The 72,089-nt window shown below is 38.2% G+C and overlaps 1 protein-coding gene across 3 annotated transcripts; it reads right to left on the reverse strand.

Moving 5' to 3' along the window:
* Window positions 1-22,895: 22,895 nt before the first annotated feature.
* Window positions 22,896-35,329, reverse strand: LOC149200410 (BTB/POZ domain-containing protein At1g03010-like). 3 transcript variants are annotated; one of them, XM_089402726.1, is made up of 5 exons: window positions 35,176-35,329; window positions 33,754-34,283; window positions 29,752-29,818; window positions 25,750-27,021; window positions 22,896-23,689 (listed from the first exon to the last, which is right to left on the reverse strand). In XM_089402726.1, exons 2-5 carry the CDS (start codon window positions 33,843-33,845, stop codon window positions 23,129-23,131), a joined length of 1,992 nt encoding a protein of 663 aa, XP_089258852.1. In that variant the 5' UTR covers window positions 33,846-34,283; window positions 35,176-35,329; the 3' UTR covers window positions 22,896-23,128. The 3 variants fall into 3 exon arrangements, with proteins under 3 accessions (XP_089258852.1, XP_089258853.1, XP_089258851.1); XM_089402727.1 differs by lacking the exon at window positions 35,176-35,329 and adding an exon at window positions 34,479-34,756; XM_089402725.1 differs by lacking the exon at window positions 35,176-35,329 and adding an exon at window positions 34,376-34,756.
* Between the last annotated feature and the right edge of the window lie 36,760 nt (window positions 35,330-72,089).

Below are 72,089 nucleotides of genomic sequence, written 5' to 3' on the forward strand. Positions count from 1 at the left end.
CGAATCCCCAACAATAAAACACCTCAATCCACTTACAATGTTGAGGTATTGCAAAATGATTCAGCAGCTGACATTGAAGAGCAACAACTAGAAGAAGAAGATTCAGATAAGGTCCAAGAATCATGGATGCACATCGATAAAAAGGAGTTGTTGGAACCTAAGATTGAAAAGTTTCATGCATGCCTATCATCAGATTCTATGAAACGAGATCACATATGTGAGGACTTGCATGACATGATAGAAACCATGGAAGACAAGATTATATTGAATCTTGGTTCAAGGCAGTCATTGGATCCCGGTATTCCATTCTTCAGTATCTTCTGACATTATCTCAATCAAGACAGTTGGTCTCTCATACACTGGTACATATCAAAGAATATATTTCAAACCTGCATATGAGTATATCTATCATTTTGTTACACACATGGCTCCATTGGAAACATTCATATACTTAAAAATAAAAATAAAAATTCAAGTAGATAAATTAGGAAAAATAAAATCAAGCTTGATTGCATTTTTTTTAGAACTTTAAATCTTTTAGAGTTTTATTTATTTTCTTGCATTTTTTCATTAACATCATAAACATTTTCAATAAAACAATGATGTTTTGATTTTAAATAATTAAAAAAAAAAAAAAATCATGTTAGATTTAAAAATAAAAAATAAAAATTCTTCATGTTTTTGAATAAGGGAAATGCAAATTTTTAAATAAAAATTATCAATTATTTTTTTAGAGAATTGAGAAATTTATAAATGACACTCATGTGACCTGTAAATAAAAAAAAAAATTGCATTAGCTTAAAAATCAAAATCCATAATTCATCGTTAGAAAATAAAAATTAAATTAGATCTTGCTTTAAATTGCTGCATATCTATTCCATTTTTGGGGCGCTGCAGAAACGACTCGTTTTTGCAGCCGAACCTAATTTGATTCATATTACGAGCATCCATCACGATCCAACTCCTGGAAAACTTTCTGCTATAAGAACTATGTCTGCAAAAAAGAAAAATATTGAACTTATCAATGACAGTCCACTTGCGACCATGTTGAAAGAATTCAAATAGTTGAAGAAAGAATACCCTGATAGGAGCATCATAGGCAAAAAATCGAAGGACCCATCTAAAAAAAGAAAAAAAAAATGATATGTAAGCCAATATTGACACACTATGGCCTGAACCTTGTGTAGAGGATTTTCAACCCCAGGTGGATATTCTTCAAAAGCCATGCATCCAAATGATTATCCATATGAATGTGTTTTCATTTGTATTCTTCACACACCCAGGGATGATCCAAATAGTATCCAGATCGTTGTGGTTTCATTTTTATTCTTCATACACCCGGGGATGATCCAAATAGTATCCAGATCGCTGTGTTTTCATTTTTATTCTTCATACACCCGAGGATGATCCAAATGGCTATAAGTTGAAGCCAGACTTACCCTTGCAGACTTCCGCTCATCCTCATCCATGCTTGGCGGTGGACATGAAAAATCCAGCAAGTAATTTTTTTTTTACATGAGCATTTGCTAGAATGCGTAATAGCTCTAAAACGTCATTTTTAAACACGATTTCTGGCCAATTAAAAATGAATTTTAAAAACATAAAATGTGTTTTTTTCTTAGAACGGGGTCAATTATAAAACCCAGAAACAATTTTCTCAAATTCGTAACAGATTGGGAGATATTCGGGGTTCTATAGAGCCTTACTTGGCAAATTGCGTGAGAAAAGTGGTTTTTAATTAATGCACATAGACAGTTGCGACCATTCGGTTTTCTCCTGCAAACAATCCACCAAGAATCCGGCCTCCCTGATCTACAAGAGGTAGATCTGCCATGTGGATCACCGTTTTCTCACATTGCTTGTCGTTTGCTGGATTCCGGCGAGGTTTGCCAAGAAAGGGGTGTTTTGCCAACAAAGAGTTTCGGTTCTGGATTCGGTGCAAAACCTTTTATTGATTCTCCCAGAAATTTGATTTATTTATGGTGAATGAACATTTCATTAGGGCATCACAGGGAATGGATGTCCACAACGGCTTAACGTAGGATTTCTGTGGTTGTTGCTGCCTTTTTCTCTTCTGCTAATCTCAGCTTCATCGGATGCTAAAGAATTCATAGGTTCGGTATCCGAAGACAATTCATGGGATGAAAGTGGTACCCAGTTCGGAAATCAGAAGAGAATAATCGATCAGAGAATTGTCGAGGCTTCCAGCCCATCATCATCATTGACAACAGTTTTTCCTTCAGACCAATGTTCATCCATCATTTCACATATTTCCGATTCGCTTCCTCTTGAACAATCAGACAAGAAAAATGACAAATCTAAGGCAGTTGTTGCAACTCGCATTATTACTGCAATATCCACTCTACTAGCTGGAGTGTTTTCTAACTTGTACAAAAAGTTCACCAATGGTAGGCATAAGTCAAATGAGCAAGACGATGATAAGCATCTTCTAACTTCAAGCATAGACAACAAATCAGTTAATCAGTCTATATGTGTATTTTAGTTTGTATATATGTTTCTCTTTTATGTATATTTATTTTACTTTTTAGTTTTGTAAATATTTTATTAATTTTTAGATTGTGTGTTTTATTTTTTTTTAAGAAAATTGCCATGGAAAATTGTTATAAAAAAATTGATGTGAAATTCATTTAGTGATTGGAGCAAATTGAGAAAAAACTATTGTGATGGTCGATTAAAACACACCTATCAAAGCAAGAAAGATATATATATATATATATATATATATATATATATATATATATATATAATTGTTCTAATTGCTAATTTTTCTGGAAGAGTTATTGATCAATTTGAAGATTGGATTGGTTATTTGTTCATAACAAAAATGCATATTGTGTGTACTTAACTTTCTGTTCATGATTTTAGCAACAGAAATTGCACAATTCTGCAGCTGAACCACAATTCTGCAGTTAAAAAACAATTATGCATCTATGTATTTAACTCAATGATCTATTTGTCAACAATGCATTCTAATCAGAAAACCATGATCAAAATTTATTGGTTTTGTCTAATGATGATGTTTTCAAGCATGATGCAGGAAAGAAGAAGAACTATGAAGGCACTTTATCCGTAGGAACAATTGATGAATTTTTAATTGAGGATTCTTTTGCAGGAATCATTAAGCATTCACAAATAATATTTCTTTATCTTTATGAAGTGCTATGATTCAAACATAAATTGAGGAAATTAATTTCTTTAAGAAATTGGATTTATTATCGCAATTGTGAAATTGGATTAACCAATTGAAATGAAAACATGTCATGAACCTGTTAATTATGCAAATTTTTTGTATGTACCTAGAGAAATTGATCACTTCTCTTTGAACACACTTACATTTTATTGCAATGTTAGTGCCATGTTTATTTTCAGGTTCCAAGGCAATCGAATAATTGAAGGAAGCCAATTATGCATGATTGGTTTTCTACGACCAATTTCAAGAAACATGAACCAATTGAATCCATTTCTATCATCCATAAATGCCATCATTTTCCCTCTCCAAACTCATAAGCTATCCAAGCATTTTTGCATCGTCATCACCATTTTCCTTGCAAAGAGTCGCATGTTTCTTTCACATTTTCTATTTACATTTTCCATTCACATTGTCCATCATTTCCATTTATAGATACATTCAGCTTGCTTACATGCTGATTTGTCCTTTTGCTTTCCGTTCGCTTGTTTACCCTCTTTTCATTTTCCTTTCCATTAAATAAACCTTGATCCACTGCAAAATTTTTCATTAGTAGTCCTTCCAAAATCATCATTTCATACTTGTGTTAGATGATGGAGGATTCATTAAGGCCTCCCTTCTAACAAGTCTTGGCCTATCGACATCAGCACATTATCTAGGTTTAGGGCTAGAGTCCTTATTAGTACCTCGAGACATGTATGCATCAATGACAAGTTTTCTCGCTGACAATCATGGTAATACATCAATGTCCCTTGATCGTTAGATCTTGCAAGTGGCTCGACTTCAACTCATCTATTCGCAATTTGCAAGATGTACTTAGGTACCTTGGCACTCGTTGACATTAATGACGAGTTTTCCTCGCATTGGTTAACGAAATTCATTAATGGCTGATAATCCAATGACTTCTCTTCATGCTCGACAACAACACATTTATTCGCATGACTAGAATTGTACCATCGGGTTTTGTAGTAGGTGAAGACTATATCATTTCAGCATTTTGATTTAGATACAATAGATTTAGCAGCAACAATAAAGAATCCACTTTCACTACCTCATCCATCATTTATGCAACCAAGAAGCAGATGAAATTCTACATTCTATTCCATGATTCAGTAGCAGCTACAACTTCTATACATATGCACAGTTTGTCCACTTCCTAAGTAAAGGTATGTTCTTTTCTAGCTTTTAATCATAGAATTCCTCAAATACTGAAGTTATAATTTTTGGAAAATACTTCACCATATTTCCTTTCTCATTTAAAAATAAAACCATAAACACCTTTAGTTGGGGGAAGGGACATCCATTTATGATCACTATTCATATCAATTCATTCCATTTCACTTAATTTCATCCTAACATACTTGTCCTAATCAATTATGATTGCATTATGGTTTAAAAGTTATGTGATTTTCAAATAAATACCTAAATGATGAGCATATTATATGGCTGATTTAAAGATGCATTCTTAAATATGTTCAATGAATCTTGTAGTAACAAAAAGAAACAAGGTATTGAAGCACAAGAACCAATACCAATTAAAATTTGGTTGTCACACAGGAACCAACCAAACATGTTGCAATTCAATGTATGACAAGGAATACTTTTCAAAAAAAAAGAAATGAAATTGTCAAATGCAAAGTTTAAGGACAATTGATATAAGCCAAGCTCGTTCAAAAGCAAATTGTGATTAAGAAATGCAGTAGATTGCATGAGGACATGCAATAACATCAGTTGGGGGTATGTAGAGTCTCCAAAATGTATTCAAAATATCATCCACTTTCACCTTTATCACTGCCATTTCACTCACATGTCCCAAGTCCATGACCATATAACTATTCATTAGCCTCCCTTTTCATAATTATATGGGTTCCATTTGTATTTTCCAAGAGTTAATGATTTCTAGTATTATAAGTGAATTAAATGGTTAAAACTTAGAAAAATGGCATATATTTTCTAATACTTAAAAGTGGCTTGATTTTCATGACATGTGCAGATCATTTGGAAGCTTCCAAGGCACCCTTATGTAGCCTTCAACACTCAAATTCGAATTCCCTTCAAGGTATGGTAAAAGATTTGGATAAAAGGTCAAAAAGGATATGTGTCTCATCATTACCTATTTGAGTTGTAACTCTATGAGATTTTCTAGGGATCTAGGGAGAGAATAATGGACCTCCATTAATGAGGTAGCTTCTTATGTTTTTGTATAAATAGGAGAGCCTCCTCCTTTCAAAGGCATGTGTAAAGTTGGGGAAATTCTCATGTTTTGAATATAGAATTTGGATTTGGCACCATACTCATGAGTGATGTTCACTTTGATTTGGTTATGCTTGCATTTTGAGCCTCTCAACTTTCCATCCCTCATGCTTTTGGATTGGCCACCTATAATGTGTGAGATTTATTGTTTTTCATAGATTAAGATTTTTTTTTCATATATTAAGATTTATTTATTTCATATATTTTCCTGTGTGAGAGGTTAAGAGTGATTGTTTTTATTTTCTTTCATATCTAGAGGTTAAGAATGATTGTTTTTGCTTTCATTTTATGTCATGTGGTTTTGATTATTCATTTCATAGGATCCTGATTTGATAATGCACACATGATCCCTTAGAGTAGATTTCATTTCCTGCAATTTCATTTCTGAAAGAGTGGCGTGCTTTTCAATTCCTGCAAGTGTGATATATTAAGATTTCAATTCCACACACTGTACTATAATTTTTTTTGAATTGATTGTTGAATTAGAATAGGTGAATTTGGTTTGTCGTTAATTGATTTCGTAGTTAGATTGATCTAAATTGGAAGTTAATTTCTAGCATATACAATGCACGCATGCTTTGCAAGTTTTACGAAACCCCCTGGTTGACAATTAAATGATAGGTAATTGATTTGCCTCAACAAGCCTTCTTCATTTGAGGAAGCATTTTCTCAACCAGTGTGGATTGATGCCATGTTGGAGGAGTATGAATCCATCATGAAGAAAAGTATATGGAGGTGGTGTTGAGACCAGAGAACAAGTCAGTGGTTGGTTCCAGATAGATCTACAAAGTGAATCATGCAGCTAATGGGAGCATCGAGAAGTACAAGGTCAGATTTGTGGCCAAAGGCTTCTCTCAAGTAGAGGGAGTGGACTATGATGAAACATTTGCACTAGTAGCAAGATATTCCTCGAGAAAATCCATTCCAACAATAGTTACACAAATTGGGTGGAAGATCCACCAGATGGATGTGAAGACTACATTTTTCAATGGTGTTGTTGAGCAAGAAATTTACATAGAGCAATTAGAAGGGTTTGAGACTTATGACAGGGAGATACATGTGTGTAGACTTAGGAGAGCCCTGTATGGTCTCAAATAGGTGCCCTAAGCATGGTGCACTTGGATCGGCACATATATTAGTGGATTAGGCTTCACTGAAAGTGAAGCAGATGCCAATCTCTATCACATCGTGGTAGATGGAAAGTTGTTTTTCTTGGTTTTCTATGTTGATGACTTGATACTTACACGGGATGAGCAGTTGATCTACTCTTACAAAGAGGACCTTGCCAGAGAATTTGAGATGAAATAAATGGGCTTGATGCATTACTTCCTTGTGTTGGAAGTATGGCAAGGTGATAGTGATTTGTTTGTGAGTCAGGGGAAGTATGCCTCTGAAATACTTTAGAGATTTCACATGGAGAAATGCAAGCCTATGGACACACCTCTAGCTACAAACTAGAGGAAGGAGAGTGCCTCTTCAAGAGAGGCAATAGATGCTACCATCTACAGACAGCTTGTGGGATCCTTGATGTATCTAGTGAATACAAGGCCCGACATATTCTATGCAGTAAATCAGTTGAGTCAACCCATGGTGAATCCTACCAAGTTGTATTGGAAGGCAACAAAGCATGTGTTGAGGTACCTCAGAGGCACAACCGAGTATGGTTTATCATACAGGAGGATAGAGGGAGTGAATCTCCAAGGATTCACCAATGCAGATTGGGCAGGGAGTCCATAAGGTAGGAAAATTATTTCAGGTGTTGTCTTCAGTGTTGGGTCTATAGTTATTTCCCAGTATAACAAGAAACAGGGGTTTGTGGCACTCAGTTCAGCAAAGGCTGAATACATTGTTGCAAGTCAAGCAACATGTGAGGCCATATGGATGAGGAAATTACTTGTGGGTCCTTTTAGTCAGGAGATGGATCCAAGTAATTTATTGTGATAATCAGAGTTGTACCAAACTCTCTAAAACAAATCCAAGCACATCAATAGCATGTATCATCACTTGCGGGATTGTGTGTAGAGGAGAATTATGATGCTACTGTACATTCCAACTGAGGAGCAGGATGTAGATATATTGACAAAGGCATTGTCAAGAGACAAATTCAAATTCCACAAGTGTAGGAAAGGGGTGGTGCAAAATCCCTTTCTTGTTAAGAAGGAGTATTAGAAATTGTAGCAAGAAAGATAAATTTGACTTGTGCCTTAGTCAAATTCAGTAATTCGATTTTCCATATCAATAGGATGAATTGGATTGCAATTAACTTGTGTGACATGACTTGTGGCTACTAGTCTACTTAGTAAATTCGAGTTATAGATTAGAAGTAGAGTTGTGCATGTAGTGATTGCTAAAATTTAGCAATCTAGTTTAGTTATTTTCAGTTTGACTTAGTTAAGTTGAGTAGTAGAATTGTTGTTAACTCAATGATCTCTCGGTTAAACTAGTCAATCAGTTAAAAATAACCCAAACATACATGGAATTCAAATTTCCTAGTTGGAGTTGAGGAAAATGGTACATTGTAATTATCAATTGTATAGTAGTTGAGTGTACAGGCTTGGTAGTTAAGGAGGCGAGTCATTCATCGGGAATTGTGCAAGAAAATAGGAGAAAATTCCTACTTTTTAGGAGCTAATTTCCTCCAAGATTGTGCAAGGAAATAGGAGCAAGTTGGGGCCTTGAATTGGCTAAGTGTTGGCCAGAGCAAGACAGTCAACAGGAGAACATGTTTACAATGCAAGGTGTGCTTCGGGATTGAAGCAAGACACTGTAATAGTTTATCATTCTCATCTGATTAATGAAAAACAACGGAGGGGTTTTTTCCCAGTTGGTTTCCCCTGTAAATCATTATGTTCTTGTGGTGTTTTAAAATGGTTGCATGTCATTGCATGTGTTTCTAAATTGTGATTTTCATTTTGCATAATAGTAGAGGAAATTTACAATTTCTTGTTTTCAGTTCGAATACATTAGTAGTAGCAATTTTTTATTAATTTCTACATTGTATTCTCGGGATCGGTCCCTAGAAATGTTGAGAATCCATGCTACAGTCTCTCTATTCATGCTTACTCCCTTGCCACTAAAAGCTTGAGAAACAAATATCTTGTTAGCGTACTAGACAACAGTGATAGATCCATCATTTTGCAGGTCCTTGTGCCCTCTCTCAGCCTTGCAATCCTTGGCAATGCCATGGCATAGTAGGTGAAAACCCTATCGCTTGAGCCAACCATTCTGATCCCAAAAATCCCCACAAATCCAAGATCAACAGGGACTAATAATGTTATTATTGCTATATTGCAATTTTTTATGGGTTAACATGAAATCTTTTGTGAAAATTATATGTTATATGTTTTTTTATGGGTTAACATGAAACATTTTATGAGAATAAGAATGGTATGATGTTTAGAGTAATGTGTATAAATTTTAATGAGAAAAGGCTTAGATGGCACAAATTTCTCATGGAGAAAACTTTGGATCATTAGGTTTTACCCATATTTTTAATTAATGAATTTTTAGTAATCATTTTTATTATATATATATTAAAATATATATATATATATATATATAATGATTGAATATTGATATTTTATTTGAATTAAACAAATATATTTTTTATGTAAATATCATTATTTAGAGTATTTTTTAATATAAATATTACATCACCTCAACTTATAAAATACACCCTATAGCAACCTTGCTTTAAAACTAACCTAAACATGGTAAACCCAATTACATCACCCCAAAATTATAAAATGCACCCTACATCTACATCACTTTCAAACTAACATAAATACATTATAAATATCGTTACATCACCCCAAATTAGAAAATGCACTCTACATCCACTTAGAACATTAAAACCTCTAAAAAAATATATATATTTCATCATATTTAATGAAATAAGACTAGTTGTGGAACAATACCAGGCATAAAACGCACCTTACCTTGAGAAAGATATCAATGGCTCTGTAGAGACCATCGTCCACCAGAGGAACATGATCAGGCAGAGCCAGTGCAATTAATTTGGAAACTGATAGGTTATAATCTAGTGCAATCTCAGTAAGGTAGTTATCCATAAGCTTGGAGACATTTATTACAACATTTTGATTCTGAGAGCCCATGTCATCAGACTCGTAATTTCATGGCCTTGAGCATTCATGCCACTATCTGATAACTCTTCGGCTTCACGAACCTGTAAGAAATTCACAACCAAACGAAGCACAACATGAATATCAAACAGAGTCATCGTATGAGAAAGAGAAGATAAGACAGTCATCCGAAATGGTGGTATTGTTGTTAAGGGATTCATAAATGCTTTTTAATGTAAATATTCCAATTTTTCGAGGGAATCAATTCATTTTCTTTAGTTTTACTAATTGGAATTTTCTTTCAAAACTTTCTAGGATTAGATTTAAAAGGGTGCAGTAATTGTTTTTACTTTTTATTTATATAGCGTTTTTTTTCTTTAAAAAAATGTTTTACATATTTACTTTATCAAGTTTTAAAGTTTTATTGGAGCATCTCTAATCACTTTTCTAGTAATTTTAGAATCATTATCATCCCAAGGGTTAGTAGTTCTATTATTCTTGTTATATGACACCTTGGTGGAGAACTTGCTAATGGTAGTGGAGAGGGTTGTAGTAAAATTATGATAGAGGTTTCCAATGTTATCCTTATAAGTTAAGAGTTGTAAATCCCTATTTTAATCCTTTAAGAATAAATCTTTTTTACTTTGTCAAAAAGAGGGTACCTTTGAATCTCACATTTCTCTTGCATGTGTCTATTTTGCATGGAAAAGTTTAGAGTTAAAGCTAGATGTCTATGATTAGAGTCAGGATCATGGTCATTTAAGAGGTCACAACTTACAATTTGACTAGCAACAGGGATATCAGATATCACATAATCTGCAACACTACTACCATCCTCATGTACACAAGTCATTTGGTTGGAGTTTGGCCACTTCATTATGCCACTGCAAATTATAAGGTCTTGAAAACTACAAAGTTTGACTAGCTCGGTACCAAATAAATTCTTGATTAGGTCTTTAATTTTTTTTTGAATCTGCTAGCTAAATCAAGATCCACATCACATAATTCAAAAATTCACAAATATAAGGCACTTCATAGTTTTTAAACATAGATCTGCGTTACATAGCTTTTAACCATAAATCCACACTATAGAGTTCAAAAGAACTCAAATGTAAGACACTGCAAAGTTCCTAACCATAAATCTACACCGCAAAGTTCTTAACCACAAATCCACACCATAGAGTTATAACACATTGTAGATTTCTTAACCATAGCTCTACACCATAGAGTTATGAAGCACCATGGAACTCAAGAATAAATACATTAACTGTTATTAAGTAAAGCTAAATGTTTATTGAGCCCAGTGGTGCATACAATTCAGTATGGGGAAGTTGTTGTCCCATAACGTTATTGTAGCCATAGGTGTTCTATAGCTCAGTATTGGGATATGTTGTCCCATAATGTTACATTTAAAAATAATAAAATAATATTTACATTGACAAATTAAAAATTAGTACTAATGAAAAATCTTCCAATCTTGGCCAAACTTCAATTATCATCTTAATTTTACAACTACTTTTTAGTAAGAAGGAACTTTGTAATTCCTTAGCTACTCAATTCCTTAACTACTCGGTATAATATATCAACTTTATACAGAGAAAGATAAAGCAATTGAAAGCCTCTCAATTCCTTTTATTTTCAATATCGGCTATAAATAAAATATTGAGTAATATATATATATATATATATATATATAGAGAGAGAGAGAGAGAGAGAGAGAGAGAGTATTCTATTCATAAGTGTTTTTTAATTCAAGATATGAGGAAGATTCATAATCCCTTCAAAATTTAATATAGAGTTGACATATAACATTTTAAAAATTGTTAATAACAAAAGTAATTTTATGTATATAAAGAGAGAGATATTCTATCTCATTGATACATATATTTTACTACCCAATATGAGAGGAATACATATTTAAAAATATATTCATAATCAAAAAGACATTTTAATGGGGGTTATAAATAAAAGATTTTAATGTCAACTATGTATATATTATATAAAAAAATTGAAAATAATAAATTTCTTATACATAAAATATTTTATTAATATGTTGGTCAAAAGTAAGGAGATGTTTAATTCCTTGTGTACATACATATGTAAAACCAGCATAGACACACTCATCTAAAACAAGCAAAGAACCATCGTAACTCCAAACATGTGTGTATGTGTTTGTATGCACACCATGTGTCAACTCCATGTTGAGCATGGAACTTAAGAGATTTGATCTCTCTGTGTGCTTGATAAATCTAGGATATCATGAATCTATGCTAATATTTTTCATTAATAATTATCTTTTTATATATTCCATCTATTATATCAAATTTCATCATGTTATTAGCGGGAATTGAATGTGGGTGGGGATCTCATCCATTCCTCCCAACCACTTGAGATAAACCTAATTGACACAAAAGACTTAATTGTAAAGGTGTAGTCTAACTTATAGACAAAAGGACTTTCTTTTGCAATATTTTTCTAGTTAATTTCAACCAGAATCAGGGAGAAATTTTTAAAAACTTGTGTTTAAGTTGTTTAATTTTGAAAATTTAAGTGCCCCGGGGTTTTTTAGAGTGTTGAATCCATTTATGCATTCAAAAATGTGTTTTAAACAACAAAGAATCACATTCTTGCTTGAACTTATATTGTCGGATCACTGTGAAAAAAGTCATTTCGTCTATAAGTTAGACTACGCCAATTGTAAATATTACTGTTATAATTTATCAAGCCAATTATAAATATTACTATTATAATTTAATTTAATTTTATTGTTAAACATATAATTGAGTTTATTGATCATATTTATAATTAATATAATACATAAATTACGTTTTATTGAGTAAGATTGATTGTTTATATTTTTAATAAATAGTTATATTTTTAAATTTTGAAAAATAATATTTTATATTGTTAAAGAAGAATATATATTGTCTGAATGAATACTTACTTTTGCGAGTAGAGTTATTTTGAAATCTTTCTTCTCAATTCATCACATCCATATTTTAATTATGAATGGTGCTATTTCAAACCAACAAAAGTAGTGCATCTTCAGGATGAATAGAAATTTTGATCCAAGTAAATGTATAAATAGGAAAGAGTCCCGTGAACTTAAAGGATAGGTCAAAAGTCAAAAGAAGTAACTATGGGAGAGAATTAATAAATAAAAATAGAACAGATGATAGAATAAAATATATAATAATAACATTAATAAAATATTATTAATAATATTAATAAGGCGTAAATACTGATAAATATATACTAACTCAAAGGAAATATAAAATTAATAATATCAAAAATAAAATAAAATTAATAATAATAAATTAAAATTAATAATATTATAAATAATAACTAAAGGTTTAAATAATAATAATAATACCGAAACAAAAAAGGGATTCAGAGCTAGGAGATGAGAGATAAACCAAAAATCGAGAAAGAAAACAAAGAACTAATGAAAGAAAGAGGAGGAAAAAGGGGGAGGAAATTAAGAAAAAGTAAGCTTCAAGGAGAGATTATGAATCCAACTTTTATTGATTTTTCAACCATCATTCATGTTTAGATTGTTGGTATGTTTCTGAATGTTGATGGCTTCTCGGAACTTTTTTTGATGATAATGAGAAAGCCTAACAATGATGCAAGCATCCTCAATATAAATGTGATGATTAGTCTTTGTAGAATGCTCAACCAAAGCCGAGGAACAAAACGAATTATGCTTGAAATCCACAAAGTATTCTTGAATTCTACGCTTAATAGAACGACCTCTCTCACCTATATAGGTTTTTCTATAGGAACAAGGGATCATGTAAACACTTTTAGTGTTAGAGGAGTCAAACCTGTCTTTAACAAATCTAAGGGAAGAACGAATAATAATAAGTGTTTGAAGGTCATAGAGATATTATTCTTCCTTATAATATGAGCCAATTTGTGAGTGGTTCCTTGAATAAAAGAAAGTTTTGTAATTTCTCAACACATAGAGAGATTTGTAATTGCTTCAACACTTAATATGCAATTCTCACACACACACATATAGATGGAGAGAGAAAGATTCTATCTTGAGGATATATGCTTTCTACTTCTGAATAAGGAAGATGTATATTTAAAAATATATTAATAATAAAATAATATATTTAAATATGGAATCATAAATAAAATATTTCAATGGTCATAATGAGTAAAATATTGCAATATCAACTATGTATATATTATATAAAGCAAATGGAAATTAAAAAAAAAAATCTTATGGAAAAAACATTTTTGAGTCGAGAGGCTCATTCTACAGTGATATGTAATTTCGTCTATGCTTAACTTGGAGTTAATGCATGTCCCTTAAAAAATACTTTAAATAAAAATATGTCGGCTATACTAAAAATGTAAATGATTATATCATCACGCGCTGCCCCCCCCTGTGCTCTCAAGCTAGGGTTCTGGGCAAAAGAAAAAAATCTGATCATCGCGCGTTGTCCCCCTGCGCTCTGCAAGCTAGGGTTCTGGGAGCCATTCAGCGCCGCCCTGGCTGCTGCGCCCCTGCGCACAGCCTCGCCCTCCCCTCTCGCAGCTAGATGGAGATTCCTGAGGGCTCTGCCCCCCCTGCTGATCCGCCTCCCGAAGTCTCTGCCTTCAGATCTTTGATTGCATCCGGGACAAAACGCCCTCCTTCTGCATTCCAGCAGAAATTTATCAAAAGAATGGATACGATTCCTTCAGTTGCCCTGCCAGAGGAGGATACCTGCAAAGCGGCATTGAACCTGGCAGAAAGAGGTCTCATAGGCCAGTTTACAGGCTTATGGCCTTCCCCCAAATCCGTGGAGGAATGGACACAAAGAAACTGGAAACCTCTGATAAAAGACGGAGTTAAGAGCTACTTTGTGGGCAAAGGGTACTTTGTTTTTGTGTTTGAAAACACGGAAGACAGAAGCTTAATATTCAGAAATGGCCCCTACTTCATGGGGCCGCAGGGCCTGTATTTAAACAAATGGACTCCAGATTTCGATCCCTCCCAAGACGTCCCATCTGCCGTGCCGGTGTGGGTGAGACTCCCTCATCTGCCTCTTCACTGCTGGAATCAAAAATCGCTCCAGATCATCGGGAACGCGCTAGGCAAATACATAGATCAGGCTGTAAGAAAAGACCAATACTCATGCGCCCGAATCTGTGTTGAAGTGGACCTCGAGGAAGGATTGCCTGAAGCGATCAAGCTCACGGTGGCAGGTTGGACGCACGTCCAAGAGCTCGACTATGAACAGCTCCCCTTTAAATGCAGACACTGCCACGGTCACGGACACTTCGCAAAGCACTGTAAGAAGAGAGCAGAGGAGCAATCTGAAAAACATATCGGGGACCAATGGACCCTAGTCCAGAGAACAGCCCATGCAAAAAAAGATGCAGGAAAAAGCGCAGCAACAGGAGCTAGGAACATTCCCATTCCAACTCAGGAAACGGTAGAAATCTCAAAAGGAACGGAGGGTGTACAGACTGATCCACCGAACAAAGCTCAGGAAAACGAGGATCATGTAGAAGCCCCTCCTCCAAGCAAAGAGGGAGGGGTCGCCATCCAGATTGAAGCCTCCCAAGGCAGCCCCCCTAACCCCACCTATGCAGAAGTCACAAAGAAAAAGGCAGTCGAAAGCTCAGAGTCCTCAGAGGAAGAATTCTTTGAGCGCCCATTAAAAAGAGCCGGAAGGAAATCCCGCAAGGAAAAAAGAGAAGAAGAAGCAGAAAGGCTCAAAACACAAGGAAGCCAGTCCACAATAGAAATGACGATCGGAAGAAATAGCAGGCCCAGGTCATCCAAGGGTGGCTCCACCCCGCTCACAGGTAAATAATGAAGCTAGTCTCTTGGAATTGCAGAGGTCTGGGGAACCTCGCAAAAATAGAAGCAGTAAAGGACCTATTAAAGTCGGAACCTGCAGACATCCTCTTGCTCCAAGAGACAAAGATAGCAGGACAAGCTCTGCTAGAAATCAGCAAGTCAAAATGGAAGAAAAGCTCAGGCATAGCGGTCAGCGCTCGGGGCTCTTCGGGAGGACTGGCAACTCTCTGGACCGAAGATAAATATCAGCTGATCAAAACTCACGAGACCCTACATTGGATATTCACAGAAATAATCCACCTCGCAAGTAAGTTGGCTATCTCTCTTGTCAATCTTTATGTTCCTGTCAATTATTCTGAAAAAAGAGACTGCTGGAACTCTCTGGCAGCGTTTCTAGAGCAGGATACCCCCAACAATATCATTCTTGCTGGAGATCTCAACATCGTTTTGAAAGCCAAAGAGAAAAGAGGAGGCACCAATTCCAAGGATCCCATGGTTGTCGTAGTGGAAGAGCTCGCTCAGCAATGGGATCTGCAAGATTTCAACCCAATTCAAGGACTTTTCACTTGGTCAAACAATCGAACTGGGACAGAACACATTTCTGCCCGTTTGGATCGCTTTCTAGTGCAAACCTCTCTCCTCATGAATAAGAAGATCATAACAACAAAAATTTTGCCCAAGTTGTCCTCTGACCACAAGCCAATACAGCTCTGTCTAGAAGATGAAGAGGACTTGGGTCCCATTCCATTTCGCTTTTCTCCTCAATGGATCGAAAGGGAGGGCTTCTTTGAGACGGTGAAAGCAGCTTGGGCCACCTCCATTTCAGGTTCTCCAAGCTTCGTTTGGGAGCAAAAGCTGAAACTCACCAAAAAAGCTCTGAAGGTCTGGATCAAGAAACCAGCCCCCAACCCCACCTCCCAAAGAGTTGTTGCAGTCCTGGCACTGCACACCCTCCAAAACGACATGGAAAGCAAAAACATTAATGAAGAACTACTGGACATGGAAACAAAAGCTCAGAGAGCAGCCTTCCAATCCTTCAGAAAAGAGGAAGAGTACTGGAGATTAAAGTCTAGAAGCTTGTGGCTAAAAGCTGGGGATCGCAATACCTCTTTCTTCCACCGGCAGTACCGAGCCAGATTGTCAAGGAACTATATAGCAGAAATAAAGACATCGGAGGGCCAAACCTGCAAGGGATTCCAACAAGTCAAAGAAGCAGCTGAAATACACTTCCAAAATCTTTTCAGCTTGGATGCCCAAGGTGAAGAAGCGGATGAAGCAGAATTTCTCACTCACATCCCTTCCCTCATCTCTCCGGAGGACAACTCTGATCTTTGCAAACCGGTTTCGGAGGAAGAGATAATCAAAGTTATTTGGTCCATGGAATCCGACAAGGCCCCCGGACCTGACGGATTCACCATTCATTTCTACAAAGCATGCTGGGACATCATTAAATATGATCTACAAAAGATGATACGGGGATTCTTGAAAAAAGCTAAAGTAGGTGGCAGCACCAACTCAACCTATTTAGCTTTGATTCCCAAAGACTCCAACCCGGAAACTTTCGCTAGATTCAGGCCAATATCGTTATGTAATGCCTCCTACAAGATCTTGGCAAAACTGTTGGCTAACAGATTAAAGCCCTTGCTCCCTCGGATTATTTCTAGTTCCCAAGGAGGTTTCGTGGAAGGCAGGCACATTCTGGACAACGTCATTCAAGTGCAGGAGACCATACATTCAAGCAAGCAGAGAAAAGAGAAAGGTATGCTCATAAAGTTAGACATGGCGAATGCGTTTGACAGAGTCAACAGATCATTTCTCAGCAAAGTTTTGCTCTCCTTTGGCTTTTCTCCTCAGTTTGTTAATCTCATAAAAGCCTGCACGGATAACCCATGGATAGCCCCCCTCATTAATGGCAGGCCAGTCAACTTCTTCCAAGCTAAGAGAGGCATCAGGCAGGGATGCCCGCTCTCCCCCTTTCTATACATCTTAATGGCTGAATCTTTAAGTCGAAAACTTGAAGCCGAAAGAATGTCAGGATCCCTTCCGGGCCTCAAACCCACCAGCAGAGTAAACCCTCTGAATCATGCACTCTTTGCAGATGACTCGATTCTTTTGGGAGGTGCCTCAACCAGAATAGCTAAGGCCTTCGACACGGTCATCAGAAACTACTGCAAAGTCTCAGGAGCTTTGGTAAATGAAAGAAAAAGCGAAGTCTTCAGCTGGAACACTGATCAACAGGAGCTCAACAATATAGCTAATATTCTTGGATTCAAAGGGCACTCCCAATGGGACAGGATCAGATATCTTGGGCTTCCCATAATCTCAGGAGTGAACAAGAGGTCGCTTTGGAGCGACATAATAAGCAAATTCAAAACCAAAATATCGAAATGGGGAGGATTCTGGTTAACTAAAGGAGGCAAGGTCATTTTAATAAAATCTCAGCTGTCTGCCTTAATAATTTACCAAGCAGCATTCTTGCTCGCCCCCAGAAATGTTATGGATCAAATCTCCTCTCTCCTCAGAGACTTCCTCTGGCAAGGAGGCAGGGGCAATGATAAGAAACAGCACCTGGTAAACTGGGATACTGTCAAAAAACCCATCGATGAAGGAGGATTGCAAATACGTGACCCCTCCCTGGTCAACCTTGCCCTCGGTAGCAAAATCTTGTGGAAGATGATTAAAGAACCAAAGCATCCTGTTAGTGCCATTTTGAGATCAAAATACACTAACAAAGCTGATTTCAGAAACCTCCAGCTGGGATATACTGCCAACAGCACGCTGCTGTGGAAACTCTGTTACAAGAGCAGCAATTTCTTCAACCGAAATGCATACAGGATACCAGGGAATGGTAAGCACACTCGCCTCTGGCATGACCGTATAATGGGGCGAAATCCACTAATTGACAACGAGGAGATCTCCGATTTAAGAGACTGGCTCGTATCAGTCGGCAAGCTAAGCGTTTTTGACATTTCGGCTTGGGATCAAAGAGATGAATGGGCCGGTTGGGCAATCCACGATCCCCCTGCCCACCTGCAAACACAATTAAACAGTCTGCTCAATCTGATGGAAGATGCAGCACCGATTCACCGCTCCATGCAAGATCGATGGGGCTGGGGTCATTCTGGGGAATATACAACAGCAGAAGGTTACAAAGTGTTCCAAACAACAGGAAACAGCAAGCATAGTGCTGCGTTTTGGAAAAACGTATGGGAGCCTCTAGCACTCCCAAAAGTCAACTTTTTCTTCTGGACGTTGATTCATAACAAGATTCTTACCGGTGACAATCTGGCAAAAAGAAAGTTTGCTGGCCCTCACAGGTGCGCTCTTTGCAGGTGCAATGCTGAGACTGCTCAGCATCTATTCATTGATTGTCTGTTCGCCAAGGAAGTCTGGGATCTCATGCTCCAAGAATTCCACATGAACTCTCCCACTCAGATCTCTGTCTCAGATCTTTTTGCAGATTGGAGTCACCTTTACCCATATCGAATTCCTCATAAATCTTTCTGGCGCAAAGTCTGGAATGCCCTGCCCAAGTTCGTTTGCTGGCAGATTTGGTTGGCTCGCAACCAGAAGATTTTTAATGACCTGAATCACACTCCCTTGCAAGTAGCAGCAAAAGCCAGAACTTTCCTCCTAGAAGCGGCCCAGCTGCAGTATCACAAAGAGGACACAACGCTTCAGCCGGTTGAGAAGAGGTGGCTCGGATCTCTTGAACCTCAAAGCAGAAAGAACCTCCTCTCTCCTCAAACAGAGCATCCAATCTGGAAAAAGAGAGACTCTGATGAAACATTTCAGCACTGGTGGAGAGCTCAAAAAACTCACACAATCTTCTTCGATGGGGCGTCCAAAGGAAACCCCGGTCCCTCTGGTGCCGGAGGGATCATCTATTCCCCAGATGGTGTTTCCCGTGACTCTTTCTACTGGGGCCTTGGCCTGAAGACCAATAATCAAGCGGAGCTTCTCAGTCTCCTCAAAGCATGTCAAATTGCTAGAGAGAAAGGGATCAAAGATATACAGGTATTTGGAGACTCGGAGATTCTCATAAATAAGCTGAACACGGAAGAGCAATTCAGAAACGCAGGCCTCAACAGAACGTTGGAAAGACTGAAAAGAGTCCTCTTTGCCTTTGCTTCCTACAAATTTTATCATATCCTCAGAAGCTCAAATAGTGAAGCGGATTCGATGGCCAACAAAGGGAGCGCAATGGATAAAGGGCTGCTCTTCATAAACGAGGACAGATTTGTAGAAATCCCATGCTAATGTCAAGATTGAAAAGCAGTTTCTGCTGAACAAGTATGATGTAATTAGGGCTGCTCAGGCAAAGCCCCACTCTCTCTTTTCCACATAAATAAAAAAAAACATACCCGTTAAAGTTAAAAAAAAAAAAATGTAAATGATTATACATATTTGGTTAGTTTTAATTAAGAGCAATATAAAACCTCAATAATCTCATTCTCATTACAATAAATATGAAAAATATGTGGTAAAAATATTTCACTTTCACTTTTGGAGTTATAAATAAAATATTTCCATGTCTATGTTAAATAATATAATTTTATATAAAAATAATTAAAAAAATAAAAATAAAAAGTTTCTATTTATTTTACAAATATGTAAATATAAAACTTAAATAAATCGTTTTAATATTCATATTAACTAATATTTCTCTCTCTCTCTCTCTCGCTATATATATATATATATATATAGAGCGAGCGAGAGAGAGAGAGAGAGAGAGAGAGAGAGAGAATGTGTATATATATGTGTGATTTCAATATTCAAAAGAAAAGAGTAATTAAAGGTATAAGAATTTAGTTACTTTTTAATAAGAGAGAAATGTGTAATTCATTTAATTGTCAATAAAAATTATTATTAATAATAAATTATTGAAAAATACAATTTAAAACAGAGACAAAAAATCATTATAGATCTATCTAAATCATAGATTTATCAAGCACTAAAAGGGATTAAATTTCTTGACGTATAAATATTTTTTCAAGTTTTGCACAAGTTTACATATAATGAGATTTGATTCCTCTCGGATTTTAGTAGATCTATGGTTAAGATGGATCCATATTGATATTAATGTGTTTCTCAAAATTAAGGAGATGTGTAATTCCTTCCATGCTTAGCATGAAGTTATCACATGGTGTATGCATATACATAACCAGCATAGATCCATCTTAACTCCAAATCTATCAAGTGCCAAGAGGATAAAATCTCTTGAGGTTTTGTACTTTAAAAAAAGTTTGAACCTCAAGAGATTTGATCCCTCTAGATGCTTGATAGATCTAATGTTAACATGGATCTATTATGGTATATTGTATTAATAATTATATTTTTTAGTTTTTGAAAGACTTAATTGTTAATATCACCATCATTAACTTAATTTAATTGTTAAATATATGATTAAGAGCTCACTCTTCATCTTTATAATATATTTAGGATTGATATAATACATAAATTAATTTTTATTAAGTAAAATTAAGTGTGTACCTTTTTATTAACAATTATAACATTTTCCCCATATCGAGTGTTAGGGAGGGGATAGGTGGGGGAGGGCATGTCCACCACCCCACCAAGAATAAATGAGGGAGATGTGGCCAGTCATCCCCCATGTCGTTAAATCATAGGCTTGTATGCAAGTTGGAAAGGGATTACATTCCATACATAGACAATTGTTATGAATCGTCAAGTTTTAATGCTTGAGGTCTTTGCATTCATGCTAAAGCATAGATTTGCAAGTGGAAAGATCCAAAATAGGCATTGGTTATCATTATCAACTTGGTGCACCATGTGAATTCCTCATTCAAGGCAGAGAGTTTGTGCCCTAGGTACATTCCAACTTCGACACGAGCCAAGTTCTAAGCTTCGTTTAATTTCATTTATGACAATCAATCATTGATATTCATGGGTGCAGAGTCTAGCATAGGGAATTCATTCCAAGGAAACACGAATTTTTGGTTTAAATTACTAGTCGAGTAGGGCAATTCTTCGTTATTCTATTGTTTCTATTTGGAGCCAAGCTCCACTTTGGCTTTCATGTCAAGCTTTTTAGTCTTTTCATCTAGGGCCGAAAGTTTGGATCATCGTTTGTCTCCCTTTGTTGCTTGACTTATGTTATTCCCTTCATGTTCTTTGTCTTCTTCCTATGCTCAACATACATTGGGTGGTGAAGGCTAGTCTCAGATCTTGCCTATCTGTCTTATTACCAAGTTCGATTCTCACTCATCCAACCTCACTCATTTTCCCTACGCCACTTTGTTTTCAATCCTTGTCTCTTTGGGTCACTTCACTAGCACACCCCTACCTCTCCCTCCCACCTAATTTACCTTCCCCCGGTTGAGTTTTGACCCTGATGTTCATTGGTAGTTAACTATGTGTCAACAATGATCTAGGTATTATAGAGGAGTTGCCTACTACCACAAGATGGGATCTCGAGCCCAACTGTGAGTAGAGGCCTCAACAAGGTGCTAGAAAGATAATAACCCACTTCAAATTCAAGAAGAATTTGCTAAGGTAGAATGAGGAATCACTGTGGAATGTGAATGTTTAATCGATGTGGAAATTGCAAGTGACTTCAACGAATGGTTTTCGGGATATTGGGCACATGAGGGGAAGATTCAATCAATGTATGTAGTATGTACATCATTATTTTCTATTGGTACCTGGAAATCTCCTTGGAAAAGTCCTTTTGGACAAAAGCTAAGCTTGTGAGGAAATCTTGTTGATGTTAAACGAGCTACAACTCATAGCCCAAGGACTAGATTAGTGTTTGCAAAGGATTGAAGGCCACCTACACCTCCTTCCATATCCAAGTTGCTCACTAGGGAGCAATAGAGAGCCCATTGCTCTCAAAGAATTAGATTCTCCCAAAGCAAGTTGATGCACTCTATTCATTGTACTATTATTTACTTTTACCTTTGGTTTTCTAGTCTTTCAAGCATGTTAGTTGTTCTAGCAAGGCTTGGGCCTCACAGTTTCTATGTTATAATGTTGAATTCCCAAAACATAGTTAATTTTTAGATACTCAAAAAGCTTTGGTTCTGCCACTAGTCTAGTTTTCCTAGTGACAGAATAAGAAAAATTAGCTTGTATGCCTTAATTTACTTCTAATAAAATAAACCTCTTTTACCCAAACCAATAAATATATATATATATGAAAAGTAATATTTTATATGGTAAAATATATATATTTATATTATTATAAATCATATTTTAATAGATATTGTTAAAACATAATAGATTATATATTTAATTGTAGAAAAAAATAAAATATATACATTTTCATTCAAATATCTCAATAGATAAAATTTCTTATCTCACAACTAGAAATATCAAACATTAATTTAATATTTAATTTAACTAATTCAAATATAATCTTATTATTATTATTTACTCCATACAAATATTTTACTATAATAAAATAATTAAATTTATATTAAAAAAAATTAACATAATAATTTTTTGGAATGTAAATGAGATAACTTACACATCCTAAATTTAAGACAGCAACTTAATAATCTGACACCCTAATTAAAATAATTATATTAAACAGGTCTAAAAATACATATATATTAGCCTTTTAATACACCCTTTATATTTATGTTGCTAAACATCACAATAATTATTAGAATGGAGTGCTCTCTTGGCTGCAACTTCCAAAATATTACAATGGCTATTCAATCCAACAGCAGGTAGCTAACCAAATCAACTAAACCTAAATCCAGGCCCTTAGTTAAACCTAGCACTGTACATTGCCCATTCCAAAGCCAAAGATAGCATTCAAGAAATGGAGTGGCGCCTTCTTCTGGAGAGGATATGCCGAGCATCAGATGGCGCCTTCCCGCAGAGATTGTTGTTGTTGTTATTGAGCATGAGATTGTTGCCGTTGCCGTCTCTGGGTCGAAACAGCTTTCCCAACTTCTTGGAAAATGAGTGCAAGAATTTGTGTGTTGATGTGGACTTGACGAGCTCCTGTTTCATGGACACGTGGTCTTTCTCCAGATCTGTCAACCTCATCCTCATTCTCGCCACTTCCAGCTTCAGCTCTCTGTTTTCTCTTCGGACTGAGGCGTAGTTGTCCCTGGGGGAAATGGCGGCGCTGGGAGCCCCGCTGCTGAGCCTCTGGGGGTAGTTGGAACTGGGGATCAGGTGATCAGGCCCGCAGCTTCCATTCATGGCGTTGCGAAGTTTCAGCTGCTCGAAGTAAAGGACTTGGACTGCTAGCTGCACTGGGAGGCGTTCGTTCTGTGCTGCATGAGAGCAGGCTTCGTGGGAGAGCCTCTGGCAGTCCATTAGTTTGCAGAGTTTGTTGCGTTCTGCTTCCTTTATGTTTGGATGCGCCTGCCATCACAGAAATAGAATTGACTCCTCAAATTTAGATGGATACGAATTTAGATACATACCAGCATGAAAAAAATTATGCAAATTTTTATATGCAAATTTTTATGTTTATTTATTTGTCTTGACGATGAAATACACTGGTCGGTTCAACATGTTTAGACACATGATATTCGATCCTAAAAACAAATTTCTAAAAATTGATAATGATGTCAAAAACCTTAATTCAATAAATAATAATATAATTAATATGTGTATGGTGAGAGTATTTATAATATATTTCACAATTAAGAACATGTGTTTTTCATGTAAAATATTACAAGTTCAAATTCTATTTGTTATAGTTTTTATATTTTTATTTTTAACATTAGTATTATAATATGGGTTAACATAAAGAAAATAATGTTATGGGGTTTATAGTTAAAGATGAATTGATAAAATCTCTCATTTTTATGAGAGAATTTATAAATCATTAGTTTACATAGTGACACTTACCTAACTTGGAGATGTTTATAGTGAAAAATGAAATGATTAAATCTCTCATCTCTTACGGGAAAATCCCTAGATTTTTAGTTTTGCATGTTGACACCTCTCTAACTTGGAAACTGACAAGAAAACAATAGGATGTGAAGTCCATAAGGTGACAGAGGTGGCATACAACCAAAAGCGAAAAGATTGTGGGCGATGTCGAAGTTCTCTACTACCATTGTGCATGTCGCAGTTGGAGTTGATAGCATCAGTGTTTTCCCAAGACTCATGGAATTGTGTTTGGACGATCATCCATAATGACTTGGTGCACAATTCGAGTTTGGATTTTGTTTTCAAGGATGCATGAGCTGCTAGAGAAATGGAGGATGACTACAAGGTATTAACTAGATAGCTAAAAATGAATTGATAAAATCTCTCATGAGAAAACCCTTAGATCATTAGCTTGCATGGTGACCCCTGTACAAGGTATTAACTAGATAGCTAAAAATGAATTGATAAAATCTCTCATGAGAAAACCCTTAGATCATTAGCTTGCATGGTGACCCCTGTACAAGGTATTAACTAGATAGCTAAAAATGAATTGATAAAATCTCTCATGAGAAAACCCTTAGATCATTAGCTTGCATGGTGACCCCTCTCTAACTTGGAGGCTCATAAAAGCAGCAATAAGCTGTGGAGTCCATAAGGTGACAAAGGTGGCATACAACCAGAAGCTAGACGATGGTGGGCAATGTCAAAGCTCTTTACTACCATTGTGCCAGCCGACCTTGGAGATGATAGCATTGGTATTTTCCCAAGAGGCTTGGAAGTGTGTTTAGACAATGATCTAATGCACAATTCGGGTTTGGATTTTGTTTTTATGGATGCATGAGTTGTTAGAGGAATGGAGGGTCACTAAAAGGTATTAACTAGAAAATCCCAATGATAAAGGTAGATCTTGGCAAGGAAACAAGGAGTTGGATAGGAGACTAGTAAATTCCCTTGGACCTTACAAGCTTCCCTAATAATTTGTTGATTTTTCAACCATTTACATGGCTTTGTTGATGTTGACTAGGCTAAAGATCTAGACCATAGAAAATCCGCTGATGTTGACTAGGCTAAAGATCTAGATCATAAAAGATTTGCTGATTTTTCAACCATTTACATGGCTTTGTTGATGTTGACTAGGCTAAAGATCTAAATCATAAAAGATCAGCAAGTGGCGCCATTTACATGGCTTTGTTGATGGCTTTGTTGATGTTAAGTAGGCTAAAGATCTAGATCATAAAAGATCATCAAGTAGTTATGTGTTTGAATAACAAAGTGTGACAATAAAGTGCAATCTCCTTGGCAAATAACCTTGCTTATTTCTTCAAAATGAAACATATTAATGTGTAATACCACTTTGAGAGAGACATAATAAAAAACAAGAAGATAGCTCGAGAAAGTTGGCAACTTGCAAAATGTTGCAATTCATTCACAACGTTTGTGAACGCTTAGAACATTAAAACCTTAAAAAAAATCCATTTTTGATAATAATAAAAAATAAGACCAGCTGTGAAACAAAACCAAACCAGGCATAAAACACACCTTACCTTGAGAAAGATATCAATAGCTCTGTAGAGACCATCGTCCACCGGACGAGCATGATCAGGCAGAGCCTCAGCTAGTGCAACTAATTTGGAAACTGATAAGTTGGAATCCGGTGCAATCTCAGCAAGATAGCTATCCATAAGCTTGGAGACCTTGATTACAGCATTCTGATTTGGAGAGCCCATGCCATCAGACTCATAATTCCCATCGCCCTGACCATTCATCCCACCATCTGATAACTCTTCGGCTTCACGAACCTGCAAGAAATTTGCAACCAGGCGAAGCACAACATCGGTATCAAACAGGGTATGCTTTTCATCGTTGTAGCAGAAAGAGGGGATGAGCAGGTCATCCAAACTTGCTTGATCCAAATGGCCCCCAATTCTTTTTTCCAATTCCATTCTGCAGGAGGCCGTGGCATTGAGCATGATGGCTGTTCTGAGCAGCCATGAAAGGAAACTCAGGGGAATTGTGTTTGTGCAGCGCCCATCATTTTGTGGGGGAAGAAGACTCACCACAGTCTCCACAACAGATCGCTGCTCACGCTCCAGGACTGTCAATGGTGGAGAAACCCCAAGGGGTTTGAGCTTGGGTTGAGTTGGGCACTGAGGATCTCTCACCATGTTTTTCATATACCCTTCCAGAGAGCTTTGGGCATAATGCATTAGGGATCCACTGATTATGTCCTGCCCCAGGCCCCTGGATTTCATGGCAGTTAACACTCTCTGAAACATGTGAATGTTTAGGACTGTTAACTCTTTTCCCCACCAGGACTCTGTAGCAGGGGGAGGCTTGGGCCCCTGTTGAGCAAATCCCAGGCCAATTGGGTATAATCGGTTCTCCATGTGACTCGAACCACTGTATTGTAGACGAGATAGGCCTGTTGAGAGCTGTTCCTTGCAGGCATTGGAGGTTATTCCCTCAATGCATCTGGTGATAATCTTGAGGTCCTCTGCAAAGGGTAACAGATTCTCGCAGCTGTGGAGCACAGTGACTGAGTCTGAGAGGTTTTGACAAACTATTTCGTTGAGATAGGCTTCTGAGAGTGATTCCAGGCTTCCTTCGCCATAGTGGTCTGTCATTTCCAAATAGCTTGCAGCACATCTGAGTAGTGCCACGTTCACAGTTGTGATTTCTAGGTGTACACCATAACAGAACTTTGCTGCCAGTTCGAAGGCATCTGCTCCTCCTGGCATGTCTTGGAGATGGACTTTTCCATCTTTGGACTCTGCCAACTGTTTTCGGATCCGGCCACTTCGAGACACCAGAGGGAACTGCATATATTTCCAACATGATTCAAATAAGTCTAAAAATAAGATCTTAATAGCACAACACACACGTTAAAGTAGCAGCACAGCCTGCATGATGTATTGTTGAAATTAATTTTAACATAGATCTGAAAATATTTTGGAAATTTGATAGGGGAGACGTTGATTTTATCTCTGGAAATATTTTAGAATTTGCACTTAAAAATGGTTGATTTGATTCTTGCTTTTCCTAAAATATTTTAAAATTTACTATTTAAATAAAATGATCATGATCATTATGTAAAAAAGTCTTACAAATACATGTAATAAATATATGAGTGTGTGAAATAATAATAAAATCAAAATTTAATTTTCTTAACCTTTTTTAATTTGATGTTATAATTTTTATTGTTATTTGTAATGTAATTTGAAAAAAATTATATATTTACTTTATATAAATTTAATAACTAGAATGTATTATTTCAATAAGTTTTTGATAATTTTAGAATTTATCATTTAAATATATTAGAATTTAATGGAGTAGAGTGGTTAAGATAACTTTTACGTTTTCTGAAATATATTACAATTTGTAATTAACATGAGCCGATTTGGTTTTTTTCTTTTCTAAAATATTTTAGAATTTGCAATTAAAATAAGAATAATAGCTATATAAAAGTGTCTTACAAATAGATGTAATCAGTGTGAAGCAATAATAAAATGAAAATTTAATTACCTTAAGTTTTTAATTTAATTTAATTTTAATAATATACTAAATTTTAATAATATATTTTTAGTAAGATTATTATTGTTATTTGAAATATATTTTTCACTATATAAATAGATTTATAATTTTGAAAAAAATATTATATAATTAATTTATATAAATTTAGTAATTAGAATTTATCATTTCAATCAGTTTTTATCAAATTTTAAGTAAAATTTACAAAAAAGATATATATTTTTCAAAAATACTACAACAAAATATATTTCAAAAAATACTAAATTTTTAGACTGTACTTAATTTCAAATAATATATGTTATGGAGATTACTTATTTAAAAAATATATATAATATCTGAATAAAAAAATATAATATCTGAATCGAATTGAATAGTAAGGAAAAGGAAAAAAATTAAATGAATGTATGTTTAAGTGATTAGTCATTTGATAAGGTGTCAATAAAGTTTAAGTAAACCATATTAATTAATATTTTTTTTTGGAACCCCACATGGTGACAGTATTAATTGGATTTCAAATTCTGATCTATCATTCAATGAGTGTCTAAATAGCCCACTCAAAACAGTTTTATCCTCTATAGACTATAGACCAAAAGTTAGTATTTAAAATTTTATTAAAATATAAATACATTTATTTTTAACCTGAATTGAAAATATATTTATATTTCATAAAATGTGTGTCGGGGCACAATTGTATAGTCTTTACAAGTATTTTATACTGGTCCAAACTTACCAACATTGTAGTAAGCAACAAAATTCTAAAATGTGATCCAAAACTAAGCCTAGAGTAGGCACAAGGGCGTTGCAGTGTTCTAAAAATGCTAGCTTGTAGATGAAAAATGACCAACTAAAAAAAGACACTTACAAAACATGGTTCATAGGTAGCCTTAAGGAACTAGTGTTAACCTTAGAACCCATCAACTTTAAGGTTTCATTTTGCTAAATGGAAAAAAGACACTTACAAAACATGGTTCATAGGTAGCCTTAAGGAACTAGTGTTAACCTTAGAACCCATCAACTTTAAGGTTTCATTTTGCTAAATGGACTACCTCATTGAGAGGAGGTTTACCTTCTTGTTGTGCCGATGGATATGAATAAATGATTTGGAGCAAAAGCTTCCTAGAATATGATAGATCAATTTTAAGATAACTTGGAGTTTGATGTGAGAAGGAAGAGACCAATTGATGAGGTGGCACAAAAGAATGGTAGAGTGACCAATAATAATGAGATTTTGAATTCATAGAGTAACCTTAAGTTTGGTTGTTTGTGAACATTCCTAAAACCCAGAAAAAATAGATATTCCCATTAATTGTTGAAATGATAGATCAAAAGCTCCCTCTCCACTCTTGCCGCCCCTAATATTATAAATAAATAGATATAAATTATTAAAATTACAATTTGGACATGATTTTTTTTAAATAGGTCTGGATAGTCAGAACTACTAAATAAAAAATTCAATCAAATTCATCCTAATTTATTTTAGAGAAAGAAGGTGAAGATGATTAAACATTTCAATCAAATTCATCATAATTTATTTTAGAGAAAGAAGGTGAAGATGATTAAACATTTATAGTTTTTTAAAATAATGTAAGTTCCAGACTGTTCAAATTGCTATCTAAATGACAAACCAATGGAATTAAGATGTTAGTACTCAATTTATAGATTGAAGGTGAAGATGATTAAAAGTGAAGTCAATTGGTTTCCAGTTAGAATAACTTGCACCATATGACTTTAATGCAACCTACACAATTCCAAATGTTTATATAAAAATTGAGATGCAGTAAAGAATGTTGAGATATATAGGATCGGAAGCTCTTTAACGCCAATGACATATATCCCAGCATCTATTACTGCACTGCTGAGCGCTTATTGATGATCTCTGATGAGTAGATGCACGGCAATGAAATGCAATACATAATGTTAACCATGGATGACTTTGGCAAATGAAAAACCAGTATCAGTAATAAAAAATGAGAACCGGAAATAGAATATCAATGAGCAGTGAGTTATCAAAGACGTACTTTGTGAAGAGCAAAAATGGTTCCTCCTACTTCTACAGAAATATCGCTGGGGACGTCCGACAGCAGCCTGTGAAAACATAACCATAACAATCGTCAATTTCAGTTCAGAGCAAAAAACATCTCTGCTTATTCTGGATTTATTGTGTAAAGTGCATGAAAACATCACTGTGTCCTGATTCCTGATGATGGGTAAAGTGTCCGGACGGATGATATGATATGATAGGTGAAATATTCGACCTGACATTTCATGCACTCTACACAGTAAATCCAGAATAAGCATCACAATATTAATTCCTGCGGTGGAAATCTACATACTCAAAAACATATTTGCTCTGAATAAACAGAAACAGAAAACTATGTCCAGTGTTCAATTAGTACATTTTATTGGTCTTCAATGGAATCTGATTTAATACACTTTATTGGTCTTCAATGGAATCCGACCGCCCTGAATTGAATTGAATATGAATACATGAATGCCATTGAATCTGATTTAATACACTTTATTGGTCTTCAATGGAATCCGACCGCCCTGAATTGAATTGAATATGAATACATGAATGCCATTGAATATAAGGACATGTTTGTGTAAATGCCTGTTGCGATTCATGTCTCTCAACTGAATATACAGGCATGAATGGCGTTGAATTTAAAGATATGAATATGAATGTGAGAATGCCAAATTGCCATTCATGTCTTTATCATTCAATCAGTAATTCAATTCATGGGGTCAGATTCAATCAAAAAGAAAAAATGCAGTGGAAACAGGTTAGTTTTTAGAATCATGTTTGTCAGAATGATAAGTTTTTTCATCTCCACGAATAGACTTACAGTTAGTGCTATCGAAAGAGGATAATGATTGATTTTGAGCTTTCCTTGTATTTATTTCTAAAGTCCAATGACAAAATCCCCATCTGGGCCTCCACTCAGTTCCCTTCTTTCGCAACAAACGAATCAACTGTCTGACAAATCTAAGAGTTGTGCCTCTATTGATGGGGAAGTGGCATTGTGATTAGCCACTGTGCCTGCTAGAGCAATTGAATTGTAGTTGTCGTATCCATTAAAACTTGATCAGTTTCAGAGGAAGTGTCAATGGGTTTTAAACAGGATGGTTTTGGATAATGCATTAATCGGTCTAACCATTTGCAAATACAAATACAATTGCCCTTAATAGGTTTGCTTATCAACCCTGCAAAAGTTTAGACCTTCAAACAAATGATTGATGGCACAAAGAGATTGAGGTTGATGGCACAAAGGGATTGAGGTTACAGACAAACCTTTCACTTGTGGACCGACAGAGGATTATAATTATTTGGGAATCTGTGACTCCAATACAGTGCATGCTCTCATGCCCTATAATCTCTGCCACAAACAGTCCATATCAATATTCTGTGGGCCATCACAGATTGATGGTGAGAAGTTTCAATTTGAGTTGATGTGAAACTTCACACAATACAACCATCTGTGTACCATGCTGATTTGGATCTGTATATCTGAAGCCACAGAGAGTGCGAGGCTACAATGGATTGATAGGATCTAGACACCGCTACAGACATCTTCGGACCAACTTGACTAGGGTCCCCTCCATGTGCACGAAGAGATCGGTCTAACACCAATCTCTCTGCTTCTGCCCTTTGGCGTTTCTCAGATAATATGTGGGCCACATTAAGGGCACTAATGACATATTTTCTACAAATGATAATGAGGCTTTGTTGCCACCCTCAAATCATGAATTCTATAAAATCTAAAGCTGGCCAAAGCTTTAGATTGGCAACTGGCTAGTAGATGTATTTATAAAATTCTAAGTTTGAGTGGTTTAATTTGTACCATCCAGGTGATGGAAGGGTTTTTTAAGGTGTGGAATTTATTTATTTAGTTAAAAGAAATTTAAACTAATTAAAATTCACAATTTTACTCACAAATATATTTTGTGATTCTAATTCCAAAAAATCACAATTTTATCTGCAATTATATCCCAAAATTCTAACTCAAAAAAAGAATAATTAAACAATGCCAGAAAGAAATAAGAAACTGAAGAAGTTGATTTGCTCTTGCCCATTAACCCAATGGTCATAAATGCAGAGCAACAATGCACTAGAAGATTCCGCACGATATCTCAATATAGGATAAACTTGCATTGATGAGCAACGCAGACTAGACGGAGGTAGAAGAAACACAGAAGAAACGACACAGAGTATCAATCGTGTTCAAAAAGTTCAGATATGCATGTGTTGTTTCCTAAGAATACAGCAGACATTCCAACTATGCTATGTCAGAGTGGTTGATTGAACACGTGAGCTTACATTATGTGTACTGTGTAGTTTTCTTTCTCACAACCAACCAGTGGCAGATGGTTGTGGGTGTGATGGATATGACCCATATCTCTGAATGGAAATGGACGATGAGGCCAAGAAGATGGCAAAATGCCCACATTTCTGAATAGAAAAAGGAAAAGGAACGCTGAACTTATGACTTACTAAGCTTCGGACATTTATCTTGGAGCTGCAGGTCTGCTCATGTCCTGTGGGGCTTCAATCCGAGTAAGTGGAGATACATCTTGTTTAATAAAATTCAATGGAACTTGCTGGTTTGTTAGATCATGATGCTTCATTGGCTCATTTGATTCTAAAGGTATTGAAGCAATAATTCTATCAAAGCTTCAATTGCAGCTGTTTCCAGTAAGATGTTTTTTCTCCTGCTTGCGTTAACGAAAAGTCTACTGCATAAATTTTGAAGGGAAGTTTTGTTAAAGCTGAATTGAGAAATGTTCCAACGTTGTAGGGTCAAAAACATTCCTTTGTCAAAAACATTCCTTTTTCACAGAGAATGCACGGACATGGTAGAAGAGCAATCTGAAATTCTTTTTTTGTCCTTCCATATTCAGATATGATTGTGTAAATCATGCCATTCAAATTTGCAATTCCAAAATATTTTAGTTAAATTTTATGAAAAATTAGCAAAGATTATATTCTAAAAACTCAAAATATATAACAAATAGACTATATCATTAAAATTAAACTGGTGTTTAGTTGCCCACAGGGTAGAGTAGAGTGTGACAGGGTGTTCTATTAAGGCATTCCTTGGTGTAAAGGTCACCGGTTCGGAACTCTGTGGGCAGAAATCCAGCCATAATATGGCTAGTGTGTCCTAGGCCAAGTGCGATCCCTGGGTGATCTAGATGTCTTAGATGCCCCAAAATCACTGCTACTCAAGCCACATATTAAGTGTGCCACCTCAAGACTCACGTAACCTAGAAAACAAAAAAGCTAGTATTTACTCATATATTGACATTAAAAAAAACTATGATTTGAATGCATTTTGATAACATTATATACTTGTTTACTTTTATTATAATTTTGAAAATTTTCATAATGAAAGCAAATGTTCTGAGATTGAGCTCAGTGGGTAAGTTCTAACAGTTTATATGCTGAGAGTGAGCTCAATGAGTAAGTTTAATAGTTTAATTGGTTAGTTAAGAAGTTATGTGCGCAAATCTAATAAATGTTCTGAGATTGAACTCAGTAAGTTTAGCAGTTTCTATTCTGAAAGTGTGTTCAGGGAATAAGTCCAATGCTTTAAATTGGTTAATTAAGAAGTTACGTGTTAAACTCTAATAGAGTTCCTTGTTAAATTTTCCAGTAAAACTGTACAACTTATCTATATAGGCTGGTAAATTGTAATGTTAAGTTTCCAAAGAAAGCTGAGCTCAATTTTCTCTGAATATGGGTCATGGGTTTCAACTTTCACCCAAAACAATATATTCTAAAAACTCAACTCACAGAATTTTCTGTAAACTGTACAGTATTTGTTTACACTTCATCCTGAGGTATGAGTAAGTCTATAAATTTCCTAGATTTTTCATTTTCCCTATGAGATCTAAACAAATCAATATATTTCTCTCTTCATCAAATAGAAGTATTAAAAAGAGAAACACATGCTTAGAAAACAAAAACATAATTATCTGCAATCAGATTATGGGAACTTGGAAGGGAGCGACAGAAATACCATTCATTTGTCCGCTTGACAGTGAAGCTGGAACGAGTGGAGCGCTTGACTGGTACGCTGGGCTTCTCATTCGTGGTCGTCATGACTCCCATGTTTTGAATGTCTCAATTCCGTTAGTTCAGTTGCAGAGAATCCGTCCCCCAATTAGTAAAGTATTTTCCACCTCCTTCATCCCATATAACTCCAAATGCAGTACCAGTACTACTACTATTGTTTTCATGATCAAACAATGCAATGAAAACCTAAAGACTCATTATAGCGAGGATTTCTCAATCAGAGCAGGGGAGCTCTGTTAGGAACCCAAGTTCCAGGATGCATAAATACTGTTAGTGTCACAGGCCATAAATTCTTGAAGGCTCTGATCTCCCTTTCTGAGTTATCTGAAATTTTCTCTATTGAACCTCACAGGATTCTTCCTGATGTAATGATTTGTATGCTAATTTTTAACTACCCTTCACGTTCGGTTGAAGAAAAAAACAGTTGGACGAGGGTGTTTCAGCTGAAAAGCATCGGCCCATCATCTGTTCAATCTGAAAAGCATGGACAATCAATAGAGATTATAAATCAATGACTGGACTGGACTGAAATTAGTGTCATAGTATACTCAAAATACAGGGATTACCAGAGGGTCATCTGATATATATCATGCAACTGAAAAGCTATAGCTTTGTTCATAGAAAAATATCTCTAAAGCAGCATATTTGAAGTATATGATACTATCATACTTGAAGTAGATTACGATACTGCCAGACCAATCAGGCCACATGGATTTGCTCCAAAACACTCTATCACACCCATTCAATTAGGAAGTAGAATATCAAATTCAAATATGTATGGGCTCCATCCTTGAGGTGTCAAGGTTCTGGAATTTTAGTTAATTTTAAATACATTGAGCAGCCCTAGCTATGGGTTGTGAAGGCTTATTTTTTATTGGAAACTCAAAAAATTACAACTGATGGTCCCATATACAGACACTCATAACAGTTTCCCTGCATATTGAATATAAAAGCAGTGTGAACCAGTCATTATTGGTACAATTCCTTAAATTATTAATAATAAGAAATAGGAGTATGAGTATGTGAGAATTTTCATTAAAAAAGTGAATCAAAAAGTATGTCAGACAATTTCCATTAAACAAGTAAATCAGAAAGATTGCGAAACAGCTTAAGTTTTCTGGTTTGTGATCGTAGCTAAAACCATTTAGTTTTGTGAGCAGGGCCCAAAAAACATTTATTTACTTGCCATCATCATTATTAGTACAATTTCTTAAAATATTAACAAGAGGAGTATGAGTATGTAAGAATTCCCATTAAAAAATTGAATCAAAAGGTATGTCAGAAAATTTCCATTAAATAGGTAAATAAAAAAGATCGTGAAACAGCTTAAGCTTGCTGGTTTCTGAATGTAGCTAAAACCATTTACATGTTTGAGTAGGCCCAAAGATATTATATTGACTTGCCATCATCCTCTTCCATTCCAGCCTGTCAAATTGAAATGGAAACCTGAATACAAAACAATTCTCCGGGATTTTGATTGCCATTGATGCAGTTAATTTAATGTCCTGCAATATCTAAACTTAGATTAGATTCCTATATAGACCTGGACCCAACTGATATATTAGCTGTATAAAAGCTTTTTCCTAACCACACCATCATAAATATAAAAATTTAAAAACCATTAAAAGGAAAAGTGACTTTTGTCAATTTATTGATTTTGACCTAAGCCCAACATGCCCCACAAGTGTTCCCAGCATGATATCTCCTGAATTTCTTAAGAATTTCATACAAAGTGGAGCTTCTCATTTTGGGTATTGAGAACTTTGATATGGTGAGAGAATATGATCTCGTGATTTCATTGCTTTCCATGAACAACAATCATTACCGGACCAAATTTGTTGGTGGTGGCACATCCACTTCCACATGCTGCACACATATTTCAAAGGCCAGCCCCACACCATCAACATAGTACAGTGCACTGAGGATTCCATGCCATGCTTTGCGGTCCTACTCGCTGTGGCCTACATGTCCCTGGTTTTCCTCGTAGGCACATGATAGGGAAATACCTGTTCTCTTCTCCCATTACAGTCACGTTGTGTTGTCTGTGCCCTCTTGGAATACTTTTCAAAATGAACTGGGCTAAGGAACCCCAATATTTATGGTATCCAGAAGCCACAGGTGCGTATACTCATTAACTCAACTGTAGCCTTCAGTGTCAAGGTGGATGTCATTCTGGGTATCCAAATTTTATTCTACATCATTATCTGCATAGTATAATAATCAGGGCCACTGGAGAAATCTTTTTAAAACAAAACAGCACTAGACCATGTAGGCTTGTGTGTATGCAACACATGCAAATTCTAAAAAAGTACCAAAATTCGAGTCCAATCTTTCTACGTTACTGTCTCAAAAGTAGTTGACAGAATGTCTGCCCAAAGGATACATGCCTTTTTCGAGAATATGGTGTGTGATGTGTCTTCCTCCTCGCCTTCAATGGAGATAGGATTACACAAATACACATCCACTCGTATAATTCAACTCAACAACTTTAAAAACGTAACCTGTAAGGTGTTTATTTGCTTTCTTAAAAGAGGAACAGAGATGTTTTTTAGGTAGATTTTCAAAATTCCAAAGAAATTGGTTGGAATTGTAAATATAAGATGCTGGTCTTAAAAATATTTACTAAATTTATTTATATAAAAAAGAGAATTATATTTAATAAATTTTTTAATAAAAATTTGGGCAGGGAGGGAGTTTAATCTGGAAGATGTCAAAGAGGATTGACACAATAATTTTTCAATAGCTTAACTGGGAAGATATCAAAGAAAATTGACCCAATAATTTTTTATAACAAAATATAGAAACTCTACCAATTAAATTAACCCTAAAAACTTTCCACTTATTAATATTAATATTAATATTACATCAACATTACATCAAAGAATCCAACCAAAGCAACAATAAAAATACTAGAGTGTGATAAAAAATTTATATTAGATATATGTCATAAAGGAGGTTAATTAGAGCTGTACATAAGTTTCAGGCCAATCTCTTCTTTTAATGGTGACCAATGTTCATTAAAGTTAGATTTTGAGGATCACAAAGTACTCCGAAGAATGCAGATTTCTTTACTTTCTAGTATCATACTGTTTTGGGAATATCAGATTATAGATTTTCAAGATCACAAGTACTATGAATACATGCAAAATTCTCAAACTTTTCTGATATTAAAAAATTATTATTTTGAATTTATGGAAGTTTTTTTATAGTTTTTAGTAAATGTATAATTTATTTGATATTTTTTAAGGAAGAAGAAATATTAAATAAATTATAATAATTTATCTAGTATATTTTAAATTTTAAAGGTTAATTTAGTTGAAGTTTTTGTTAAAGTATTTTTGCTATTTTATTTTAAGTAGATCTACCTAGTATAAATATTGATCACTAATTTTTAAAACAATAAATTACATTGAATATATATATATATAATCTCACCCTCGGCTAGCAAAGTTTCACCCATACAAATATATATATATTTTCCCACTTTGTGTTGAACGCTCACCGCAACTTACACCCATACAATTTTGAATAAATTAATATAAATTATTAATATTTTAAACCATTCAAAACTATACACATATAATAATGAAATTTAAATTTAAAAGATTCTTAATCGATTGTGGTCAATATTATTAGATATTTAATTATTTTAATATTATCCTTGTTATATGTAATATATAGTTGATTTTTTTTATAAATAAAATATATTTACTTAATATTAACAAATTTATTAAAATATCATTAATAATAAAATAAATATTTTTAAAATTATTTTATTATTTTTCTCCAAAATATCAAAAATTAATTTTATGAAATATATTTATATTTAAAAACTAACCATTTATAATTAAAAAGATATTAATTTAAATGAGATATACTTACTCTCCAATCCAATCCATAAAATGAGTATGTTTCAGACAAAAGTAAGAAATTGTCCCACCATAGGAGATGCTTTTATAATCATTTTGAACTTTGAAGTTGACACTCATCATTACAATATAGTACAAAGCATATGGTGTGTTTTATCATTTTGACTAAGGTTATGTTATTATTTAGATTGGGCACTAAAATATATTAACTTCCATTATGACAAGACAATTGAATCATTGAAAATTTTAAAATCAATGTTATAATTTGTATATTTGAAAATTATTTTTTTTTAATCCTATTTAATAATTAGTACGGTTTTTTAAGGAAAGATGATTTAGATAATAAAAGTGAATAAGCAATATGAATTAATGAAAGTAAGCAATATTATACTTTTTATCAAAATATATAGAAATATAATTTATTTTATATTATAGTTTGTTTAAAGTATTTAAAGTAGTTGTTTATATAGTTGAATTATAAAAATGTAATAATGTATATAAAAATATAAAAACGAATTAATGTTTTTTTTAATGGGAATTAGTGAATTGGTAATTTGAAAAATTATTTTGGGTAAGTAATATTGAATCGTAATGGACCAAATCAGAATGACGGTCACTATTCACTTTAATATCAAGATATTCCAATTTTCCTAACCCTTACCGGTCATGATTCTCAACATGTTCAATTTTTGCTACATAGACTAACATGTCTTCGAAGAATAGAACTTAGGTGGAGGAGGAATTAAACCCGCTAGCTACCACTAGAGCTATTGTCCTTTGACGAATTAATGTTGATTTTTAATAAGTAATTTATGCTCTAAGAAACTGTCATCCAAAGGTATCTAAGTCATCAAAATTATTCAAGGGATTGCATTGGACCAAGGATAGACTAACCTAGCCCCCAACCTAGGACACACTAGCCCTTATCATGGTTCTAAGACTGGGATCTCGTTGACAGCGAGAAGTTCCCGCACCTAGAGACAGCGAATCTGATAAAGCAGAATACTGAGGGGGTGGTGATCACGTTAGAGCCGTGAAAATGGCTGCGTGGTGTGGAAAAAGCTGGATTGTTGCACTTGTTATGGATACCACATTTCCACCGCGCACCCATCACCATTTTCGTCGTTAGGCAATTGCTCTACCTGGTGCATGATGGGTATCTATGGCTGGAGGAGCCTATTCCCACCATGACAGATCTCATCCATCGTATTTCTCGGCTCCCCTGTAAGGGAAAGGACCCCGCGACTATAGTCGGAAAAAGTAGCGATTTGGCTCTTACAGAAGCCATGAAAGCGAAATATAAGCTGGAGAAAAAGAAGAGGGGCTACGCCATCACCAGCATCAAGGACAAAGGGGTGTGCGTAGCCACCCAACTCTTGGCCGGCAAAGTGATGAGGAAGTGTCGCGCCAATGAGGTACCGGTGCTAGTGATCGCGCTAGCCGAGTAGTGCGCGGAGGGGGTCCAGTTCAACTGGGCCGAATTCCTCTGCGAGGAATTTTTGTTAAACTGTCGCGAAGCCCAGGAGCAGGGTAAGACCTTCCACTACGCATGGTTGCTCTTATCCATATTGCTGGTAGCGAGAGAACTACTGGAGGATAGTCAGTTTCCCAATATTGACCGAGACTTACCAGAGGCCGTGAAGTACGCTTCGCTCTGGGCCACCAAGGACACGAAACGGATTTGTGATACAAATTTTTTTTGGGTGCTCATGGAGGCGAGCATCTGAATGTGGATCAACAGGAGGCCGCGCCTGTCACCTATGGTGCACAATAGTCTACAAAGTTTTGCAGACTTCAAGGCAGATATGCACAACATTTATATCAGGGCGCAAAAGGACCCGATGAAGCAGTGGACAAAGCTACCATTTGTAGCCATTGATGATGCAATCTTCACTGTATTGGAGACATGGCCTCCCGAGTGGTGCGCCCCAGATTTGGCGAAACTAGAGAAAGCGGCAGCATAGAAAAAGAAGGATGATGCCAAGTTGCATGTCACCCAACTAGATGAGAGAAGGCATAACAAAAAAGTGGCAACTGAGGTAAGGGCAGTGTGCGAAGTGGCACAGGAAGCTGCGGAGTAGAAGAAGCCGTAGAAGCAGCAGCAGCGCAGACAACAGAGGCAGCAACGGTACAAGCAGAGGAGGGCCAAGCAACGTCCTTAGGGAAAAAGGCAGAGGACACAGAAATAGCAGAAGGGAGTGCGGACCCAGGGACCGCATCCACACAGCTCAAATGGTTGTGCATCGCAGAAAGATCGGGTCCAAGGAAGAAGGTCAAGGCCTTGAAGCTGGCCATTGACCCGATCACCTTAACCAAAGGTGATCTCCATGACATCGGCCAAACGGCTCATAATGTCACAAGTGAAGTGCTTCAAGAGTTTATGACCGAGCACCAGACTGTGTTGGGGGCCCTCAGGGCACAATTGCAGGAGTTAAAGGTGCGACCCCCTCAGGAAGGTACCCTGTCTACCCATGTCACAGCAGGCACTTCAGCAGCAGAGCAGATGCTGCGTGCACGAATGGCCAGCACAATAGTGTTGCCAAAGGGAGCGTTAGTCTCATCAAATGCAATGGATCGCATGTCACTTAGCATGATGAAAGACCTTGGCCTTAACCTGGCTACCCTTCTGTTAACACCCAGGTTGTTCCCTATGACTCCCAAGGGAATACGGCCGGGGTAACCACTAACCAATCTTTGGATTACAGCTTCTAGCCAAACTGTAATCAGAGAGGGCTCTCTCTTTATAATTTGTCTCTGTTCTGATAGTATTTTAGGCTAGCTATGTTGTTCAAACTTTTGTTTTTTGTGTTTGGTTGGATAATGTTTCAGTCAAGATATGTATGCTCTCACTAGAATGTTATATGTCATTGGGCAATGGAGTCAGTGGTCCTTTAGCTGTTTTGAGGTGCTGTGTGATGCTGTAGTGATGCTGCAAAGCAAGGTTAGTGTCTGAGGAACAAACGTTCATAAAGTGATTGGGTGGGTTGTATCCAGTTTATGCAAGGCAATCAAGAAGCTTACAGTAAACTGCTAGAGAAAGACAGTGAGAATATTGACCTAGAAGCAATGAAGAATTTCTAGGTAACATTCATATATATAGAATTAACAGCTACATGAGCAATTAAGAATTCATGTCCATGGTTAATTATGAAGACAAACATTTACAGCAGTAAAAATTGAGTACAAGGTGTAGTAAAACAAATCCTGCACTATTCTTTTTCTTTACTGCTAGTTTAGTGTAACATGAATATGATTTGATAAACATAAGAGAGACAAGAACAGAGATTGAGGAAAAACTTGTTATTTCATCAGACAGCACAGGAATTCTGCATCAACACATGAATCATCAACAAGACACCATAGTTCCAGGAAATCACTGAGCTGATCTAGCTCTTTGTATTAAACAATTCTGAAAGTGTACAATACATTTTCTCAGAGTGAAAATTACCAACCCCTTATGCGTTACTAAGGGGAGTATATATACAAAGTTTACATAAGAAAATATCTGAATGGAGAGTAAATGTTTCATTAATAGCATGCCAACCGCTGGAGTGTAGAAGCTGAGAAAGTTAATGCTGTAATAACTTTAGTTCCCTTAGCTGTCAAAAATGGTCAGAGCCTGTTGACTTGGTGGCAGTTGGAGTCGGCTGAGGAGACGCTGTCAAAATTTGTGCATTTCTTTATCTTTTGGGCTAGCCGTCGTTGTCTATGTGCTGAGTCACATTTCGGATGCTTTTAATGCTGACTTTATCATGCTGTTTGTCTTGTAGTGACCTGGAGCTGGCAGTGATCGAACAGCTGAAGCTACCGTGGCAGAATTTGAAGCATTGCTTGCCACCAATCCTCTTTTGGCATTTGATGCCTCCTAATCTTTATCAAGGTCTCATCGGCCTCTGTATATCTGTAGAAGTTAGGAGGAGTTTCAAACAGATGATTCACTTCATTCTCAATAAAGAACAGGCCTTCCAGTTTGTCATACAAGCTCTGTCTTGAGGGAGGCCCTGTTTGTTCAGATGTACTGCCAGATGCAGTAATCTGATTCTCAATGTATGTTGCCATTCTGTTGGCAAATTGATCCCGGGAGACTAGTTTTCCTGCACCAGTTAGGAGGCTGGGCAGGCCTTTTGCTTGCAGCACTGCCAACTTGACTTTAAATTCCTCCACATCTGCTGTGATCTCATAGCACTTCCTCTCCACGGTTTGTACATAGTTCCTGAGAGTTAGCACCTTCTTGGCAGTGAGGACAGCCTCTGTTCTGTTGGGAATGCCTATGGCTGCCAGTTCCTCCTTTTCCTGCCTGTTCAGGAAGTCTATCATTCTGTTGGCCTGCTCTGGTCTGTTTTGCAGCAGTGTTTTGGCCTTATTGATTTCTGTTTGTGCTTGGCCCAACAAGTCCATCTGTTCATGCATTGTTTTTATTGATCTCCATTGTCGAGTGATGGATTGGCCTATTTTGGCCCATAGAATTCTTTTTATGTCGGCCATGGCTGTTTCTAGATTCAGCTCTTTTTCTAAGGCCTTTATCTTGTCCTTGAGGGCCTTTATCTCTCTGCCCTGTTCTGCCACAGTTACTTTCGACTTGTCATATTTGGCATCCAGTTCTGCCAATTTTTCCTTGGCCTTCTTTATTTCATTGGCCTGGAGCTCCATTTCCTTGATGGCCTTGGTCAATTCCTCTACACTTTTGCTGGCTTCTGGAGCTGTTGTTGTTCCTGCTGCTTCTGTTGTGGGGGCCACTGCTACCCCTGAAGTTGTTGCTGTTGTTGAAGTAGTTGGAGGAGCTTGGGAAGTGGATTCTCCCTGTTTATCTTGTAATGCTCCTTCCAACTCTTTCTCCAAATCCCTGATCCTCTGGTCTTGCTGCATTAAGAGGTCTAATTGGTCATCAACCTGTTTTTGCTTTTGAAGCTCTGCGGTTTGAGGGTGCTCCATGGGCTGCAGCTTCAACCTCTTCTTTAATTCATTCAGGTCATCATCTTTCTTCTTCATAAGGGCCTTCACACCCTTTGGATCACTAGGATCATGTCCTAGATCAATGATGATGTCCTCAAGAGACTTTATTCTATTGTCTTTGGCCAAGGAGGACATTCTTTCAAAATCCAACTGTGTATTGGTGTTTTTCAGGGATTCTTTTAGCTCATGGGCCATGGTTGCCTTCTCCACCAAGGTTGCATAAACCATTTCTCCAGCTTGCTTGTGGAGCTCTATTTGGTCCATGGGATGGATGTCTTTGGCCAAGACCTCCACCCTTGTCTTTACAAAATCTGCAGCTGACTTAGGCTGCGGTATTGTAGGCTTAAAGTGACTGAGCATTATTTTTTCCTCTTTAATGTCATACACAGTCATTAGCCTTTCTTGCTGGTCTGGTGTTGCATCTATAAATTGCTTGTAAACCTCAGCCCTTAGAAGATCATTCTGAGCTTTTATTTGTTTGAAAGAAGCCTTAGTGCTCTTGGGCTTCTTGCTCTGCTGGGAGGAGGAAGACACCTCCAAACCAAGTTGCAATCCTTGCTCCTGCTGAAAGGAGCTTGTTCCTGTGTGCTGGCTGTCCTCCCTGTTTTTCCTTGAGCTGTCAAGGAATTCTTCAGTGATGTCTTCTACCTCTGGGGAGTCTAGTCTTTGCCTTTTGGCTTCTGGTTGCTGGGAGGATCCACTAAGAGGAGTGGACTCTTCTCTATCTTTTTTTGTACCCCTTTCCTCATGTGTTGGGGTCTGCAAAATTGGGGCAGTCAATGGCTCAGTTTGAGGTGGTGGTGTTTGCATTATTGAAGCTGCTGGCAGCTCAGTTTGTGGCAGGACAGTCTGCCCTTGTTGTTGTTCTGGCTGCTCAGTTTGCTGCTCATTTACAGGGGCAGGCTTTTCTTTCACTGCTTCCTCCTCTACACCCATTATCCCTTTGCCTTTGTCTGTAGCCGGTGCTGATGTGGAAGGTGCCTGTATGACTGGTGCAGTCCTTGTGGCCGAGGTCCCTTCTCCTGCTGAGTGAGGCCGTTTGAAGGGTACCTGGATAGAACGCTTAAACAGCCTGCGGGCCGAACTCTGAAGGTTGACTTGATGAATTGGAACGGTTGCAATTTGAATTTGGAGGCCTAAAGGCGCTTTGGCAGCTGCAACGGCTATCTCTTCCTTTACGCGAAAATGACATAAAAACTGTCCAAAACGTGACTTTAACGACAAAATTCGGAAAAAATAGGTAATTGGCGCCTTTCCGCCGATGACGTCATGGCAGGCCCGGGTACGGAGGATGACATGGCTGCTGAGGTGTAGGCCAGGGTGGCAGGACACGGTGGCGGGTGGATAAGGTGGCAGGGTTACGTGGAGGGCCACACGGCGCGGGGGCGGGGAAGGGCGCTACGTCATGCTGACGTATTGATGACGCAAGGGGGAGGCGGTAACGGGATGGTGGTAAGCGGGTTCCCCGCACCACCTTTGGGCAAAGGCGGTATCGGGGAGGGGGGCTCCGAACAACCCCACCGCCTGCCACGCGTCCCTTGTACGGGGCGGAAAACCACTTTCCCCGGACGCTAAAGGTCGGTAGGTCGGGGAGCGAAAATGACCGCCCACCGTTAGATCTGGGCGGCGGAGATCGGACGGCTGGCGGGTCCTCCGACGGATCGTGCAGGTTGGGGGGGTCCCGCTGGCCTATTAAAATATTCAATTAAATACTTTTAGGCGGAGAACCTTAGGGTTAAGGGTTTTTGTATGTATTTTCGGGATTTTTGGGTTTTTCCAGGGTTTTATAAGGAAAAAGAGGTTTAAGAGTGGGTTTAGCAGGGGGAAAGGGGTTTTCTGTGGCATTTTTGAGCAGAGGGAAGGTGAGGGCTTAGGGGAAAGGTTATCACTCCAACCAAAGGTTGAAGCAATCCCATTACAGGGTTGACCATAGTCCCTGTTGGACCAAAGTCTCCCTAAACAACTTATTTAGCTATAGTGCCAAGGGGAGGGATATTTATACCATGTTTGGGGTTTATACACCATGGTGCTATAATAGTAGGGAAAGGGCAGTTTAGGGGATTTAGATAATAGAAGTTAGGGGTTAATGTGAGTGAGGAAAGTGAATGAGGAGTGATGTCATTAAGTGCATTTGAAAGTCACTTAGTTTAGGGAGTAGATCAAAATGAAAAGAATTTTAGACAAGAAATGTAGCTTTTAAAGGGATAAGAACCACCATGAAACCTCAAATTCTTCTATGAATCTTAATAGATGAAGGGAAGTTAGTAATGAGAGTGAAAGGGGAAACTGGGAAGTTAGACATGCTTCTTTGCTTTGCTGCAACCTGATGGAGAAGAGAAGCTTCTCAATCCATTGATTTTCCTTTGTGGACATTTCAGCACACATTTATTTGCAAGGAATGATATTTCTGCAACCCCAACTGCCTACCCATCTACTTGCCTAGCATTTTTTGTTTCTTCTTGGAGGGTGCACTTAGGCTTGCAAACCCTTGTTTGCCTTTTCTTTTCTTTGGCTTTTTCCTTTTGATTTTCTATCTAATGCTACCCTTATTGCTTCCAAGGTCCCAGATTAAGCAGTTGGGAACCTTAATTCTCTACCTGAGCTACTTGTCTGCCAAGATTAAACATTTTGGACAGACTTCTTTCTCTATTCTACAACTGAAAATTTAAAACATGGCATGACCCAGATTAGGCTGTTGGATCATCCATCAAAATTGAGTCCACATCAAGCTATATGCACAGATGGTTTTCTCTTGGAAATATGTGATCTTTGCATCATCAAAGCAGAGCATATTTGGAACTTTTAATTGCCAATCATGAAATATGAAACCTATTGGTATAGGTAGCTAACACCTTCCTCAGGAAACGCTATATTAGTTACAAGATGGGATAGCGGCAGAGCTGCGGGCCAGGGAGAGCCGCGTGATCCAGGTTCTCAGCCAGTAGAAAATTAACATAGAATAGCTCAGCTTGCAGCACAACAAGTTGGTGTCGTAGAACCAACATTTGGTGCACACAGTAGATGACGCTTGCTGACGCGTCCCAGAGCTAGCCATCGTAGCAGATCTACGGTAGAGGTGCGGATCCACAGTTTGGCCAGTGGAGTCTACGACATGAGAGAAGAGACGAAGAGGGTGCAATTGGAGCTAAATCTCCAGATCGTCGAGCTGCGGTTGAAGGCGCAACCTTCCACTCCCCCGGAAATCAAAGAACAGTGTGCTAGTGTTATTGTAGTAGGGTTGGAAGAGATTGGAGGTGCAATGCGCGACTATACCAACATGTTAGAACAGGCGCTTGAGGTCCTCATGACGTTGCAAGAGGACCCCAACATCCAGTGGTTGGAGACAGAGGCATGTGAACTCCAGCAACAATATGACAACATCAGAGGGATTGCACAGACAATAGTCCTTACTCAGCGACTTGCAAGGATGCAGCAAGCCAAGGCATTAAAGGAGCAAGTGGACACAGCGTGCCATAAGGAAGCAGTTCTCAAAGCGCGCGTTCAACTATCGATTGACGAAGCCTTCACAATCACAACTGATATTGAAGGAAAGCTCACGCAGATTTAGAGGATGCATGCACAGATGCAGGGTAGCACGCCAGAAACAGCGGTCTCAAAAGAGAGAATGTAGCAGGTACAACAAGTAGCAGCTCAGTGCGCTGCAGACATCGAGACTGTTTGGGACTAGTTGGTGGGACTTCGCACCAAGATCTCTGCACCGACAGAGTGACTCGAGGGCGAGTCACAATGTTTGTGTTGGGGGCCTGTTGGGCATGGAATCCCCCCCACAACATGTTTTGGGGCTCAAAGCCCAAGTTTTGAGTAATATTGTTGTAAAGACTCTGCGAATTGCGAGCGCGGAGCGCGAATTGTATGTTAGAGTCATATGGTTGTCCGCCCTAAGTTTTGAATGTAGTGTCAGCCTACCCATGGTCCGCGTACCATGGGATTGTATAAATAAAGCGAGGCTCTAAGTTGTCAAAGGGAGACAATGGATGGATATAATAAGATAGGGAAACATAGAGCAATAGTCTAAGTGTCTTGGGTCATAGTAGTAGGAAGAGGCTCTGCAGTTGAGTGCGTAGAGGCCTAGTAGAGTCCGCAACTGAGTGCGCAAACCCCTGCAGTTGAGTGCGCAGGGTAGGGTTGAGTCTGTAACAAAAGGAAGAAAATAATAAAGAGAAGTTTTATCTGAATCCTGTGTATTTATTCTAAGTTATTACATGTTTGATATTACTTACAATTATATTGTTTAATTACTGCACACACTTATATGAATTGTGAATATTGTTAAGTACAACTAAAAGTGTATAAATAAGTTCAGTTAATCACCTAATATCGGGTTGCAAGTAAGGACTTGGGTGATAACGTTGTTCGAGCCCCGAGTAGGGCTGTGAAGGAAACATCTCAGGCTACGAGGTACGGGTAAGTGCACGTAGCGATGTGTGCGTAGGGTCAAACCGCGGACCACTTGAAACCATCATACATATCCGGGGTGCGGAAACCTAGTTCTAGCACCCTCCCATACTACTTCGGGTGAGACCTCAGTGCACGCTTTACGGACTGTTGCCGAAAGGGCAAGTAGTATCGGGATTTGTTTGGCTAAATCACCTCTAAACCTGGGTCAGACCCCAACAAGCCAACACTCCTCCTACTACTTCTCCATACTCCCATGAGTTTTGAACAGAATTCTCGAAATTTTGACTTTATATGCCCCTCCCTACTACAATGAGTTTTGAACAAAACCCTTGAAAAATTGACTTTATATAACCTCTGGAAGCTAGAGGAATTTGACTTTATATAAACTATAAAATCTAGACGAATTTGACTTTATATAACCTCTGGACATATCAATGGGGCCCCTCACATGGCACATAAAGCTAGTCGAGTTAATTGAGGGTTTCAATTAATGACATCACAAAGAGTGCCTTAACAATGCACCCTATCATCTCCAATAGGGGTGTCCCAATGTATTCAATCAAAATCCCATAAGGGATCACCCTCATGCATGTGGGTGGAATAACAACCATGTGGCCAACTGAATGCGATCAGTATCAAGGAATGCAACGTGACAGAGAGTCATCGATCTAAGGTGCACTTAATGTTTCCATTGATTTTTCTTCACTTGACCACACTTCGGACCAGGCATTAGTCCCATCACATTCACTCGACAATGAAGAAATTTAAGGTTTCATAGGTTTCCATTAATGGCATCGTTGGTCCCAATGCGCTCAACACTAAATCCATGAAAATCTTTGAAATGTTCTTATTGTGGTGGATAATTTTTGTGAGGCAAATTGGTAATGCTACTATGTGAATAGGAAAAAAGCTTGGAGGTGTGCCTAAGTTTCACTCATCAATCTAAAGGACCAAGCCCTCCTACCCTAGTCCCTTCCCTCCTATGTGTTTCATTTTTCCATTGGTGGATCATTCTTAGTAGTGATGTTCGTCTCTAATGGGTCCTAACAGGTGGTGGAACTCACTTTGTCTTGTGAGGGCTTTCTCTCTCATTATGTTAATTCTGGCATCTTTAGGTATAACATTGTTAGGCCTTCATGTCACATAGATTTTGTTTGGTTTTGTCTCTGGTATATTACTTGTGTGGTTTACTCTATTAGCAACTCACCCACCTTTCCTTCTTCCTTTATTGTGTATTTATGCCAAAATCTTATTTTTCTCCACCACTCTCTCCATTTAAGCATTGCGTTATTTGAATTCCTTGTCATCCTGCTAACCCCCCCCCGACCCCCCAAATTCCCTATCTTGTCAAGCAATTTTCATTGTTTCTTCGTGCATTCCCATATCACAATTTTCATTGTTTCTTCGAGCATTCCCATATCACATTTTGATTTGAATTTATGTTTTGACAAAGGGCTCATTTGAAGAGGGAAGTTTTATGCTTCTTGCGCCTTAACAATGATAAGAAACCAATAATTATAGTCCACTTTGAGGGGGAAACCTCCTTATATAATAAATACAATGAAAAAGACAAATATTTGATGATCCTATGACTAAGTCTCCTTATTATATATATGGGATACAAAATTTACAATTATAATAAAATGGGACCATGAGGGGTTATAGCCTACTTAGCAATATAAAAATAGAAATGTAATCACATCTAGGGCTTAATAAGGGGTTTTTGGATTAACATGGGGCTTATATAGAGCTTGACATGCCCCTCCCCTGCAACGAAGTGTTGTATTCAACACTTAACTATATATGGGTGTTTCTACATGAAACACACATCTTCCCCTATCACTTCTTCTACTACTAGGTTCTTCCATTTGATGAGATACTCATTAATTGCTTGATTTCTTAGATGCTTAGTCCTTATTTCCAAAATTATTTTTGGTTCTAGTATTATTTTTTTGTATTCATTAATCTTTGGTGGAAGAGTTTGGACTGGGATCTTATCATTGATGACCTTCTTTAAGAAATAAATATGGAAGACTGGCTGTACGCATGAAGATGGAGGGAGCTCCAATTTGTAAGCCATACCTCCAATCCTTTACAACACCTTATAAGGCCATAATACCTTTGAGCTAATTTGTTTTCATGATTTTGTTTCTTTAGGGACATATGTTTATATGGTTGTAGTTTCACAAATACACAATCCCTCACTTCAAATTCCCTTTCACTACGATGTTGATATGCTCGCTGTTTCATCTTATTTTGTGCCATAACCAAGTTGTCCTTCAATAGTTTGAGAACCTCTTGTTGGTGTTGGATGTGATCATTGTTTGAGCCTTTATAGTCTCTTTCAAGGGTGATGTGATGGATGGAGAATGTTATCCATAAAGTGCCATAAATGGTGACATTTTTTATGAAGTATGGAAGGATGTGTTGTACTGCCATTCTTCCAAGGGCAATGTTATAGACATTTTTGGGCCCTACAACCCTAAGCATGAAATGTCCATAAACCAAGGGCTCCTAAGTCCCTAAAAGTGTTGTTCTAACCCCTAAAGGAACAAGGTCAACAGATTACAGCTTCTCCCAGAAGTTCTCCATAAGAAACTGCTCAGAATTGGTTAAAACAGGATCATTGCAGCTGCTCCACTGGCTAAGTGTGTTGCATCTCACCTAAATACACTGTGATGGTGCGTTGAATTTCAAAAGTCCCTTCTGTGGGGTGCGATTGGGGAGAAATGACAAATGGCAGTGTCATTTCGCGAGGTGGAGAGGCAATGGAAGCTTCCAGAATCTTCTCCTGTGACACTTGCCTCACTGAATTCGACCAAGGATGAGTAAGAGGCCATCAGTCTCCAAGTGGAAGCAAGAACTATCAGAGAGAAGACACTAATCAAATCACAAGCTGACTCATCCCCCTTACAGATATCTATATATGGATCCCTCATCTCAGAGATCCAGAGGCTGGAATTTTGCTTATTGTAAGGAATTGTTGTTGGTTTATTGAGACAAACATCAGATTGTTGGGTGATCTAAGCTTTGTTTGAGGTGAAGAGGGGCTTCTTTGTTGGGAGGTTGATGCTGGGTCAGAACAACTGGTTGTAACTCCTACCGGCTCTTTTCTTGTTTATCAATAAAAGCTATTTGAGTTTTCCTCCATGCTTTTGTATCATTGATGCTTGTTACATTTGTATGGTCAATTTACATCTGATCCTAGATTGTTTATGATTATAGATCCATGTCTTTGTATAGTTCTATGCTTCTGTGATCTTACAGGTACTTTGTGAAGCTGGGTGTCCAAGGGAGCAGGTAGCTGAGGACTATCAAAGAAGAGATGGATCGAATCGAAGGATTAGCGCAAGACAGAGGTTGGTCTTTCTGTTCCTCTCTATTTATAATTCATAAAGGAAAAACAAAAGTAGTTTTTCTTTGTTTGTTTCTAAGGCAGCTGTCACGCCTTAGTGGGATAGAGCAGTTCTATATAGACACTTTTCCCTGTAACAAAATGGCGACTCCACTGGGGAGCTAATTAGTTTGTTTGTTTATCATTCTTTGTTGTTTGTTTCATAAACTTACAAGTAGCATTCGAACTGCATTTGCCATAACAAATGCAAAGTAGACAACTGCTACTTCAATCCATCTACTGGATCTGTTTATGATTTGAACAACTGATTCACAAACTATTTGATTGCCCTTGTGATAGCTCTTAGATCCTCCTTAGATCTACCCCTGATTGTTGCATTACTGATTGTTTTTTGCTCGGCCAAAACCCAGAACTAAACTGCAAACTGTGACCGGGAATCCGAACAAAGTCTCGTTTCTGGCCCAGCGCAGGTACTGTTCAGAGATTCTGAAATTCAGCGCACTTCTCGAGTGGACAACCTGTGCTGCATTTTAGATTCTCTGTATTACAGGTGCGCTGATCAGACTAGCTCTGTGCAGTTGTGGCTTCTATAGTTCGTTCTTTCCAGTTCTATTCTTGAATTTTGCTGCCTGTGATCAGTATATGTCTGTTTGAAACCCCTTTTCCTTGTTGTTATTCCGCCTCCTTTGTACAAAAGAACTGTAGGTGTTTTTGTGTGTTTGTTGAGTCATTTACATTTCTCCTTTGCAAAAGTAGCGTAATCGTACTGTCGTCCTTTGATTTGAAATTGTCGCAAGTGTCGATTTCAATCGTAGGAAAGAGTTTAATTGTTGTTGATGGTCGATTATCCTGTTACTATTGCTTTTGGTCTAAATTTGTAATTTTCTAGTGTTAAGAACAAGTATTCATTTCAAAATCGTAAGGTGTTGTGATCATCTCCATTTTTTGATTTCGAAAAGAAACTTGTTGATATTTGTCGCTTGAAAAGAAATTCAGATTTATGCATCAACTTTCTTTTTAGCATTCATATACTAAGAAAGTCGAAAAACAAATTCATGCATGTGCATTTGCATATAGACAATTTGATTGGCTTGATTTAGGAAAGTGCATTTAGAGTGTGCTCTTTGCTCTTTGTGAAAAGATTATGTCTTTCTTTTCCCTAGTAGCTAGGATTTTCATTGCATAAAGGAGATAAAAAGTTTGTTTATCATCTTAGATTGCATTTTAGGAATTACATCTACATCTCGTGGTGAACCCGAAAGGCAAACTTCATAAACAAGATCAACTTAAAATAAATTCAATGAATCTAACAACGCTTTGGAACTTAATGCACAACATTTAGAAGTCTAGGCTAGAGACGTATTCCGGCGTCGTAAAGCCTGGTAACTGTTGTTCTCACTGATGGTTGGGTGATTCCTCCACTTTGAGACGATAAGTGCCAGTACGGACTTGTGCTCCCACGTACCGTCGAGTATATTTTGGGAGACCCCAATAGGCTTAATCCTTTATCCATAGGAAGCCGTGTCTACTGCCCTATCGATCGCAATGCACTGAACACAGCATTCGGGAAGATTGACTACCGTACCGTAAAAAGTATTCTGCAGTTTTGCGATTGGTTTGGTAATCCCTCTACCTAGATTTCTAGAGCAGTCCCTTTCGTTCCTTTTCAGAGTCCTTAACGGAAAAGGTCCATCTGAGCACTTGTCACTTCAGGCTCATTAAAAATCGAAGGCGACTAGAGTCATCTTTTGTTTTTTCTCGACTCTTAAAAATTGAAAAAACAAGTTGTGTCAAAGCGTCTAAAATTTATTTTAAACGGAATAATCATCACCTTTCCCTTGTTGGTCTTCGAAGTTAGTCTCCCTTCATCGCAAGTTCTTGTAGAATTGCTAGGAAATCTTTTGGATAGACTAGATATGTCTGAACAACCGTCAACATCTAGGACTGTGTCATCCAACACAGTAGCAGCAGAACCTCCTGCTGCTACTCCAACAATGTTCGCCGGTATACCATCTGTCCCGGCAAGTTATCAACAACAAGCCGGAGTCCAATCAGGGATTGTTTCGACGACATGGTCAGTTCCTATTTCTTCATCTGGATTATCATCTGGTATTTCTTATGTTGAAACTTAACAAATTGATACAATGTGTCTTCAAAGGCCAATCTACCCTTTAAGTACTGGATTGCCACCATATGGAGGGCAGTATACCTTTTCATTGTTCCCTCCCGGAGAACAACCATGTGGGAGTTTACAACAAAGTTCAGGTCAAACTGGAATTACATCCAGCGGTTGGGTACCAATACTGCCTCAGCAACCAAGGGTTGTATATTCAATGCAACCAATCCACCCTGTGTCGAATATTCCCACTATACCTGCTATGGTGACTGCGTCGCAAGAACAAGCACTACCTGTTGTATGTCAACCCCAAGTTTCTCAAGTTGCAATACAACAGCCTCTTGTCTCAACGACTCAATCACAACCTCAGGTTAGTGCCTCCTTATCTGGAGCGACTCAGGCTCAAACAAGTACTATGACTCCTCATCTTGGTCAATCATCCAGTATTGGGCAACAACAAATGGTCCAACAACCATGGCTGATACAATCTCAACAACCGCCATTCCAGCAATCATATCAAGGACCTGAGCAACAAGTCTTTGTAAGTAATGGGCAACCGCATTTCCAAAATGGTTATCAACAACCATATTATAATGGTTATGCCCATCAACCTTGTCAAAGTTTCTAGCATCAAATATATTATGCTGGTATGCGAAGACCCACTGCTCAGGCGATTCCATCTTATCCTGGGTATGCTTCTCCTAACCTGAATCAACAGTTGCCCTTTGTAGCAACTCTAGAATTACTAGATCTAAACCGGCTGACGAATGATCCAATTGCTTATGCCTCTTGGTGGCCAGCGATTCCGCATAAACTTCTGTCAGATATTCCTAAATTTAATGGAAATCCGGGTGAATATCCGTCGAATCATGTGATGACCTTTCATCTGTGGTGTTCATCAAACACCCTAAATGGTGATTCGATTAGGCTTCGCCTTTTTCAGAGGACGTTAACCGGTCCGGCAGCAAAATGGTATATCGAATTGCCTAGAGCTTCATTCAACAACTTCAACACCCTAGCCACAACCTTTTTAACCCATTTTCAGTTACCGATAAGGTACGAAATGGGAACGGAACTTCTTACCAACTTCAAACAAACGATGGCCACTCACATATTTGATCATATACATGAGTGGCGACGTCGTCGTAGAATGGTGAAAACGTATGTTCCCGATCAGCTTTTAGCTGAATGGTTTATTAAGTCATTACTGCCTTCCATCACGGAAGATGTGGCAAAAGGGGGAGTCGTCACAGAAGAGCAAGTTATCGCTCGTGCGCAATATTTGGACTTGATTTACACTCAGTCCGGCACGCTCTACGATAAAATACCTGACGCCCCTAGACCGGAATTCTCAGTTCCTCCTCCTCCTAAATCAAACAATGACTCTCATGCTAGCGATGGCGTGATTGGCGCAACAGACACGAAATCGACAAAGGCTACATCCAAAAAGGCCCGTAAGATTTCTAGTCAAAATGCAAATGAGGAACTTCTTGCCTCGGAGGTAAATGCCGTGTCGACCGACAAGGGCAAACAACTAAAGCAACCAGGGGGCAAGAAGAAAAAGAAAGGGAGAAAAAAGAAGCAGGATGAGTCATCTCCTGGAAAACCTTCTACAAACCCTTCTGGGCAAAGGAAACCCCCTGCAGGGTGTCATATATGCGATGAGGATCATCGGACGAGAGATTGTCCACATAAAGATGAAGTTAAGAAACTCTTTAAGAGTTCAAAAACCTCAGCAATATTGACTGATCTGTTTCCAAACCCGGGAACCAAACTGTTTGCTAATCAAAATGCTTCCCGATCCCAAGTGCTTATGTTGTCTGTCTCAAAGCAGCAAAACGATGCTTTGACAAGGAATAAAGATTACAGGAATCCACAGTTGTCGAATAACAAGGCTAATGGACAACCTAGTAGTTCGACAACAACTTTGACCGAAGTTGTGCCACCCATCATTCCTGAACCAATGATAAATCCGCCAAAGGGAGTAGTACACAAATCGACATTTAATCCTCGTGCAAAAGTAGCACAGAATTATAATATAGTAGAGGACCTGACCCAATCGCCGTCCGCTATGTCGACACTTGAGGTACCGCAAAGTTGCCCCTCCCAAAAGCAAGCTTTATTATCAGCAATAGGTGGGATTGGCCCAATGGATTCCAATCTTGTGGCCTTTGATCATAAAGGATATGACCCTCAATTACCAGCTCAACTAGCTTTCCTTATTCAAGTGAAAGCCCTCAACAAAACTGTTCATCGAACAATTATTGATGAGGGGGCATCCACATGTATTATGTCGATGAGTTGCTGGAAAAATTTAGGCTCACCACCCTTGTCGCGATCTTCAACAATGTTAAAAGCATTTGATGGACGATCATACACCCCATACGGGATTTTAAGTAACTTGTAAGTTGAATTGGGGGGCAAAACAGTAGAAATTGATGTTGAAGTAATCGATGGAAACCTCGATTACTACATCCTACTAGGAAGGCCCTAGATATATGCCATGGCCGCAGTTGTGTCGACCTACTTCAGGAAGATTGCATTTCCCTTCCAAGGAGGAATTACAATCATCGACCAACAAACATTTCTCCCCAACAGTTCACAAGTTACGGGAAGCATTCCAATGATCCATGGAAGCAATCATTCGCTTCAAAATATTGGAGTAGGCCTCCTAAAAGACCCTGCCTTAATGGGTACTTTTGCCCTACCGCCTCCGAGTAATTTGGCGGAAGTGGCCACAGTGGAAACCTGGAATGTGAAATCTTCTATATCTAATGGATTCGGAAGATTCCTAAACATTTTGTCAGCATGGATCATCGCCATTTTAGAAATATTGTAGCAATCAATTTTCTTGGCTTGGCGGGCAAACCCAAATCAATGCTCATTGAGTATTTGGATAGATAGGTCTAAGGAATATGGTACCTCTTTAGCTCCTTGGTCGCATGTACAATCTACAGACAAAGGAATCATTCAGTCAATGATTTTAGGAGAGGCACCATGGGAGGATTACCACCATTGTTCCCTTCTTCCGGATTTTGAAGAAGATACTCCTAATGACCTTCATCATCCTTCAGTTTTTGATTTTCTATCAAATACTGTAAATACGGTGGATTTCGGGGATGGTTCTTATCTCGTGTCGACCTCGTTAAAAAATGAAACAAGGAGTCATGAGTATAGTTCTTTTATTGTTTCAACCTCATTAAAAAATGAAACAAATCCCCTTTCCAAATCTCAAAGGTAAACCTTCATTCCAACCACCGAGTTGAATGAAATGAAGCTTGGGGGGCATGCACCTCGATTTGCGTTATTATGCTGGGGGCATGCAAACTTATCACGAGCATTGTTACTACAGGGTTCAAGCTCGTTAAAAAATAAACCCGCCACGAGCAGTGTTACTGCAGGGTTCAAGCTCATTAAAAAATAAACCCGCATCGAGCAGTTCTAGCACATAGTTCAAGCTCGTTAAAAAATAAACATAAGCCATGAGCAAATGTTTCCCCCCGCATTTAAGCTCGTTAAAAAATGAACTATTCCCCGGTAAATAACCATCGTGAATGTAGTACTTCAGCCGTTAAAGCCTTGGTCGTGTTTGCACCGTCACCTCCACTTTCTCATTGTCCGATCATTCACCTCCTTTTGATTGTTTACCCATTTTGAGGAACAACTGCGGAGAGTGATTTCACTAGCCATCGTTGTAACACTGCCGTGATTGGAAAATTCCAACCCTTACCTGGAATCAGCTGCTACCCATTTTATCACTCGTTCCTCAAAATACGAGTCTCCTTTAAGCTCTTTTCAACTGACTCGTAAAATATGAAAAGATTGCCGAGCCATTGGCCTCTCCAGCTCGTTAAAGGGATAGGAAGTGCTATCCCTCCTCTAGATTTTAATCTTTTTGGACCTGAGGGATTATTACACAAAAAGATCGAGTGCTTGTTTTGTTCGGCTCGTTAAAAGTATCGAAAATCCATCCCTTCTGTATTGTTTTATACTTTTTCGGACTTAAGGGATTAGATGATGAAAAAGGAATTTTGGAGTTACCTTTTCGTTCCTTTTCAGACTCTATAAAATTGAAAAGGACCGAGTTATCTTTGTCGTTAAACTCGTTAAAAAGATTAATAGCGACAAACTTGTCTATAAACGAGAACGAGTTTCATTATCGCTAGGCTCGTTAAAACATAGCGATGGGTTTGCCCGAAGGGAAAATTATAGAACAAGCATATGTTATCCTCCTCAAGCTCGACAAAAATAAAGAGGTACTGGTCAGCAATGACTGGGGAAAAATTGGGAAGAAAACTCATAGAAAATTTGTTGGTAGCAAGTCGCTCTTGAACATGACACTTCCACTCCGTGTCCGAGTCGGGTTGGGTTGTTTCGTTCACCGGTCACATCACCATGGTCACGCCATACCATCCACATTTGGGGTTAATGCTACCAATCCATCACATCAGTGTCGCCGATATGTTCAAGAGAAGTCATCCAGAGAAGTCACCTGTGTCTCACCCACTACCATACATTATACTCCATTCTTTCATGACCACCACCCTGAACATTATACCATCAGATCGTTTTCACCTCCATCAAAATCATTTGCTCCGTTCCGTGTCATTGATGTGGGATTCATTAAGGCCCTCCTGTGACGGATCACTTCTTGTCGACATCAGCTCATTATCCAAGAAGTTGGTCTAGGAACACCCCATTCAGTACTTTTAAGCTTGCATGCCTCAATGGCAAGTTTCTCACTTCCGGCGACAGGTTTACATCAATGACCTTTGACCGAAAGATTTTGCGTGGTGTTCGACGCCAAGTCCTTTATTCACACCACGCGAATTGTATTGCAGTACCTTGAGGATCATTATCATTATCGGTGATTCCTCTCGCACTTGTTAACAATTTACATCATTGACTGGTAATCAAGCGATGTCTTTCCATGTTCGACTTCAAAACATTTCTCACATGGATCGACTTGTACTTCGAGTAAAGATCAGACGAGATTGAAGACCCTGGATCTAGTTTCATCCATCCGGGCTGCGATATATATTCAGGGAAATAAAGACATCAAATGTACAACATTGCAGCACATATAATCATCCTATCAAAAGGATGATGGCTCTATCAGAATCATCAGTCTACCCTCAGACGATTGTCTGTCCTATGTACATGAAAATGAATTTATAAAGCTGAGCATGGGAATGCCCGCCTCAGCTAGATCATGAAAATAGTATGAAGATAATGTATTGTATTGTATCTTATTACAGGTCTCCTCCCAGCATTGAAAGAACTTCGGATCCTCATAATAAAGGATTTCACCCGACACCAAAAGGTTAACGGCCTCATACTTTAGGGGGCAACTGTTATAGACATTTTTGTGCCCTACAACTCTAAGCATGAAATGTCCATAAACCAAGGGCTCCTAAGTCCCTAAAAGTGTTGTTTTAACCCCTAAAGGAACAAGGTCAACAGATTACAGCTTCTCCCAGAAGTTCTCCACCAGAAACTACTCAGAATAAGTCAAAACAGGATCATTTCAGCTGCTCCACTGGCTAGGTGTGTTGCATTGCACCTAAATACACTGTGAGGGTGTGTTGCATTTCAAAAGTCCCTTCTGTGGGGTGCGATGGGCGAGAAATGACAAATGGCAGTGTCATTCCGCGAGGTGGAGAGACAATGGAAGCTTCCAGAATCTTCTCCTGTGACACTTGCCTTACTAAATTCGACCAAGGATGAGTAAGAGGCCTTCAGTCTCCAAGTGGAAGCAAGAACTGACAGAGAGAAGACACTAATCAAATCACAAGCTGACTCATCCTCCTTACAGATATCTATATATGGATCCCTCATCCCAGAGATCCAGAGGCTGGAATTTTGCATATTGTAAGGAATTGTTGTTGGTTTTTGAGACAAACATCAGAGTATTGGGTGATCTATGCTTTGTTTGAGGTGAAGAGGGGCTTCTTTGCTGGGAGGTTGATGCTGGGTCAGGAACCACCGGTTGTAACTCCTCCTGGATCTTTTCTTGTTTATCAATAAAAACTATTTGAGTTTTTCCTCCATGCTTTTGTATCATTGATGCTTGTTACATTTGTATGGTTAACTTAAATCTGATCCTAAGTTGTTTATGAATATAGATCCATGTCTTTGTATAGTGTTCTTCTTCTGTGATCTTACAGGTACTTTGTGAAGCTGAGCAAGTAAGGGAGCAGGTAGCTGAAGACTATCAAAGAAGAGAGGGATCGGATCAAAGGATTAGCGTAAGACACAGGTTGGTTCTTTCTATTCCTCTCTATCTATAGTTCATAAAGGAAATACAAAAGTAGTTTTTCTCTGTTTGTTTCTAAGGCAACTATCACACCTTAGTGGGATAGAGCATTTCTATATAGACACTTTTCCATGTAACAGGCAACCATTTGACCCATTTTGTCTATTTATCATATGCAAAACAATGTAGATATCCTTCTAAACATTTATTCAAAATCTCAATTATCCCATCAAATTGAGGATGGTAAGATGAACTATGAGCCAATTGGATGCCCAAACAAGAAATAATTCAATCCAAAACTTCCTTTACAATAATCTTCGGTATCCTAATTTTTGGAATGTTTTTGCCACAGTACTTTATTTAAGAGAATGAGAAAGAAAACAAAAGTGAGCACACTTTGTCATTTGATATAACATTACCATAATGACACTCTTTCCTCCATATTTGGGTAAACTTGTAATAAAATCCATTGAAACTTCTTCCTAACGCTGCCTTGGTATGGCAAATGGTTAAAGGAACCCTAGGGTCTTGATAGTCTCTCCATTATTTTGTTGGCACACCCCACATTCCACCACAAATTTTTGCACGTCTACTTTAATACCTTTCCAAAAAAAACTTTCTTATATCATATGATATGTCTTTAAGAGCCCTAAAAGTCCTCCTATGGGAGAAGTTTGTAATTCCAACATAACCTTTGTTTGAGTCGAAAATTCTTACATAAGTATAAGCGATCTTGATATGATAACAATCATTTTTCCATGTAAATTATTCTACTACATCAGGGTCCTCCTGTAGCTATTGAATAATCTTGCATATCTTCTCATCTTCCTAGAATTATATCCTTGCTTCTTCCACCAAGTCCGATTGTGGAACGGAAATAGCACGTAGCAAACCATTTGTGTCTTCCTCTTTCCTTGAGAGTGCATCTACCATGATATTGTGCTTTCCCTTTTTGTATATAATTTCAAAATCATAACTCAACATATTTGTGACCCATTTTTGTTTCTCTTCCAAAGATAGTCTTTGTTCCAAGAAGTACTTTAGACTATCATGGTCTGTTTTTACTTTGAAGTGTATTCCTAGTAGGTATGGATGTCATTCCTTAACTGCATGTAGTATGGCCAACATTTCTTTTTCATCAAAGGGTTTGAGTAAGTTCTTTCATTTAATTTCACTATTTTCAAAAGCAAGGGGTTCTTCCTTCTTGCATCAAAATTGCATCGATGTCATGGCCTGACACATCACACTTGACAATAAATATTTTTGTGAAGTCATGTATCACCAAGATGGGATTTGTACACATAGCCTATTTATGTTCTTCAAACACTTTGGTTGCTTCTTTAGTCCAAGAAAATGCTTCCTTTTTCAATAATTTTGTTAAAAGTGATGTTAATTGACCATAATTTTTGGCAAATTTGTGGTAATATCCTGTCAATCCGAAGAATCCTCTAAGTTTCTTCAAGGTATTTTGGATTGGTCATTCCCTCATAGCTTTGATTTTGTTAGGATCTACCTTGATAGCATCATGTGATATAATGTGACCCAAATATTTCACTTCTTGAACCCCAAAGGCACACTTGGAAGGCTTTGCATATAGTTTTTGCTCTTCCAATAATATCAAGGCATTGTCAACATGCCGTACATGCTCTTCCTAAGATTTGTTGTAAATTTTTGTCATTAAACAATACTAGCACAAATTTTCTAAGGGGTTGAAAATAGATTCATCAAAATTTTAAATGCTGAAGGTGCATCCGTAAGTTCAAATGGCATAACCAAAAACTCATAATGAACTTCATGTGTTCTAAAGGCTATTTTGGGAATATCTTCTTGCCTCATTCTAATTGATGATATCCTGAACAAAGATCAAACTTAGTGTTGTAGTGACTACAACCACCCTCCAAATTTTTTCCTTAGCTTCGTTTTGGAGCCTCCCTACCAACTATCCTTAGCAGCATGTCTTGCACTGTCAAGTACATAGGCTTCAGCTGAGTTTCAGTGGCTTACTAGCCTATGCATGTCAACTTTCTAGTCTCCCATCATAGGCTGCCATTCTAAACTTAGGTATTTTTATGGCTGAAAGGTTCACTCAGAAAAGTGCGCAATTCTGGAGGGGAACTAGCCTTCCCTCCAAAAATTGTGCATCCTATTGGGCTCCAGAATTGCGCAATCCAGCCAGGAAGCCCTCCCTCAAAAAATTGTGCAATCCAGCTTGACATTGGGCTTCAGCCCAGAAATTGCGTAATTCTAGGAGGCAGTGACCTACTGACCCCAGAAATTGTGCAATGCATAAGGGACAACCAACCCTGCTTAACCCAGAAACTGCACAAATCCCTTTCCCAAGCTTGCAGACTGCTGCATATGCCTTCAGGTTGACCCATTCCCTTCGGGACTGAGCAATCTTGATTTGCATGCATGGGTTGCTTTTTCCCGAAATAGCAAAAATCAACATGCATAAAGCATCCCTATATTTTAGGGACCTATTTTTGGCAGCTAGAGGTTACATGCAAAGATCATTTTATAAACTTCCCAAGTGTCGATTTTTCCTAATTTTTGTGGCATGCACGTCATAAGCCTCAAACTTATTTATTCGATGTTGCAAAGCTCATTCCTCACATCAATCTTAGAGCTCTGACATCCCACAACACATCTAGGAGTCTTCAGCACATTTAGCTCAGCTTTTTCTGGGTAAGTTTGCTTTTCATGTCATTTGCTGCTTTTCTGTCACTTTTCGTATTTTGCTTTGTATGAATCTTGTTTGCTTGGTTTTTTTGAATGCTTGCAATCGTTTTAATGTATATTATCTTATAGAAGCATTGTTTCAGTTTTTATTTTACATATCATTGTTGTCGCATGCATGACACTGTTTTTCACTAACCGTCGCTATTGTGGCGACTCGTTTCACACACATGCATGCATTCCTATTTTCTAAACCCTCTATTTACTATTTTCATGCATGATCATTCACTCTTGTTTACATTCAGTCTCGCCATGCATCCAAACCTCTTCATGTTTTCGGTCACCCGTCGACGGGTTTGGGTTGCCTTGGCCCAAACCTTGCCTTACCCGGACAAAAATGTGAATTTCTTGAAGGGAAGGCTCTGCCTTCCCTCCAGAAACTACATAATCCTGGTCAACACTGACCTTCAGGCTTGCATTGTGAAATTCTGGGAGGCAGTGCCTTGCTGACCCAGAAAATTGCGCAATGCAGTCTCTGGGCATGCATGTCCTTGCTGACTAAAATTGTGCATTACGCAGTTTCAGCTCTTAGCGAGTAGACTGGATTATGCATTGCGCAGTTCTAACAGTCAGTCAACCTCTTGACTGCCCAAAATGTGCCTTGCATAGTTTTGGCAGTCAGTCTCCCAGCCTCCCGGTGAAAATTATGCAATGTTTACTACCAGTCACCCTAGTATGTTGCATTTCAGTCCTTAGATTTGTTTTGGCTTTCAACTGATAGATTTCTTGCCATGAGTGTCATTATGTCTCCAGGTATAGCAGGTGTTTGTCCATCTCTCAGTAATACAGGTATAACGGCCACCAAAAGAGCAGGGTCAAAGGACACCGTTGGAAGTGAAACTGGAGATGTAGTTGAACAAGTTTCTATGGGTCTGCCTGTTTATGAAGACACCAAGCTGGTCATAGACAGAGACATCAAGATGAAATTGTAGGACATCAACGATACATTCTCAGGCACATTTGAGGAATATCTAGAGGATTGCAAGGTCTATGTCAACATCCACAAATCTGGCTTGTACTAGATTACATGCAGGTATGTCGCGTTTCCATGCGCGAACATGATACATTGGATTTTCTCGCACACTGATCCTGAGACGATGATGTTGATTAGTGTTAGCAAGATAGAGCTTTCTACCTTCAGGGTGAAGGACTATCAGGAGATGTATCACTTTCCACAACCGGTGATCACAATGGAGAAACCCTTCAGTATACGCAACAATGCAAACTCCAAATATATCTTGAAGATTTGGGTGAAAGAGCCAACTAAGTTCAAGACAACACCCAGTCTGGTTTATAAGACAAACATATTGTGGAAGGAATATCAGTACTTGGTCATATTTACATCCCGCTTATACGTCCAAGAGAGCACAAAGACCTTCCCATAGAGTTGGGTGATTGTGTTAGACCAACTAGCTAGCAAAGGAAGGCCATGCAACTAGTCTGGCATGTTGTCTCTTAGGTTGAAGGAATAGGTGATAGGATCTCAACATCTGCCCAAAGGTCAACAAGCAAAGATATACATGTCTGCTTATATTCTGGATGCAATATGTGCTTGTTAGCAGTTCCTAGGTTTGAAGTGGGCATGGACACCTTTGGAAACCTCTGTGCACACTTATTGTAGATTGTTTTGCAAATGCAGCTTCCATGGAGTCATCACACAGTTGTCAGACCACTTTGTCACCCCGGTGTGCAAAATGATATTTGGGTAGGATCTACCTTGCGTGATGGAGACAACAATGGAGGCATTGATCGACCTAGCAGATTGGTATGCCTCACCCCTTGGCACATTCATACGAATGTACAATGCAGCGAAGCCTCCCAATGTTTTACCGAAGTTTTTCATGGACAAGCTCGTCATGCAAGAAATGTCGTATCACATCTCGACAAGGTTGTCAGCTAGACTGCACAGGAAGAAGAGGGCACCTTGGTCCGCTCTTCCTTTGCAAATTGGGTTATACGAGATACAGAATCTCAAACATGTTGATGTCGAGATGTAGGAGTTTAAAAGGTTAACTTTTGGCACCAGAAGTTTCAATCTGTATGACCCACATTACTTTGTAAAGGACCACTGTGCAAGAGTTCAATTTCCTTGGATCCACGGGGTGTGTCATTAGCTTGAGGAAGACCCATGGAGATACTGTCACGACTTCTCTAGGCTCAATGAATGGGTCGGCATAGATGTCTAATGGTTAGCGAAGTAGCGCAAAGCAGCATCTCAGAGAGCACCATCATTAGCAGTAGTAGAGGGTAACATACATGTGCATGATAAAGGCAAGAGAAAGGTTGATGATAGTGCAAAGGCAAAACAAAGCGGAAAGTTCAAAGTAGATCCACTCATGATGAAAGCAACTTTGGAGATTGAGGCTAAGAGGTGACAGTGCGACAAGAGGAATGCGTAAAGGTAAAGAGATAAACAAAGGATGGAGGAAACAAAAAAGGAGTTGTAAGAGTTTAAGCAACAACTCTGGGAAGAATAGGAGCTGCACATAAGAGAGAAGGAAGCGTAGAAGGGACATACACAACAGGAGGCGTAGCATGCGCAAATCGATGAAACTATGCCCGTACAGGTTGTAGACTCATCCGAGCAGCTAGCATAGAACCGACAGGGTGAGCAGTCACAGGAGCAGGACTTAGCTCAAGAAATTGAATAGATGTTAGTGAAGATGAATACAGATGCGGTGAAGCTAGAGTCCGAATAGGATATTGACCTCATGCCTTATAACCGAGAGGTCTACCCATTTGCTTCACCAGATCCGGAAGTAGAGAAAGTCCCAAGTGATCAAGGAGACATAGAGATCCTTGAAGACAATCTGGAAGCGGAGATTCACAACATATATTTCGACAAGTCACAACATAGAGTTGTGCAGTCACATAGAGTGCCTACTTCAGATGTCCATGCATCTCCTGCGTAGTTTGAATAACGAGTGATCGTATCCAATGTGTGCAAGCATCCAATAGCATTGGCCAATGCTATCAGAGCATATGCCAAGGCCACCAACTTGAGCGTTCGATTCTTGATAGGAGAGAATGAGCGTATTCCCAAGGAGTTACAAGTGACCAAGTGGGGAGGAGAATAGGTTACATCATACGCCAGAGCAGAGTTGAAGAGAGCGATACTGGATGAAGTATCATCCCTCGAAATAGTCATGTAGATGTTGTATTCCAGTTTAGGCACGTGCAAAAGGCAGTTGTGCATCTCAATGGTTGGCAGCGATGTTGTGTTAGGAGAGCATGCATCTTGTCAAATCTGCAAACTGTTTTGACCACATGCAGACATGGACAATGAGATAAAAAGGAGCCCCATTGTATTTTCCAAAGATGATGAAGCCAAAGGCAGTAGAGTTGAAGGAACGCATCCGGAGTTAGATCTGGAACTATGAGGAACTCCCGTAGCTCATCACCAGTTTGTAGGCTTCACATGCATGGGTATTCAGAAGCATGGATGTCATTGTGCATGCGCACATGATCCCATCTATTGGCACGCTCACCGAGGCAAAGTCAAAGAACCAATTCTGAACGGATTTGGACATGTACTTTGACGAGTTGATGTGTGTAGCCACCAGCATAGACTTAGAGATCAATGAAAACACTATGCATTAGTATGTTGTTGGTCCGGTTGCACTCAAGACTATGATGCACATGTTATCAGATGAGTTGGACAAAGGTGTCAGATCAGTGTACCTAGATGCAACAAAGGCGAGAGTTCGCTTTAAGCAGGATGTCACCATTGAGAATGCGGACACCATCACAAACTACCAAGATTTGCATCAGTTTGCCATCATCGATCATCGCGAGGATGTCAAAGATTTGGTCTTCCCACAGTTGCTCGAGTCTTAGTAGTGTCTTGTATGGCGTGCTCAACCCTATTTTGTCTCACATGGGTACATGTGCAGATTGTAATGTAACATCTTATAAAAGTGAAAGACCAAGTGTCGATGGTCGAATGTAATAGTCATGTAGTAGCTAAAGAGTCATGAGGGTAGGTGAAGAGTCACAAAGGGGAATGTCAAGGGTCACCCCACCCTTTTCTATTTATAGAACCTCATAACTCATTGTATAGGATTTTGGGAGCCAAGCTTCCTATAGGTGTATCTTAGAGAAAGCTTGGAGTGTATTGTAACGAGCCTTGGCTTCTCCACAGTGCAGAGCTAGTACATCTCTTTGGAGGAGCAGGTGGAAATGGCTGTAATGTTCCGTTGTTGGAACTAGTGGTTTATCATGGTTACATGTATGACTGGAACTTTCACTTTCTTAATATAATAGAGCTAGCACGTTTCATGCATATGCTGTTATTGTATTTCAGTTGTTTTGGTTACTCTAATGATATATGTAGTTGTTTTCTTACACATTTATGTATGGACCCTTTTTACATATGTATGTATGAATCTTATTGGGATGTGTTGTTGGTTTAACCATCACTTTGGATTTTTTGTTCACCTGCCTTCCAGCTTGTGATGTATCCTTTCTCGTGTGTTCCCTTCCAAGTTGCGTGTTTCCACAAGTTTCCAAGGGGCGAACTAATTCCACTTTTCATATGTTAGAACCCTTCATTGATCTTCCTTGGTTTTTTACGCTGGTCACACCCTTGCTACCAAAAAGGACATCCTTCTTACCTCTGTGCGCAACCACGGTTAAGGCAATACTATACGACCCACTGCTAGGACTCCTACACCAAACGGTCTGAGGTCTAGTTGGGACTTCTTACCGGGGAGATCCTCTGACATGTTGGCGAGTCTAGCACTGTCAACATTTTTGGTGCTAGGAGGGATAAATGACAAGAGGTGTCCTTTCATCCTGTTTTGAATCTTCACATATCTGTCATGGATACTGTTAGACTCATCCCTTTGTGATGTTTCTCTAATGTCCAACATCTTGACATCACGAGGGAGTTTTTTGATCTCTTGTTGGAATTCACATATGATGGTGAAGGCGAAGTGGCCTGGCCTGAGTACTTACAAGACTTCTATGCATTTATTGATGATGCATATGACTTCTCTGATGAAGAGGCCAGCTTGTTGCTTTCATGCACATTTCGTGAATCCCCACAACGATGGTGCAGCAGCCTACCACTCGGCAACGTGCACTCACTTGACCAATTATGTGATCTCATCATTAGGGGAATTTTGAGGTATAAATGGGCCTCCTAAGAAAAATGTACAACCAAAATAAACTTTATAAGAACCAATAGGATTCAAGATGATGATGCAAACCATGGGGGATGATTCACCATTTTTGGAGTAAAAAAGTAAAAAGATTAAAAAAAATAAAACTACTTTTTCAACTTATCTCCCTAAGGTTTTACTCAAATTTCGAGTAGGACTACTCGTTGGATGAGAAATTTAATTCATTATCCAAGAAGTACCCATGTTGCATACTTTCGATGGACCCTACTACACGAAAAATGAGAAATACATGAAAAAACGTGATTGCAATCACACTTTTCATGTATTTCTCATTTTTTGTGTAGGAAGGTCCATCGAAAATATACAACATGGGTATTCCTTGGATGAGGAATCAAATTATGCATCCAAAGAGTGTTTCCACTCGAAATTTGAGTAAACCAATAGGGATATAAGTTGAAAATACATGCTAAAAAAATAGTTTTTCCTTTTTTCCCTCTAAAATTTGATGATGTAATCAAATCTTATTTTATTATTTCCACTATTATTTTATAATTTTTGTAGGAGACCCATTTTAGACCTCAAAACTCCCCTAATGTGAATCTAATTTCCATCATTTTGATCCAGAACCTCTTGACAAAAAACTCTTAAAACAACGGAAAACTCCACAAGAATCGCCTATGGATTTTTGACAGCGCTTCCGTGTATTGTAGTTTGAAGCTCCAAAAAGCCAGTTGAAGTTTCAATATATTTGGGACATATTTGAATATTGTCTTAAAAAATCAGTCAATCCCAAGATGAAGTTGAATTTCAAACCCCGCTTAGCATACTTCAGTGATGGATTTGCGCAATCACAGATGGACAAGGTCGTTGTCACGGGTGACTGTCCGTCTTCCCCTCATCAAACAACTTCACCACTGCAGAGTGATGTGGGAGAACATGCACACACAGATTTGGTTGCGAATCCCATGGGTTGTCATGTGCCTTTGTTACCTCAGCTTCTGTCCTCATGTTCTGCTAATCCTACGAATTGCATTGTCTTGTGTTCTTCCATTCCGGACTCTACACCTATTGTGAACGAGGATCAAGCCATCAATGGAGTTGGTGTTGCACAACCAACCTGCGTTGTCATTCATGATGAGTATGAATGGGAGCTTGAACATCAACTCGCGGCAAAGGATGATCTCCTTCTGTCTGCGCCTCCTCCGCTTTTCTCTGACACCTTTGGTGATTCTGCCATCTCTGAATTCCCTTGTGTAAATCCACCAATGGATGCACCCATTGTTGATCATTTGCATAATACACCAGATGTCAATCCATCATTCGACAACGGAGAGGATAAAAGCTTCATTGAAAATCCACTTGAGTTTTCATCTGCTTTTTCCGGGAACTCAGAGGGTGAACATTCTTGCTTCTCATCTACCCCTTTGTTTGATTTATCTGATCATGAGGATGCTGAAGAAATCATTGATTTTGCTAATCGTAGCTATCGTGATCCATTTACTCCTATATTCGATCACGATGTTGATTATATCACTATTGATTTTTCAAATCCACCTGTTTATGATGATTTATCTGTCGACAAAGTTGAAACCCTGTAAACAGTCGAGGCACTTCAGCTCGAGTTCATGGTTATGTCAGGGCCTCGTTGTCTTGAGGTTGGTTTCACTTCCAGTCAGGCAATTGTTGAAACACCCCAGGCTTCTCATCACTCATCTGTATGCATTGAAGATCAATCCCACACACAAATTCTGCTTCCTCCACTCGAACTACATGATCCCATCACTCATGCATTGGAGGAATCTTACATAGCAAGCACACGTGTGTGACAAAAGTTTTCTTTTTTGCTCTCATTTTCTTGCATGTCACAGTCAAGAGAATGTGTATGCTTAACATCCAGTGTCACACAACACCATGGTAAGTCCACAGATTGCATGTCATGCGCTTACATTCATCTATGTTCTGTGGACACATTTAAACTCGAAGTGTGTTTGTATTCATTGTTATATATTTCATGTTTGTTGGTTTGCGCAACTGTGTTGTTCACGAACCATGCCTTCACCAACATGGGTCGACCAAATCACCAGTGGCTACATTGGAAATATCACTTCACGTGATCAAGCCCATGCATCGTTAGCTTAGGAGTAGGAGTATTGTTTTCTCTTGTCTTGTTTTCTGGCATGCATGTTTTCTTCTTGTTTTTTTGTTTGCTTGTTTGTTTGCTTGTTTTCTTACTCGCTTTGCTTTCACATTTTTCTTCTGCTCTTCGCTATTTTAGTTGTTTGTTTGCTTGTTTACGTTTGTAGGTTAGTTTCGCATGAAACTGTGTGCGACTCTTGAAACAAGCAAGGGTAAAGTGCAAGAGGACTTGTGCAGTTATCAATACTTGGTTATCTTTTGTCCTGTCTCTGTATGTAGAACTTGTTATCTTTAGTCCATGATACGCCAATGGAAAATACATGATGTTTGAAGTGAACATTGATGAAAATAGAACGCCTATGCACTAACTAGTATCACCTACTCTAGTTGTTTTTTTTGGGTTAACCCTTGTCAGCTCAGTCAAGTAGAGTAAGGTGAGGAGGAAAACCTTAACAAGTATGTCAGAGGTATACACAAAATACTTCTATGAAGGAACAACCTCTTCCGCTCTCAATAAGTCGGGATCCCTCTTCTACCTATGAAATGAATAAGTGCTATGCATAGTTTTGAGAAATGAAAAAAATGAAAATGTGAAAAATTTTGAAAAAAATGAAAAATGAATAAGGCAAAAGAAGAGAAAGGCTTCCTACGTAGAGAGGTGATGCAAGTAACTCCACCGGGGTACTGACCAGGCTCACTAGAAGTGGAGCATTGCTTGTGTTCGTGCACGACTCCGTCGGGGTATTGTCCAGGCCTGTTGGCAGCGGAGCAACACCAGGGATGAAGCTTAAACTCTGACTATCATATTGCTTATGTACTAATATACCTCTCATCCCAATCGAAACAACTGTGTTGATTTGGCTTGGACGTGTGCTAACCGGCCAAGAGCATCGCAGGTGCTACATTTTTCAATCAAGCTAGTGTGGAATTCAAGATGATTAGAGAACTGAATAATACTTCTGGAGGTGTTAGACTTGCTTTTCGTGAAACAAGGTTCATTCAAGGAGCTGGATTTCTACCAGTGTGTCGCCAAGTGTTGTAGCGGCTACAACCACTCTCCAAATTTTTGCCTTATCTTCATTTTATAGCCTCCATACCAACTATCCTTAGAAGCATGTCTTGCACTGTCAAGTACATAGGCTTCAACTAAGTTTCAGTGGCTTAATAGTCTGTGCATGTCAACTTGCTAGTCTCCCATCACAAGCTACCATTCCGGACTTAGGTAATTTTCTGGCTGAAAGTTTCACTCAAAAAATTGCGCAATTCAAGAGGGGAACCAACCTTCCCTCTAGAAATTGCGTAATCATGCTTGGCTACCTTTTGGTATCTAGAATTGCGCAATCCATATAGGTAACCCTTCCTTAGAAAATTGCGCAATCCAGCCCGACATTGAGCTTCAGCCCAGAAATTGTGCAATTCTGGGAGGCAGTGATCTGCTGACCCTAGAAATTGTGCAATGCCTGAGGGACAGCCAACCCTACTCAGCCTAGAAATTGCACAAATCCCTTTCCTAGGCTTGCAGACTGTTGTATGTGCCTTCAGGTTGACCGATCCCTTACGAGACTGAGCAATCCTGATTTGCATGCATGGGATGCTTTTCCCCGAAATAGAAAAAAACAACATGCAAAAAAGCATCCCTAAATTTTAGGGATCTATTTTTTGCAGTTGGAGGTTACATGCATAGATTGTTTTAGAAACTTCCCTCCAAGTGTCTCTTTTTCCTAGATTTATGTCATGCACATCATAAGACTCAAACTTATTTATTTGACCCTACAAAGCTCATTCCTCACATTGATCTTGGAGCTCTGACATCCCACAACACATCTAGGAGTCTTCAACACATTCAGCTCAACTTTTTCTGGGTAAGTCTGCTTTTCATGTCATTTGTTGTTTTTCTGTCGCTTTTCGTATTTTGCTTTGTATGAATGTTGTTTGCTTGGTTTTATTGAACACATGTTGTCATTTTAATGTATATTAGCTTGTAGAAGCACCATTTCAATTTTTTTTTTGCATCTCACTGTTGTCGCATGCATGACATTGTTTTTCACTGACGGTCGTCGTTGCAGTGACTCGTTTCACACACATGCATGCGTTCTCATTTTTTGAATCTTGCATTTACTATTTGCATGCATGATCATTCACTCTTTCTTACATTCAGTCTCGCCATGCATCCAAACCTCTTCATGTTTTCGGTCGCTCGTCGGTAGGTCTGGGCTGCCTGGGCTCGAACCTTGCCTTACACAGACAAAAATGTGCATTTTTGGAAGGTAAGGCTCTACCTTCCCTCCAGATACTGCGCAATCCTAGCTAGCACTTACCTCTAGGCTTACATTGTGCAATTCTAAGAGGCAGTGCCCTACTGACCCAGAAAATTTCACAATGCAGTCTCTGGGCATGCATGTCCTTCCTGACTAAAATTTTACATTACGCAGTTTCAGCTCTCAACAGGCAGACTGTACTGTGCCTTGCGTAGTTTTGGCAGTCAATCTCCCAACCTCCCAGTGAAAATTGCGCAATTTTTACTACCAGTCACCCAGGTATGTTGCATGTTAGTCCTCAGATTTGTTTTGGCTTTCAACTGACAGATTGCTTGACATGAGTGTCGCTATGTCTCCAGGTGACGCAACAAAAACTACATCTACCCACATTATGCAAATAAAATTGCATGTCACACTATGTCCTAGGAGTTTTATAATTCCATACTTAGTGAAACCTTCAGAAGTCAAGGTTTAATGCTCCTTCAATAGACTCTACTCGGAAACCTTTGTTTTAACTATCCAAAGTCTGGACCTTTATAAACCTTTGAGCGGAACCTTATAAATCCTTCATAATCTTTGGTTAACTCTTATTACCCACACATATTAACCATACCATGGATTTTAGACTTTGGTTAAAACTCAACTTAAACCATAATACATTAATCCTGCTTATTTCTATTATAATTCCCATATAATAGAAATATTTCATAAACCACACTTAAACCTTACCTTTCCTCCATTCCACAAACCTTTGCACATATATCAATGCTCTCTTTAGCACATTAAATCTTCACCGTCGTTCTCATTCCTCAATCAGACAATTATCACGTAATAACTCGTGCCAACTTGCCTAGCCAATCTCCACCATTTATTTCTCCTAACTCAATCCAATGGTGATCGTGCCATATCATGTGATTACATGCACGACTGATATTAGATTGATATCGCACGAGAAAAATGGTTTTCTCATGCTATGTGTCAACCCTTCAGGTTAATCGCGTGAAATCGTAGAATACCATTTACAGCTTTTAGGGTGCGTGAGATACCACTGACCACTTG

This window comes from Pinus tabuliformis, chromosome 2_1, assembly GCF_031772625.1.
Source record: "Pinus tabuliformis cultivar Carrire ecotype Pingquan chromosome 2_1, CPIR1, whole genome shotgun sequence".
Lineage (NCBI taxonomy): Eukaryota > Viridiplantae > Streptophyta > Pinopsida > Pinales > Pinaceae > Pinus > Pinus tabuliformis.

Coding starts and splice junctions, on each gene's coding strand:
- LOC149200410 (XM_089402726.1), bottom strand. CDS start 33,845: ATGGGAGTCATGACGACCACGAATGAGAAGCCCAGCGTACCAGTCAAG. Junction 29,819..33,753: donor GTCAAGCGGACAAATGAATG/GTATTTCTGTCG, acceptor ATGTTTTCACAG/GCTGCTGTCGGACGTCCCCA. Junction 27,022..29,751: donor CCATTTTTGCTCTTCACAAA/GTACGTCTTTGA, acceptor AAATATATGCAG/TTCCCTCTGGTGTCTCGAAG.